At 43.5% G+C, this 72,089-nt stretch overlaps 1 protein-coding gene across 1 annotated transcript; it reads right to left on the reverse strand.

Moving 5' to 3' along the window:
• Window positions 1–12,150: 12,150 nt before the first annotated feature.
• NEDD9 (neural precursor cell expressed, developmentally down-regulated 9) lies at window positions 12,151–53,122 on the reverse strand. The gene is made up of 7 exons (XM_075142685.1): window positions 53,047–53,122; window positions 35,207–35,647; window positions 19,572–19,673; window positions 18,265–18,366; window positions 16,596–17,819; window positions 16,161–16,250; window positions 12,151–14,789 (listed from the first exon to the last, which is right to left on the reverse strand). Exons 1-7 carry the CDS (start codon window positions 53,056–53,058, stop codon window positions 14,280–14,282), a joined length of 2,481 nt encoding a protein of 826 aa, XP_074998786.1. The 5' UTR covers window positions 53,059–53,122; the 3' UTR covers window positions 12,151–14,279.
• Window positions 53,123–72,089: the final 18,967 nt, after the last annotated feature.

Below are 72,089 nucleotides of genomic sequence, written 5' to 3' on the forward strand. Positions count from 1 at the left end.
CCTTGCTTGGGTGATACTTCTGTGAAGATTTTTTACGTGGGATTAGACTGGAAGCTGGCAGTGTAAATATGCTGGGTTTTACATTAAACCTTAAAGATATGTATATTAGCTGTATTCTTCACGTAGATCAGAAACTCTTATGTTTTGAGTGTCTCTCTTATCCCTGTGGGTGTTTATAAGCGTTATCTCTGAAAGCTGAATAGAACGGAGACTTTTCCACACTGCCTGTGTAAAAGAGAAGAGATGGGTTTGTATCTGCTCTAGGGCAATGTTGGACTCCGCTTCAAGCAAAAGGAATGGCACGACGGACCTGTGGGTGGATGGAGCAGCACCATGGAGTAGACAGCAGAACTAACCAGCGCTAATGTTTGAGAGCTCTTGGGGTGTAAAGCCACCTTTGGCGGAGGTACCACTGTGGAAGGCTGGGGCAGGAGCCCTCTTTCACTAGTAGAACTCAAACCCTTCAGAAGGCAAACATCATCGTTTTTACAAATGGGAACACTGAACTGAAATACGTCTTATGCTTTATTTTCCTGTATTTCTATTCACAGAACTTTTCAGCTTCCACCACGGAAAACACAAACGCTCCTTTAACTTTGGTAGCAAGGAGACCCTAGTATCTAGGGAGGGGTGTGGTCACTTTGGGGTCAAGGTATTGCACACATACTGTTGGTGGTGTCCCTCCCTCTGCTAGCATGCTTTGTGTCTGCTGCCACCGGGGCTCATCCTGAATGCGGGCAGTGTACTTGAACTGGGAAGGATAAGATGATGAGAGTCCTGTATTGGGGAGCTGTGGCCTGAGAGGTACTTACCTCTGACGCCCTGTGTGCTGTACAATTCAGGCGGCTGATTTCTACCCCCTATTAAAACCTCCACTCTTCTATGCAGACAACTGTGCTGTGCAACCCGTGACTGCAAAGTTTCGGAACCAGAAGGTACGTGTACCCTCTGTTCTCGGCACCGCTGCAGCCAAGGATAGCTTGCCGAATGTAGTATCAATTTCCTGTCATCTGTGCTAGAGGATTTGAATGTCTCATGGGGAGTTGAAAGTCCTCCTACCAATAAATGCAGTCGTTCACAAATAACGCTAGCTCTGGCTTGAAGCAAGTTTTGCTACTACTCTGTGCTAGGTTGAACCACTGGAGCTACATTTTTATTACAGTCAGTCTTGAACTTCCTAGCACAGCGCCCCACTCCCCTCTTAAGGACCTAATTAGGAGCCTTCTGTCATTCTGAGAACTTGCTTATTTTGAGTTATTGCAGTTCCTGTGTCTTGAATCATCCCTTCAATGCCAGCTGATCGGAGGTTATCCTTTCCTGTGTTTAAACAGGCAACATCCTGCCGTGGTAGAACGTGTCAAAATAATTCTCTTGCACACCAGTTGTTTCCGACGTGAGTGGTTTTGGCTTTTAAGAATGTAAAGAGTTGTTAGCCTTGAGTCCCATAAGACCCTGCATTGAGGACGTTCTCGAAGAAACAGGAGATGCTGCCTGGGATCTGAGCGGTTGCGAGAGGGCTGAGCTCGGGGCAGGGTGCTGGTGTCTGCAAGGCACGAACAGGCAGCTCTAAGGAACGACGCAGCTCTGAGAGGTATGTAAGAGCACACCGGGTATGCAGTATCAACGGCGTTCTCTAACGCCGATAAACCCCCTGAAGCCCGCTTGGTTTTGTGGCTGGAGGGCACCACATCTGCTGTGACTTCTGATCCTGGCACAACTCGACCTTTGTCTCTCTGGGAAGAGATCTGGCCTGATCGACCTCTGGCGCCAGTGGGGTGGGGGCACGCTCACAAACAACTGGCACAGGTACTTCCATGTCAGAAAGTGCTCATCCTCCAGACCAGCGGAGGAGACACGCCAAGGCAGAAGGCAGGGAGCTGGGAATTTCACTCTGTAGCTCTGATTCACAGGTCTTCTACTAACTTTCTGTGTTAGCCTCCTTATTTTCCAAAATCATAAGGTTTATTTAAAAATTGCAAGGTTTAAGTATTACCAATGATGCTTATTGCAGCCTTAATTTTTACACTTTCCAAAGGATTTGGATCCTGAGGGCAGACTTGATTTTGCTTTTCCTTGTCCTGATTCCCAGGATGTCCTCACATTTCTCTTGAATCCTGGAGTGACAGCATGGATTATCCCTGGACCAGCTACTTAAAAGGGTGAATTGCTCGCAGTGCAGATCCAGTCTGAAACCTTGGAGGATTTTAGTATCAAAGATGGCTAGAAAGGGAGCCTTGGGGCTGGCTTTTCACCACTAGATGGCACGGGCCTTCAAGCTTTGCCAGTAGAGGTCCACCTTGCAGGAGAAACGTTGAGTGTCCATCAGGGCCAACACTGTTGAGCTCCTTTGCGTTTGCTGTCGCTGTTTTTTGTAATTCTGTTGGGGTTTAGTGGGGTTGGGAAGTACAAGGGCAGCTCTTTGCAGGGGCTGAGCCTGATTCTTGTTTGGCCGTATGCTTCATGCCAAAAAAGCTGTGGGAAATGTGGAGTCCCATGTCCAGGGGGGCTTGTGCGTTGCTTTGCGGCACAGGAGGAAACTGGATTTTGCTTTGTAAAGGAAAGTGACCTCAAAAATTATCTGCCCCAGGAAGGAAGGTCTCAAAAGTGCCAGGAGGGATCTGCTTTTCTTACCTCTCACCATGCTTAAGAAAAAAAACCACCCAAACACACCACAGCAGCACTTCTTCACGTCTCAGGGTTACAAACATACTGTAACATTGTGAGCAGCAGCTTAAGAAATGGGTTGGGTTTGTGGGTTTTTTCCGCAGCCTAATCGCAAGGGCAAGCTGCAAGTCTCTTCAAAACCAGTTCATAACCGTGTCCCCTCATGCTTCTCATAGTTTCATTGCAGAGATGTGAGGTGAAATGCCACCCCACCAGAGCTGGTCTAAATCCTGCTGGTTACCAAGCAGGTAAAACAAAGGCTCATGATCAGCTCACTTCAAAATCTTGTCCCCAAGTCTAATATTGATATTAGACCAATGGTAGTCTAATATTAATATTAAAAATACAATGTTAATAATCTAATATTAATAGTAGACTTTGGGACAGAGAGCCTGTGTCACATTTTCTTTGCTTTTCTCAAGGATTTCTGTTTTACTGCAATGAAATGGAGATACAGTTGGAGCCTTGTTGAGTTACCCTGCTGATGAACCTCTGTATTTAGGCTAAGGGAGCAGGAGGGAGCACTTTGTTGCACAAGGCTTTGGAGAAACCTGTTTTCCCTTTACTGAGCCCCTCATTTATTACCGAGGAGTAACAGCGAGTCCCCATTAGCGGATCTAACATTTACACTTAGAGAGCTGCTGGCATTTTTTTTTTTTTAATTTAATTCTTTTTTCAGTCTGTGTGGCTTGCCAGGGAAACAAGGCTTGTCCCATCTGTGTGGGCGTGTGCCTGAAGAGTCCTTCGTCTGCTGTTTGGGTCTGGAGGGCTCCAGCTCTTGTGTTAACGATCCTTAGCACTTGAGAGACTGTCTAACTCAAAACTGAGAGTGAACACCTTAGGATTAAAAAATGGGCTGCAGTCACCTAGCAGGGCTGGGGCTGACGCTGGCTCTTACACTGCAGCTCTGCCTGGCGGCAGGCAGCTCCACGGGGAGCAGGAGCGCTGCTGGGGGCATGGGACCACCGCTGGAAAGGACTTGCTTGCCCATTCGCTGGACCACTGCAGCTGTGGCTGCCTGCCTGCCCTGCGAGGGCTTGGGCAGGAGGGAGAAGCCTCAGCCCTACGGCCAGCAGGAGGAACGGCTGAAGCCAGCCTCCTGCCTGTGTGTTATTTAGGTCCTAAACCAGATAGGGCTTCTGTTTTTTTCTTGTTGGGACTCCACCCTGAGGTTGACTAGTCAGGATCCATCCATCACATCAGGGAATACAACAATCACACCAGTTTTTCTCCCCTCTCCAATACCCGTTCCTCTCAGTTCATGTTAGGTGAGATGTGCTCATCATCCACACTTCAATCAGGACTGGAGGATGCTTCAGAAGTAATTGTGAGGGGCAGCGGGGTGAGCCTGTCCTAGGGAAAGGAAGAAAGCTCTCCTGGGGAGAGGAGGAGACCGTGGGGCTGGCGGGGTTCGGTGCGTGCTTCCTGCTCTGGGAAGAGGACACAACAGGCTGAGGACACTGTTTCAAGGTGCAGGTACATGACAGGAGCAGTGTTTTTTTCTAGGAATGCCAACTACTTCAGTGGTGGCTGCAGCAACAGGTTTCTTGAGATGTCCCACATGTAGATAAAGAAATGCATTTCATACAGTAGGTAATGAAAGCCTGCAACTGCTGCCACAGGATGTCATGAAGATGTATGATCGTGAACCTACAGATACAGGCTAATGGAGACCTCCATGGGCAAATCCCAAGTTCATAGGATAATGAGAGGTATCGGCAGGGCTCTATTTCAGTGCTCCACTGACTGCAAGCACTAGGGAGAATCACGTTTGTGACTATATACCCATCTGCCCCTGTTAGAAACAGAATATGGGGCTACGTGCACCACGACCCGATCCAACAGGGCAGTTCTTACCTTCTTAAATGTTGTCAGGCTGATAGCTAGAGATGCTCAGAGAACAAAACCAATGGAATATTGCACACACACATCCCCCCAACTAAAAAAGTCTCCAAAGTCCAGAATGAAAAAAAAATCCTTTGTTTTACAAATAGCTGTTACCTTTACTGCTACAAATGACCAGCAAGAGACCGGCACTCAGTGCAGCACATGGGACAAGGTCTCAGCCTTTCCTGCCCGCCTGTGCCTGTGGCCTGGGACGCTGGGCTCTGCTTTTGGGCTTTGTGCTGTGGTCAGCAGGTGCGAGACTGTCCCACCCTCCGTGTAGTTGTTTTCACCTGTGCAAGGAAGCTGTGAAAAGATAATTGGTTCCTACTTGTGCAAAAGGTAGGGTTTAGAAAGTCGTCTTTTTTTTTTTTTTTAATTTGTGTTCTTTACCTAAAGTGCAAAGAGACAAATCGGGCCTGGAGGACTCACTGCTGTGTGCGTGGAATGAGCTTTAAAAATAGATGCATGTGGTGGGGCCACAGCTGCGGCTTTTCTGTGCATTAGGCTTGTGCCTTCATCTTTGCACCTGTGGAAAAGAAGCATTACTGAGGAAAGGGATGGGGAGCCTGCTGAAGTGCTCTCCTGGGAAGCTATAGATACATTCAGGTATAAAACACTCATTTCACTTTTCTACTTGATTATTTTTCTAAAAGATAGCAAAGTGAGCAATGTTCACAGGGCACGGAGATTTTATTCTCTGTTGGCATTTTCTACTGAAGTTATTCCATATAAAATGGGTTGGATGGGTTGCTCCAAAGATTTTGGTTTGCTGTGGAAGAGATGCTACAGGGTCCTGTGCTGCTGCCTTAGCGTGGGACCCTGAGCAGACAAAGTTATCTGTGGCAGGGACCCTCTGATAAGCAGGTGATGAGATGAAACTGGTCCATATGAAATACGTGAATTGTGGGATTACTCTCTATGCTAGCACAGCCTGAAGGAAATTCATCTGTTGGAAAACCAGTAAACTGCAGGAATCTGGATTGCATGGTGATGGTCCCGTATCTCATGCAGGCCTCCAGGTGGGTGCTTTTGTTTTCTCCAATGGCAGCATCATTGGTTTGTGGTACAGGAGCAGCTTGTGAGTATCTCAATGCTTCCCTGTCTGGTTAACCGCTAATGAGCGCAGTGCCCAAACACCTGGCTGCTTATTCCTGTGCTGCCAGCTGCCCCTGCAGTTCATTGCACAGGCAGTTCCGTGCTGATACAAGGCTTTGCTTGTGTCATTAGATAAAGCATTGAGAATAAGCTCTTTGAGAGTTTGTTCCTAAATATTGTGAAGAGAAAAACAAAAATGCGCAAACACTGTGGAAGTGAAAACTCATTCAGCTGGATGTAGGTACTTACCGTGTAAGGTACATATTGTTTGCAGTTGTGTCATCCTCCTCTCCATATGAGGAAAAAAAACCAGACAAAAATGGGATGAAGCATATGTGCTGGTAGTGGAGAAGCAGCCAGAGTAAATGAAAAAGATCTTTCACAGAATGTTTCTAACTAGTAAAAGAAAGCATACTCACTTTGTCGGAAAATCATTTTGAAACCCACGCTTCAAAATTAAATGCTGTTCAATCGCATGAAGCTCCATTAGCCTTCCTTGGCGACTCGGCCCTTCCCGTGCCAAAGGACACCCACACCAGCCGTACAGCTACTGAGCTCCACGTCTGGCACACTCTCTCCCTGGAAATGAGTGGCTGAAGCTGTGTGTTACACTTTCCAGCAAGGCAGGGAGGTATGCGGGATTGCTTATTGAAGGGGAGCTAAGCATCACCTAAATAGAGTCTCTGTGACCCTAAGAACATCTACCTGATTTTCTTGCCCAGTCCCCTGTGTTTCTCTGCCCCAGTATGAGAAAAAGCAAACCAACCAAGGAGTGCCTGTAGGCTGGGAGCTGGGAGCTCCTAAGCAAGCCCTCCGTAACTACCCGGACTCGGCGCTGCTACGAGCCCAGAGCTGGCAAGAAAACCGCTGGGAGAGTGGAGGCACAGAGGTGTGAGCTACCTGCGTGTCTGGCTTCTCCCCTATCTAGCACAGAGCGCGTTTTGGTTGATGGGATTTCAGGGTCAGGTCTGATCCCAAAGCCTGGAGGCTGCCTGAGAGCGGGGGGAGGTGGCAGGACTGGGGGGATTCAGCTCCGATGTGGGTTGCAACATTTGCAGGCAGAGGCTCCAGGACTGCTCTGACTTGCAAAACCCTCAGGACCAACGTTTTGGTGGTACCGATACCAGCTTCAGGCTTGATGGGCCAGGAGGCACCTGCAAGTTTCTAAGGTGTTGTAGTGTTCAGTTTGTGACTTGAACGGTGGATGCCGCTGCACCGAGTTTCGGGAGACAGGCGTAGGGTCTGTGGGTAGGATTCATCGTGTTCAAAGTTTGGAGCCCATGATACGGTCATTTGCAGCTACTTGTCTCAGTTGCCCTTGAAGACCTAAGGAGACCTAATCATTGGAGCCTGGGGAGGGTTTATCTCATCCTAAAGCAGATTAATCACGTGGCTTGGTCTTTACTGAGCCTGTTTCTCTCTGTTCAGTTTAAAGGGGACCCTGATGATATCTCACATGCAAATGTCTTCAGGTAGGCGAGAGGAATTGCATCCAGGGTGTCTCACACTGGGAGCAGAGATGGGCTAATCCAAATTGGGGCACTTCTGAGCATCACCATCCGCACAGAGAAGAAAGGAGGGAGCAAGAAAGAGGCTTCCTCATTTGTGTATCTCTGTGTCTTCAGCAACTTTACTCCTCGGATGGAGCTGGTGCTTCTGTGTACTGCCAGTGGCTGTGGGATGTGGATTTCCACCTTAACTTCTCAGTGTGCAGAGGCAGCTCCACCTGCTGCGGGATGGATATGGTGGATCCCCTATCCACCTACTTCTGGGTATGTGCGCAGGTGAATGACGTGTCCTGTGCAGTGCAGCCCTGCTCTAGGAACGTCCTTTTGGTCATCGTAGCAATTCCTAAGGAAGTGATATAGGTTGCCAGCAGGGCTGTGCTCGTTCCTTAAGTAAATCTGCGAGTGGACAACCGAAAGCTGTGTCCTGAGCAGTGAGGCCTGAAAATAACTGCAGGTCAAGCACTGCAGAATGCACATGCTCATTCTCATTTATCAAAAATTAATTTCTCTTTGAAAAGCAGCATGTAGAAAAACCAAGTAAGTTAACTTCTCTCCTTCTGGAATGCAAGTTAATTACAGGTACCTGTTTCCAGCTCAAATCACCTCCTGAGATAAAAGGCTTTTGGGTGGGCTGCTCCTACCATCCTTCATAAAAACAAAGCAGAAGATGAAAAAACAGTAAAGTCCATTTTTTCTTTTTCCTGTTCATGGCTACTCACCCTTGCGACTTTTTCTCTTTGGGCTCAACTGGGAATAAAGGCAGACTTGAATCACTGCACAGGGAAATGCACCGGAGCCTTCTACCTGCCCAAAAAGCTTTAAGATACACCTTGATTCCTTTCTGCAAGACAATTTAAAGCCAGAACAGGATTTTTTTTCCCCCTTTCTTCCCTTCTGTTCTCCTCTTTCAGATTTTTCTGCTTGTCCTTCACTGTAACCTTCATTTAACCGCGCTTAAGTCCGCCTTCATATAAATAGCAAATGCTTCTGGGACATTGTTATTGCGCCTTTCTGGTTGGCAATGGTTTGGGTAGCCCTGGCTGCAGGGTTGAGCAAGATAAAGCTGGCTAAGTAGGAAACTACAAAGGGCCTCTTGGATTTGGTTTCCTGCAGCTTTGCATCAAGGAAAGAGCTCTGATCATTTTTCCTGTGATGAAGGGAAACTACAGGGAAGGAGAAAAAAATCCCCCTGATCTCAGGGGACAACCCCCCCACCCAGCAGCAGGATTTTTACACCCCTCCCTTGGCTGGCAGAAGCTGATACCCCGTGGGCGCGAGCATGCATGGAACCAGGGAATCGTGATTTTTGTTTGTGCTCGTGGTACGTGTAACCTTCTGGGAGCCCGCTGCATGCGGAGGCGGCGGCGGCTGCTGCTGCCTGTGCCGCAAAGCCGAGGCAGCGCGTTGCAGATGAGATGAGCTTTATATATCTCCTGTAGACCCGACACTTTGTGCTCCTCCGTTCTGTTTTTGCTGTAGTCAGCCTGATGTATCGAGTTGCTGCTTGTACAGAAAAAGATATCGCGCCTCTTGATGTTCAGCAGAGAAAAAGAAACCCCCGTCAGGGAGGCGGCACGGATGCTGAGGCCGTTGCAGCTGCAGCAGAGCTCCTTGGGCGCAGGTTTCCCAGGCGCTGGGCTTCGCCCTCGGCAGGGACTCGGAGGACTCACGGAGATGGAGAGGTCAATAGCAACAAGGCAGACTCCTATGAGGAGCATCGTCTTCATGGACTTCGCTTGGGGGTGCAGGGCCAGAAGTTAAACCCAGAGAGGTGCAGAAAGAAGAAAGCAAACTGCAGATCCATTCTGGGTTGAGCTTAGCCCGATACTGTCTGATGAAAAGACAGAACTGAAGCACAAACTCGTGTGAAGAGGCTACTATTGCAAACTAAACCCTGGGAGAGGTGGAAAAGTTATATTCTGCTCAGCATTGCCTTTCCCTCGGAACATTTCACCTTCTCCTGCTCAGAAATCCACGGCAGCTGCGAGCCAAGACCATCTCACTGGAGAGACATGGGTTTATCAGGAGGCACAAGGAGCTTTTGTCTCCTTGCTTCTTGCCACGGAACTGCCGACTCCTGATTTTTCTGCTGCCCTGCGAGGCTGAAGAGGAGGGCTCTGCAACAGCCAGCAGCGTGCGTGCCCAGCCATGCCCTGACGTTCTGACCTGAAACTGTTCTTGTTGGTCCTTTGCTCTCGGACCCTACGTGGTCCTAGCCACTGACCTGGAAGGTGGTGGGATGAAGAGCATCCCGCTCTGAACCCAGCAGCTCCCCAGAGGCACAAAGTAATGCCCTGGGAAGGTGTCTCCTCCGAGGTCAGGCTGCTGACTGACTATTTCATGTCCTGCATAACTCCCAGGCATTAAATATTTGGGTTTTGAATGGAGAATGATGTACTTGCCTTTCCTAAGTGATTCCAACGGCCAGCAGCATGTCCAGCATGATCAGGCCTCGCTAATGATGTGAACTGCACTCCAAATTTAGCTCTAATTTAATCAAAGTAGAAGTGCCTCTGGGCAGTTTTGGAGGGAAGCTGAGGTGGTATGAGTTGCGAAGAGTCTGTGCTAGCCCTCATGCTAGCTCCCAGGAGGTTATGCGTCATGTCACTCCTGCTCTCCATGAAGTCAGCAGGTTTATGATAAGGCTGGATTAGATGTTTCTCCTGCTGCTGTTCACTTTATCCGGGTACTCTCAAGCCTGGATTCAACGTCCTCTTTGAGTCGGAAGAACTTCTGGGTGGACTTTGCAGCTCTAGGTGTAACTGTAGATTAACTCTGATATTGAAAAGCCACACAGCTATATCCAGGGCTCTTCAGACAGAGAAAGCTGCTGTCTTAGGTGGAATTTGGGTGCAAATAGCAAAAAAAAAAAAAAAAAAGATTAAAAAAAAAAAAATCCGTATTTTCTGGACAGTCCATCTCTGAGATGGAAAAATCTTCTAGCAGAAAAAGGAGTCATTGATTTCGGAGTGATGTGTATATGTTGCTTTTGAAACAGCCAGTGTAACAGGATAAAATGAAATGAATAGGCACGTTTCAGAGTTCGGAGGAACGCTCTGAGTCTTCCTCCAAGACTGGAAGACTCCATCTTTGCCCTGAAAGTGTTCCTGTCTAAACGTGGACTAATACCGTGAACATTGTGAGAAGAGAAAGGGGCAAGGGAGGGTTAAGAACTACTTTTGGAGTAAATCCTACGAGTTTCTAAAGCCTTTTGGTTGAGAGTGAGGCACGTTAAGATGGAGCGGGCAGCCTGGAAGTGGGCTTCAACAGGGAAAAGCTGGATTTGGAGCAGAACCGCTAGAGATGCTTGGCTCGCGGGCAGAGGGAAGGTGTTACCGGTGTAGCAATACTCTGAACGCTGGCAGTAGATGTGGGAAGGATGTTTCTGAAACGTAGCCCAGATGTACGTGTTGGAGACTGCCAAAAGCTCTAGGGTGTAGAAGTTACGGGGGCTGTGAAGATGCTGGGGTGTAATCTAGCATCAGGTGACAGTGTGGGAACTTGGTTTCCTTCACCCGTGGTGCCTTTGCTGGAACGGCAGGCAGTAGGTTTGCCAAGGTTGCAGCAATGCACAGCTAATGAAAACGTAGAAGCTGCGCAGCCCTGGCTTGCAAGAAACGGCAGAGGTAGCAGCAGGGGGTTGTGCAGCATGGGACGCAATGAAGTATGTATGTCCTGTGTCATATATCGGTATGAATTCATAATTTCTCTAAAACCTGCCCATTTCAAGGGTGGCTTTTGTCTCTCCTCTTTCTCCCTCGCTTATCATCCTGGAAGAGAAAGGAAGCATTTTTCTAATTAATATGAATTAGTATTTACTTAATGTCTGGGGTAAGGATCCAAGTGTGTTCCGCATTTGCCACCAGTGTGAGGCAGACTTTTTTCCACACTGGACATCAGACAGTCATTTCACACTGCTGGTCAACTTGGTTGCCAAACAGCAGCAGTTTCTTGGCAACTGCGTGGGGACACCGTGGCTCAGGGAGTACAGCAAAGAGGCTCTGGTTTCTGTTATGAACCATTTTGGTTGTCCAGTCCCTCCTCTGTTGTTAGTTGACCCTTTTAAATTTAGCGGAGCAACAAAATGCAGCACCCTCGGGAAGCAACTCTGCATCACCGGCTGTCCCCTTGCGAGGACACAACGAGCCAGGCCAGGCACTTTGCTCTCGAGGCTTTCATTGCACTTCCACTCCCCAGCAGCAACGTCTTTCGTTGGCTCTGTGCTTACGCCAGCTCTCGGCTGCCAGTCCCAGGCTTTCTCCCTCCTCCTTGCACACCCAGGGTGTTTGGCAGGAGGTGGGGCAGTGCCTCGGCAACAGCGAAATGGGAAAGTAACTTTTGGGAAAGACTCCGTGATCCTTAAAGCCACGTGGTTGTTTTCAGATGGGACCCACACCCAGATAAGGCTCAGCTTGGCATGTAGTAGAAGAGGGGTGCTCTTACCATTGGGCTGGGGGGGGGATGGCTACACTGAGCAAAGTTGCTCTTCCAGTTCCTGCGTGGATCGTGGCTTCACCGGTAAGTGCTGGAGACGGGGAGCAGACCAGAATGGGTGGGCAGTCACATCTGTGTCCTGCCACCCCACCTTATCGAGGGATTGTGTGGAGAGGAACTGCCCCGTTCACCTCAAGGACCAGTGCCTGTGCTATGATGAGATGGCTCGGGATGCAGCTCACGCAGCAGGAATAGACACCGGGAATGGGGCAGGAGCGTGGCCCGGTGCGCCGTAGACTCTGATGGTTGTATTTTGGACTTGATGCCTTGTGTAGCCGAGTTGGATAAATGCTTCACCTGCTTCTTCTGGACAGGCAGAGAAACTAACTGTCCCTTCCTCTTATACCCTCAAGTTCTGGCTTCACACTATAAGCACTGATCAGTGAAAAGATGGAAAGTGAACTCCTCCTTTTCGAATGGCTTTGATAGTATTAGCAAGCAGCAATATTTCCTTTTAATATGCTTAGAGGACTCTGAAAACAAGAAAAAATAAGACGAAGTGTTGCCTTCTTTTATATAAAAAAAGCTAGTCATTTAATCTTTTAAAAATGACTCTCTACAAGATAACAAACTGTAATACAGGCTTGCAATAAAGGTTCCTCTTTTGAAAGCACAAACTATCAACATAACCACTAAGCTTCAAAATACTTTTTCACTTTCTAAGAATATACAGTGAAAAAAACGGACAAGGAAATCCAAAAGAATCCCAAACAACACTAGTACAAAACAAGTTCACGTGGATTGCTTTTTGGCAACTGGCTATTGGTTACAACAGGATAACCACCCTTTCTGGATGTTATTCCAGAGCCAAGCCCTGGAGCCGATTCTGGGCCGGCTGAGGCGGTGCTGGCTCCCGCTGGCCTGCTGGGAACATTCTGCAGACCCTGGAAGCGACACTATGGTAGCTTCACTCTGAGACAACACATTAAGGCTGCAAGATTTCATACACTGCTGAAACAGTTTTGTTGTCTAAGGCAACAAATCCCATTTCAATAAGGCACGTGTTCAGATACAAACTGGGAAAGCGAAAAGTTAGGCAGAAGCGCCTGTTTTCTAGGCACTACCGATCTCATGAGCATGTATTTACCAGTGATCCCCTCGCTGATGCAAACACTCAGAACACATCAGCGTGGGGCTACCTTGAATTATGCAAGGACAGTAGTGTTTCTGCTTTAAAAACACCAGAATCACCTGGAATTTACCTGAGCCACTGCCTACTTTGAAGCGTGGCTTCTAGTCTGAGGACCACAGGCAACTGGCGTTCTGTGCCTTATTTTTATGGAGTTCACAAAAGGCAATGAAGACAAATAAGTTTATATGCGTTTTGCAGCAGCCAGCATACGTGTAATTTCTAAAGGAGTCTACCACTCTGCTAACAATTATTAAGGGTCTAAATTGAAAATCACTGGGTGGGATTGTGTGTACTTACTGATGCAATGGCCCCGTTAAAACGGGAGGTCATTTTAGGCAAGTGTAGTGCAGAAGGACCAGCACCTACGCAACAGACTTTGGAAAAAAGCCCAACAGTTGAATGGAAGTCAGAATTGCAATAGATGCAATTAATTCCCAAGAATATGTCCTAGAAAAATAAGTGCTATTTCTTCATTAAATTGTGTACATATTATAGAGATGTTTAAATATCTGTTATTTCAAATTAAGTTGTTTTCTTTCCATATGAATTACAATTTGTACGTAAGTCCCTCTGGAAGGCACTGGTATTTTGAGACATTGCTCATGTGCAGCCTCAGAGATGAGCCCAGTGGATCCTGGGATGCTCTCAGGATAACACTGAGCCCATGAACAATAAGGCTTTCGAGCCTGACTTAAATTTAATTGCCAATGCAAGGTCTTACAAGGTAAACGTGTATGAATTTACATTGCTGGGAATCCATCCATGTTTTGAAATCCCATGTTGCACAGTTTTAAGAAATAGTGAAATTTGACTGCCATAAGATATTAAATATATACGATTCTGCCTTCCTCCTTAGAAGGTTCTCTATCTTATATGGCCTAAAAATGTTTTTCTCCCAAATGCTGTATGCCTTGCTTGATGTGTTGCTTGTTGCAGTTGTGCATATATGCTACTCAGAATGATCGAATGCTGTACATAGCAAAGTAACATCAAGAGGAGAGTTAAATTTCTTGGAATTAACCTATAGAAAGTAATTTCTAAGAAAGAAATGGAGTTCTATGAGAACCATTACACTTGCTTCATGGATTGCTACAAGCAGGTTTCGCAACTAAGTCCATGTGCCAAAATCAAGATGGAATGAAACAAGAAGAGTGCAGCATCCAGTTAACAAATACACTGAGGAAAGAGGCAGTATATACAAAAGATACGTACTGCTTACCCGACGCATAATTTTTAAGGTGCTTAATTGATGTTTTAGGGAATGTAGCAACATATACATATATGCAGTGTATACATATCTAAATGTGTATTAGAAACATCATACAGAACCAGATATATTCCCAGATCCCTGATTTCATTAGATTCTCTAACGCATAAGAATGTATTTAAAATATTTCATAAAAAAATCTAAAAAAAATAAATGATAACATTTACATAAAAATAGCTCCAGTTTTTTTGCTTTTCTGTTTCGCTGCTCCTGGATTGAATTCCACTGGGTTTCACAAGGATGCCATTTGGACCAGTGAGAGTTTGAACAACTGTGCATGACGAGACAGCTCTGTTACTCGGTCCACCATCTTCTGTAGGGCTGCTGTGTTGGGGTAATGCAAGGCAGCCATCTTGGTAGCCAGAACAACACTCTTCAGCAGTTCACACAACTGGTTGCTGGAGTTCATCACTTTATTGCGTGTGTCCTGAGTCGTCACTTGCCTCGTGAGCATGTCCCCAATGAACACAAGTTTGTGAGCGCTCAAAATGACAAATTTGCTGTGAGCCACGAAGATTCGGGGGGGCTGAGAAGTGTTGACACAACTGAAAAACGCATCGATGGCATTCAGGAGGGAGTTGAAGTGAGTCTCACATTGGTCAGAATAGAATAACAGCAGCTGGCTGTCATGGGAGGTGGCGGTGCTGTTTGCAGTCTGGAGAGCTTGAGGCGGCTTCCATTTTGAGATGTCGTTCTCTACCGGCTTTGTGATCTCTTGCTCCAGACGTTGAAACTGATTAATCTGAAAGGCAAATAAAAAGGCTCTCTTCAAAGAATATTCTTGTAACACATCGTTACATATTACAATTGCGCCTTATGCCTCAGGATACCCCTGGGTATCCTATATTGGCCTTATGCTAAGTAAAAACTAGTATATGTGTTTTCCAAGATCTTTTACTTTGGAGAGTGAGGGGTAATCAAGTGCTTTGGTTACCATAAATCCAAATACACAGAGTTCAGAAGAGAAAACCATCTAAAATACTTTATTTGCATTTTAAAAAAACCCTCCTGAATTTACAGGCTGTTGCTCATTTGGAATGATCTGAAATCACAAGTGAGAGAGATGGATCCAAGTGGCAATGACTCCTACACAATCTTTAAAAAGCTGCCATCTCTGGGGGATTTTGAGATGACGAATCTTTAACACTCACCTCCACATTGCTTGTACAATTTTCTGCCATACGATATGGCAACAACAAATTGAAGAATTAATATGAGGGCCAAGTGACAGCCCTCAATCTTACATGACCTGCTTTTTTAGCACTTAAAGTAATGTTAAGCACAATATTTAAGTTAATGGTATTGATGTTCACTGAACAACTGCACAGGTGGCATGTGATTTCAGTGTGGTCCGGTGATTAAGGCACTAGAGAACTTGGCTCTCCTGACCTGCAATCAGGCTGGCTTTGTGACTGATCCACTGTGAGACATTGCAGAAGTCTGTTTCTCCTCTGTGGTAAACTTTTGGAGACAGAGACTGCTTTTTATTATGCGTATGCACTGGGCCCATCGCAATGGTGCATTGTATAAAAAAAACAATTAGTCTCTTAAATTGAGATGGCTGGAAATTGTTTTCAAGGGAGAGGCTTATTCCTGCCACAAAAGATGTCATTCCAAACACTGAGAGCTGTGGCTGTACTTCCACTCAGTTACTAAGAGGCAACAAGGAACTGAACAGGGCAGAGATGCTGCAGAGATAGCTACTCTGCAGGAAATACTTAAGCTGTCTCTGGCATAAGCAATCGCTGACACAGATGCACGGGGTCAGGAAGGTGCTTGATGCTCACCATTTCCCATTTGGAGCATGACAGTGCATGTCCTTGTCCTTTGCATTGATAAATCCATTAATGGTGGAGCCTGACTGGCACAAATCCCACTTGGAAAGAAACTAACCTGGAGCCACTGTTTAGCCAAGACCTAATACCTGCCATCTTCACCATCTAGCACTTGAGACTTTCCAACTGCGTGTGCTGGCACTCATGGACACCTCACAGCCACGATGCTAGCAGTTGCACACTGCTAAGGGAAGGGCCCCCCCTGCTTTATTTGACCAGTACTCCCATGTGCAAGGAACTCTGATTTCAATGTGATTATTGCACCTGAGCGAACATACCTGATGGTGCTCTAGCTCCACTTTGCTCTGCTTGATGATATTTTCTTTTTCCAGCAGCTCCTTCTGTTGCCTTTCAAACTCTTCTTTCCCCTGTTTTGCATAATATAAGAAGACACGATGTTAAATCAAAACCACTCCTGAGCTAAATGACAACTCATAGGTCAAATAACAGGCTTCTTTGTATTGGCTTTTTCACTGGTAATGCACCACTAAGAGTATGGAGAAGCAAAGGACAGCGTGGCAGAGCAAAAGGCTATTGCTATTACGTATGCAACAGTTCTATTTGAGAGCAAGTAATCGCCCTGGTGAAATCACTCTTGAATGTGTATTAGCATGACAATCTGATTGCTACCTTCCTGGGAAGAGCTTTTGCAAACCGAAGCATCAACAACTCCTACTTGGTCTTGTGCAGACAAAGGTGTTGGGTTTACCTACCTGCAGGTGAACGTAATCGTAGTCATCCATCCAGCTCTTTTCTGAGCTCTCACTGGTGGTATTGTGAGGGTGCTGACCTTTACTCAGGAACGGAGGAAGTGAACTGCAGTGGTTCTGTGCTTTTTCTCCATGATGCTGCATATGAGGATTGTCATATACATAGTCAGGAGCGTTCATGATATTCTCCGGTACATTTTTGAAACGTGAGCTGCTCAACGCCTGTTTGAAGAGCACCTCTGCATTGACGCTGATGGTAGTGGTCAGTTGCTTGGCATCATCCGGGACTGTCCTTGCCACCATAACAAACCGATCCAGGTCATCACACTTGTTCTGCAGTCTGTTGACAGCTAGAACATTCAAAGACCAGTTATAGCTGTTTAAGTCGTGACTGGTTTGGGTAAGGATCTGGTGAGAGTCCTCCAGCCTTTGCACCTCCCTCCTCATTTTGTTAAGGAGGCTGAACTCGGATAGGCAGGAAGCATTGGCTGCTGATCCTTTTGCAAACTGCAGGTACTCCAGCAGCGACTGCTCTACCTTATCCACAGCAGTGTGAATTTCATTGATGTGTTTCTCCATATATCCGTAAGACCGCCAGTCTGCTGTAATGAAGGCCATGAGGTTATTGACAGCTGTCTCCACCATCTGCTGGAGGTGATAAAGCCTCTCTATAGCAGTGTCTGGATCAAGGATTAGTCTTTTGTCCTGTGCAGTTGATGCTGAGAAAGTAGAGTCTTTTGATGTCGTTGAAGATGTGGACATGTTACTCCTTGTGCTTCCTGTGCTGGAGAAAGACAACCTATTTATCCCATCAGTCACATCCTGTAAGCCTTTAGTGTCTTGGAGGACTGGTGGTGGCACATCGTATACACCTTCTCTTCCTTCTGGGATGAGACTTTCACCGAGTCCTGTCTGTTGTCCTGGAAATGCAATTCCCCTTGGGGTATCATAAACATCTTTTTGAGGTGCAATTTGCTGTCCAAGAAAATGGTTTTGATGGTTCATAGGGATGTCATAAACACTCTGTTTCTGTGACACTCCATCCGGCAATAAAAGGTTCTCAGGAGAAAATTTATTAAGTTCTTTCCCAGTTGCTTTGGTGGTGGGAGGAGGAATATCATATACTCCTTCTGGTCTTGCACTGTGGCCCACTGGAGATGAAAAATCCTGCAAATTTTCCCTCAGGCCTGTATCGTTTCGGCATGCAGATTGAGGTGTAGCATAGACCTGAATCACAGAAAGCAAACCATGAAACCTTTGGCTAGAATAGCAAAATATTTTACATCTTCCATACGGCCTATAAAATGCTGGGATGGAAGATCTGCCATTGACTTTCATGGAGTCAGCTACTTATCCTGAGTTTGACTGAGCGTCAGTTTTTAATATCTCACTTTCTAACATTTTCATCTTGATGCAAATTCTCATAAGCAGCAAAATCCAAAAAGGCAGCATGCTGTCACAGAGATAATGTAGGTCTAATTATCAATTCACACTCCATAACGTTAATAATTTTGACACAGTGCTTCACTTTACCAGTTTTAACAGTTGAAAGGAAAAATCTTTAAAGTACTGAATCTCCTTCTCCTTCAGGATCATACATGAACTCTTGTTTAAACATGTCCTTGGTCAGACATGAAAATACAGGATCTTGTGGAAACAGCGTAATACTTACCCCTTTGGCAGGTGGTATGTCATAGACTCCTAAAGCTTTTGCTTCTCCCATGGGAACTGGAAGTGCAGGCCCCTTAACCGATGTGGGGGGAATGTCATATATCTAAAGAAAGAATAAATTGCTTATGAAACAAATCACCTTAGGAAAGCTCTGATCTCAGATGAGTTTTCTTGGTTTCTGTGTTTCCTCTCAAACAGCCTGAAGATGATCAGAGCTCTTCAACTTTGTTTCATGTGGGAGAGCTGCTTGGATTTGCCTGGTATTTTGGACAGTTAGGAAGAAATGCACTTTGCTAGGTCCTCCCTGGGCAATTATGTGGACGGCAGGCTGGAGAGATGAAGTCACGGCTGACTTCATCCCAAGAGTTAAATCAAGGCCAGTTCTATTACAGACACCTGTTGGGGTGAACAGGGGAGCAGTATATTCATGTGACCAGAACTGATCGCACCCTTGCTGATAGAGATTAGAGGGATTGAGGAATAAGCTTGTACTAGAGTACACACTAAACTCTCTGAAACTAAGGCTGCCCCCGTCAGCATCGCCTGTCTGCTTTATTGGGTGCAGTGTGAGCTGTCTTACTAGCAGAAAGTACAGCTGTAAGATGTTTCAAGTGTCCCACTTGGTGGCGTGTCCTAGATTACAGTGGGTTCTACGTGTGGTCTAAGGCCACTGCCTGAATGTCTCTTAACCCAGACTTCCCAACAGTTCCAGCCATTTGGTGTCAGTCTGTGTTATGTACTGTTGGGCTTCAATGTTGTTCCCTAGAGGAGCTGCTCTGTCAAAGAGCCATGGAGAGATGCAGGGCTGTTCAGTTACAGGTCCTGCAAGCATCCACTCTAGATGTCTGTGGTCTTGGGGATTGAATGCTAAGGGTGTTCCCCAGAACAAAGATATATTTCAAGTTCAGTGACATGTTGCAGTAGATATGTGGTGAAAACAATTCCCTGCATAGTAGCTGTTCATCTAGGCGATAATTTTACCCTTACTGAGTGAATTACTGTCAACTATGCAACAACAAAGTAAAGGAAAAAAATTGTTCCCAGGCAGCAAGTTTATTCTGTTTAGATATACTCTTTGATCAAAACACAGAAACAAATGGGACTTCTGCGTTTGGTGTGCTGCCAAATCTTAGTCAACATCAAATACAACTTTGAAATACTTCCGCGCTCTGTGAATAAGCCACTGCATCTAATTAAAACATATTTTCTCTCTGAAATGAGAGAACTTGCTTTGCTCATAAACTTCTGGTAGAAATTCATCACCTTTTGTGCCCTGTCAGTGGTGTTGGCAGTTTTATTGGTACTTACCCCTTGGAGAGGGCGAACAGGGGGGATATCGTAGGTATCCTTCTGGTATTTGGAAGGGAATTCATAAACATAACCTTGTCCTGACCTGACTGGAGTTATTACCTGTGGGATAAAAGAAAAAGAGGAAACAAAAGTCTTTGAGGATCTTGGCATGTTCTCTCTGTAACTGCACAGGGTATAAACAATCCAGTACGATTAACATTCATGCTTTATGTGGCGATGTTAGTAACACAAGTCTACATACACTTCTGACAGTTGAGCATTGCAAAATTACTATTAGTACCTACAAATGCACCACCTTTCTCTTCCAGACCGTTCTGACACGACTGCTTGCTAGTGCTACAGCATCTCCTGTTTGTCAAGCACAGATTCTCCAGCAGGTCTAAGACAGCTTGGTCCCTTCTTCCCATTGACCCCCCATTAGCACAGACCACACAATGTGATGGTTACACCACCCACTTGCTGAGATCAGAGCTATGTACATTCTGCTCCTCTCACTGAGGTGCTGAGTGTCCCCACTTAATGATAGAGGCTTAAAATACTATGTTCAGGCTCTGGGAGTCTTCCCCCTTTGCTTGTGGAGATATTTCCCACCTACTCCAGCAGGACATCTTGTGTTACTGTGCTCCATGGCACAACGTCCTGGATGATGAGTACGAGCAATGGCTTTGGAAATTCTTTACATAGAAAGGCTATGCTTAAACCTTCCAAAGCAGGACATTCAATTATGCTGTCTCCATTTGGTTTGTGTATATTAGTGGCTAAGAGATAGGAAATGTTAAGCCATTCTTGAAGTATAGAGCAAGAACAGCCTTGGGAAAAAAGCTTAGAATTTACATTTTTTTGACATTTTTCTAAACCATTAACTACCAAAATGACTTCAAAAAAAATTTGGTGAAAAATAAACGCCTTATGTCTTGGACAGCATCTGCATAGCGGAATTTCAGTATAGTGTGGTATAAAAGCAATGTTACCTAACCCTCAGAAAGAGCTGGGTTTATAGTGGAAATGCTGACATCTTAACCTCTGCTGGTGCTACTTAGCTCTAACAATAAAATATAAATACTGTAATGCAAAGGCATAAAATGACAAATTACATATGCCCATACAAGATGTGGCTTTGTGTTCAGCTGGGGAGAATTCTATACCAGAGCTACCTAACTGTCTTTAGAAATGTATGCAAGACGTAGAACAGAGTTTCTGCCCAAATGCTAAGTAAAGATCCTGTAACAGTTTTTGCTGTAAGGAATCCTAGCATCCTGGCCAGATTTCACAGTGAGTTTTGCTTGACTGAGGTCTGCAGGGAAAGTCCCTGATGCTAACCTGCTACCTCCTCTCTGCTACGTTAACAACATAGGCTTTTCTTCTTTTTACTTGCTGCCCAAATATTGCTGTGTAATCTCTGGGCCCTGTACCATGAAACAATCACTGGATTTTCCCCCTGAGGTGACTGCCATACCAGTTTACAGTCTGGTTCAATGTGAGTAGCCCAAGGCACTGCACCTGGTAGTGCCAGCTCCTGCACTGACTGTGTGCTCAGGTGAGGGAGGAACATCCACGCCTGGCAGGCAGGGGAAGGCAGTGGGTTTTGCAGCTGCTTTTCCTTGAATTAGCATCAGAGGACAGGGCAGACATGAACTGGAAGCGATATGATCTCCATAGCGCTGGGTCAGTTCGCTGCCTGTGACAGAACTCCTGCTGAATTGGGTGTGGGGTTAATAGGGCTTACATACATAAGAGTTTTTTAAAAAGAATCTAAAAATGTATTGAATTTATGACAGACCGCTCCTTTCTCACAGAGTCACTTACTGTGACTAAAAGATATCTACAGACAAAACTTTTAAGACAGTTCTCCCTTAAGTTACTGGAAGTTCCCATAATGAATCACTCCAGACATCACCCCTCCCAGGCCATTCTCATGTAATACTGGGATTATGTTGTTTGTCTGAGAAACTTTTAACTTGATTCAACATCGCTTCCTCGTGCTTTTTCTGTCAGTGAGGGCTAGTGATTAGACTAGCATAGTTTGCCATATATCTTTTGCATCCTTTTTTTTTCAGTTGGGTGCTGCCAGTCAAATGCTTTCCACCCAAGTCAGGAACAGAAGGATTTGGTTTTAAGCAATGTTTCTCCAGAGGTTCCTTCCAGCAACTCCAAAATTACAACCATGGTGTTGCTTCAATAACAAGTCACTGGGTGTTTAAAAATGATCCTCCAGGAGAAGAGACAATGCACAGTAAAAAGAAAGGGCTGGTGGCCCATCTCCATGAACCCTTTTGCTACTGTGAACACTGTGGCATTAGGCTGCTTGCTAATATGCTGGGAAACTGCTTGACCACCCGAGGAAAAAACCAAACAAACCAGACTGTTCATGGCAGGCAATCAGAGGACCCACGCCAGCTGCAGAAGCAGGGAGGACTGGTGCACCACTGCAGTTTGGCTCTGCTTTACCTGCTGATTGCAAGGTAAAGCCTCCCAAGGCTGGGAGTCAGCCAGTGTCAGGCTCCAAAAAAATGGGTATCGGTCCCTCAGTCTGAAATTTTTATAAACCCTTGCTTAGTTGTGGTCTACTCCAAAAGCTGAACTCTATCTAAAATCCAGATCAGGAGTCAAATTTGACCAGATCTCCTCCAGGCCTCAGATGTGTGACGCTCCTTACAGTCCCACCCATGGAGGAGATGTATAGCACCTCCGCAGAAGCTTTACAGCACCTCAGTTCTCCAAGGCACAACAATTTAGAGAAGTGCCTTTACGCAGGCTCAGCAATAACTGTCCTACCCATCTCATGCCTAAAGTCACTCAAGATACATTGACACCACTACTTTCTCCTTGCTCAGAGAATGAATTTCCACGAACAAACTCAAAAGAGAAGTCACAGGTCTCTACTGTAAAAAAGGGAGCTGATCTGAGCAGCACAGGTAATAAGGTGTGCACAAGTAAAACCATTATAGGTAAACATGATATTTTGCTTTTGAAAAGCAGAAGCCCCGGAGGCAAAGGAGATGATATCCTTACACCATGAGCCTGGAACATATGTGGCAGAGAAGCTGCGCTCGTGCCTAGTATTTCCAGAGAGATCCTCCCTCACTCTGCATACAGGAGTACCATGCAGCTGCGGTTATTCTTGTAGCTCATCCTTAGAGACCCTTCCCATTTTTCAGAAAAGGCTGACATACCAGATGCTATATGAAATGCTTACACTACTACAAGGCTGCTGTTTTTATTTACTGTGCTGTGATACAATCCTAAATAACTACACTAAAGCTAGACTGGCCAGATGAAGGAAGACAGTTTCATTCAGCACTGCAGGACTTTTTCAATCATGTATTTTGACACTTTCACACTTTGCCACACTTGACTGACCCGACGTAGTGGTCAAGCAGGGTCACTCCTTTATTTGGGTGAAACAAACCCCTGCTCTGGGTGCTTCTGGCTGTTGTCAAAGCATGTGAGAGGTTAAAACACCAAGTGCCTGATTCTGGGTATTCATGAGTACAGCCTGCCTACATAGGTGACTGTGGACAGAAGACCTGAGCTATCTGCAGGGCTGTGCTTAGCAGTGCACTCTACTTAAGGTGGCATTTATTTTCCGAATAAAAATGCATCGGAGACTTTTATGTCTGCTCCTTTTTAGCCTTCTTAAATAGCTATATAAAACACAGAAAATACAATTTTAAGAAACCTAGCAACAACCAAGGTTTGTTGATAATATGAAAGACAACTTTTTTTCTCCCGGTGACTCAGGTATATTTTCTTGTGTGGAGGCTTATTATCCAGTAATAACATGTTCTGAGTGATTTCATCATAAAATCCTCCACAAACGCTGATCTGCTCTGCACTGAGTACGAGAATGTTTCCTGTTGTATCTCTGTACTCTTCCCTTCCAACACTTTTTATTAGGTTAAATGTCCCTCTGGACTGCTTGTTCCTAGTCAATTCAGAACAGAAGCTGCTCTTCACCAAAACATATCTTGAGTGAACATTTTGTAACAGTAATTAAAAGAATACCCATGCTACTTGACAAAGTGAAAATGTGGAGCATTTGTTCTGACTTTCATGTCCCCAGGACACTAGTACCTCACATGAGAAGCCAGGACATGTGCTCACACTGCTGGTTCTGTATAGGGAAGAGGGAGGTAGCTGGGTAGGTGAAGTATAAGAGCTACCAAACCCAATATTTTTAGAACTTTTGATTTCAAGTATTCACCCACAAGTATATTTAATGAACTTGTTGCCTCTGAATGAGATGCTCAACCTTTTCAATACACTGCTGAACCATTTTTTTATGGTTTTTAATGTCTGATGGCAGTTTAGTCTTGAAGATGGACTTCAGAAGGAAGGAGGTGGCTGCAAAAGAAAGTTCCCCTTCTCCCACTTTTGGAATAGGGACAGCAGCCCCTCTGGTAGTTAGGAATATATTTCCTAACAAATGTCACTGAACTTCAGACCTCATGAGGATTCTTTTTCCTTTTACTTCTCTTTTAAGAATGCCTGTGGTCATCCGAGTTTTAACAATCCTGCATTTCAAACCAGCAATTTTCTTTGTTTACGTGTTAAAGGAAACAGATGGTGTTCCCACAAACTATCTAGCCCAACATTCTCAAAACATCGTTAACCACTTAATCCATGCAGAGCAACTAACGGGGACCAGGTTTGGCTCTGGTGAAACATGTAATGAGCCTACTTCAAACTTCCAGTACTGCAAAACAAAGACAACTGAGCAGAAAGTTTGTTCTGTTCTTGCTGAAGACCATGCTCTTCCAAAAGCAATTACTTGGGTCTTTTCCATGCTAATGGCATGTTCCTAACCAAGAAAAAGAGCTGAATGTGCATGTACTTTGCAAAATATCCAGTCCTGTGGTTCATTAAATCCCTCTTCCTTAAATATGAGGGAAAAAAACCCCATTCTGTTTCTTGTAGGATTAAAATGGCTGTTAGGCTGCAACAGAGAACATTCCTAACTAAGGCAGCAACAAGACAGTTCTCATGCTTATGGCAGATGCACAACACTGTAGTTTACATTGTTTAACAAGGACAAAGAGCGAATAAACCTACTGAAGCCAACAGAATTACTCTGAATTTATAGCAGCACTGTGGAGGGCAGAATTTGGCCTGTTCCCATGAACAGCAATGCCTGATATGCAGAATAATAGGAAACAAGCTTTGCCAAGTTTTACAGGTGAGAGAACTGAAGCAGAGGTATGTTGCACCTCTGCAACACCTTGCACCACCCAAACCACAGGCAGACAGGGGAGCTGAAAGGGCAGCTTGCTATTTTCCAGTATGGCCTCTTAACCCCAAGAACCTACTGATGCCTGCTGACTACTTTTAAAATAGATCGGTGCTTTTTTGAGGTGGAAAAGAAGAGGCACATGAGGTAAATTTTAAGTATTTATTTTAAATCTGGATGAAGAATTGTATTAAAATGTATTTCCTCCCATGATGCTCTCCTCTTCACCCCATGGGCAACTGTCAGCAGTTGATGAGCTACTGCCATCAACTGCTGCTAATCTCAGCTGTCAATCCTGTATCTATTAAAATCAGCTGTAGCTTAGTCTGGGAGGAGTCCTGCCCTGGAGAAGGCCAAGTGTGGTGCATCAAATAGGGCTGTTATAAAGCTTGGACATGGGAAAAATTAATCAAAATGTAAGTACAGGAAAAAGATCATGCTTGTTTTCTCTTCTAAAGTATTTCTGTATATACAAAGCTGTAGTTGTTGAAATTCTGTTCCTAAGCCTCTTAGGTGGATATATAACAGTTACCTAGGCTCTCTTAGGCTTGTAAGGAGAATGAAATAGCCAAAGAGGATATGGGGAAATCATAAGAGAGAGAGAATTACGGGAAAAACCTAATCCCTACTCTCTTGAACTCCTAGTCGTTTGGAAGGCAGTGGCAGGAGCCATTGAACGATGCTGGATCAGGCAGTATGCCACCTCTCGGCCCTTCTTTCTGTTTTGCTGCGTGTACTTAGGAAGCTAGGTGTGTCTCCTTAAATGTTTTTTTCTTGGGAAAGGTTCTGTGGCTAAGTTGAACTGCAAGAAGGTTGTGTTAAAGAAAAGTCTCTAAGGTAATCTGGGTATTTGAAAGAACCTGGCTGGCTGGCTAAAACTCCGTCCTTCTTACAAAAAGCACATAGTGTTTCCTTTCCTGTCTTTTGCAAGCTGCATCAAGATTTCCAGTGACTGATAATGAATTTCCTATCACTTCGTATGGTCTGCTGTAAAAAAAGAGCAAAAATGTTTTTATGAAGCAGTACCCTTGACTTACTTATTTGCTATGTATGATGATATACAACATGTTTCCCAGCTGTCAGTGAGTAAAGGTTGGGATTTCATTCTCACGTGGCTAAAGATAGCCGCTCTTATAAATGTTTGTTTTTGTAAGTTGCTATGGGTCTTAGGATTATCAAATTGTAATACTTTGTTGTAACCTAAATAATGTACGAACATCGGGCCACTATAAAATGCTCTAGTAGAGTATTTTCTGCCAAGACTGAACCATCGGAGAGCTTTTGATCAAGGTTCGCAAGCTGAAAGAGAGGGGAGGAAGCCTATAGAGGTATTTCTTCTAATGCACCAGGCTTGTAACTGCAACTATGAGTAGTTTCTAGTGCTATGAGCCCAAACATTTCTGCAAGGCAAGAGGAAATGAACAGAAATGACTGTATTTTCCTTCTGGGGCTGAGAGAGTTATCAGCTCTACTGTGTGGCAGAAAGAAACGCAGTACCAACACACATAGTGACACTGCCACTTCTCTTTGATCGGGTGTTCCCCAGTGAATGTTCTGAGAAGAAAGATTCAAGATGTGTGAAGATAAGGATATGTGACAAATGCTACCCTGATACAGAACTGGCTTATAGTTCTTGATGTTGTTTCCATCTTCAAAATACCTGATTACATTCTCCAACGCTTTATGTCCATTTGTTGTCCAAGACCTATACCTATGAAGATCTGCTTTTCTGCTGTAACTGTACGTGTTCTCGGGGCTAAAGCATGTCCAGATGTCACTGATTCATGGTGTGTTAAATTAAAAATGCTTAACTTTGCAGGCTCAGGGATTTAAACAGAAATTTTTAAATGTGGCTATGAAGTGCCTTACCAGTAGATGCCCAGTCTTAAAAAATGCCCCCATGATACTGTAATGCAAATAACAAGTAATGAAAATGGGTGTTACACTTTTCTCCTTTTGAGATCATATTATTTCAACCAGATTTATGCAAGTTTTGGGTTGTGAGTCTTGAAGATGTAGAGCAGAAGTTGTGAAACGGATTTAAAATAAAAACTGTGAAATCACAAGCTGGCCTTGATTCAAACCCTCAACTGCTGGTGATACGGGTATAGCCAACTAGCCTAATCCTGACTCTTTAACTTCTTGCTTCCATTAACCAACACAGAAAAGCAGCTTCATTACACTGCTTTTCAATTTTCTATTTCTCCTAAATCTAAAGTGCAGATTTATTGTCTTGCCAAACAACTTTTTTTTTTTCTTAAAAAAAATCTATGGGGTTACATAAATGACCTAAGCTCCAATTAGCATAAAATGACAGGGCTGTATTAAGTGTAGTGGAATGGTGCTGACTTACATCAGCTGTAGCTTTGGATTACAGTGTTGAATTTTTGCTTGCCGCTGGTGTTCATGATCACAAACTAAATGCAGATACAAAAGTTTATCTCTCTACAGACCTTACAGAATGAGCAGTACAAGAAAAGCTCAACGATTTTGTCACTGACAAGATTTTACTGCTTTTTCTCTTTCCTTTAATGATGCTTTCGTGACCTGATCCTGCTCTCACTCACATCAACTCTAGGGCTTTCTGCCAGTTGTGTTATGAGCAACATTTCTGCTTGCTTCAGTGGAACCGGCTTGGTGCTGGCTGGCCTTGAATTGCAAGGCTGACTGGGAAGGGGTATTTCCTACCTTCTGGTGGAGTCATTCTTGCTTACAAAATGTGATTAAAAAGAGTCAACCCAAAACTTCTGAGGATATCCCATTTTTTGAGAGGAAGAGAACAAGAGAGACAAACAAAACACACTGGTTAATATTAAATTATCAGCATTCTTAAGAGAAGTGTGAAATAGGATACTTGTCCAATACTCTTGCTAACAGTTTTACTGGTGCCATCCCCATGACAATTACTCATTTTTAGACAGACAGTGACATCACCATTTCTGCATGTGTTGGCCAACAGGGCCAATGAGCTGACACGTTACAGTACTGCTGATAGAGCAGGCATGCACTCTGAAATAAATGTCTGTGGATGGATCTTACAGAGAAACAAAATCCCCAAATTATTGTGTGATAAGTTCTTCTAGTGCAGAAATATGTTTATCTGATAAAGCATTCTCTGGAAACCTATGATTAAATTTGAGCTGGAGTTTTGATTAATGAGAAGTGTGTGGTGAAGCTCAGCACCTCAGCATTTTGGTATCTTGCCCATGATAAATACTTAAAGCAGCGTCTTGCTTTGGCCACCCCAGTCTGTCTAGTCTTCCCATTCTAAAAAGGTTATCACGTGAAGAACCATTTGGCAAACATGCACTTGTTTTCTATGCTGGTAATACTATGACTGTCTTGTCTCAAAGAGAGAAGCCTAAATTTAGGGCAGGTTTGGAGGAGGAGAGGAAATGAAGAAAAAGGATGAGAGGATGAGGTGCTGGGACAGGTAGGGCAGACAGTAGTCTAACTGTTGTGAATGACATGAAATCCTAAAGGCACACAAACAATAAACCAGTTTGGTTCAGTCCAAACAACTCGTTTTAATTCTTTTGAGGAGCTTCATCTTATTTCTGTTATTTCTTCCCTCCTATATTGAATTTTTAGATGGAAAGTTGGAGGGGGGGGGGAAGAAAAAGCTTCATTTGGGAATTGTTGAAGTAACGTATTTCCATGACTTCTTGTTTCCCTTCATATATTTTCTTTCTTCCCTTCAGACATTTCTCAGAACAGATCCTTCCCTTTCACCAGTTTCAGTTTTGGTGAATTGGCATTTCTCAGTGGGCAAAAAAAAAAATGGTTGAGATGAAGCATTGCCAAGGAGTTTCATTTCCACAAGAGTGCTCTCGGAGGTACACTTGGGCAGAAACAATGGAAGTGTCCCTAAATCATTTAGGTTGGGAACTATGTTGCTCTAAGGGAAGTAGGCAAAGAAAACCTTTCATTAGGAAAAAGCTCAATTTAATTTGATTTGTAGAGGTTCTCTGGCTCACAAGCTATATTCTGGCTCCATTTCTGTATGGGTTTCTCAAGGCAGCTGTACAGACAAATGCTCCTGTTAACTGGTGTTTAGATTAGCATAGCTTGTTTTGGCAAGTTTATGGAAGACACCTTTTAAACAGATATAAACGCCATTCTTAATTGTCTGTTGCATCTATATAATAATTATACCAGACTTCAGTCAGGAGTGATTGTGCATATAAAAAAGTTGTGATGATAAGACCCAATGGGAATATGTTAATGTCCCTTAATGATTAGGGATGGACTCTCTTATGGAAGGCTTCTGTCTCCTAAGAACTTAACTACATTAATTTCACTTTGATTCTATTTTAACAATCTGTTTTGGGAGAAAGCTTAATTTAGATTCATGTTTTTTTTAAAAAACTGATGGAATATTACAACTGCTATTTAAAAAAGAAAAATGGAAACGTTTCATGCCAGACATGTGGAATGATGATAATTCTGATGCTAATTAGTCTTCCTCCAAAACAGCCACAAAAATCACTGAACAGCTGCAAAGCCTTTAGATTTCAATAGAACTATGTTTTCTGACCATTGGCAACCCATCTTCATCTATCTATTTCCTCTCTCCAGAAACCACACTTCCTCCCTATGATGAGATTCACTTTTTGAATAATCAGTTTTCCACTCACGTTTTTATAAAATGCTCTGCTGCTGTGCTTGGGTTTTAGTGCTTACAGGGAAATTTAGATTACCCAAATTTAGTGTTTGGTTAGATATTTTCAGGTGTAACCAAAGGTCCAGTTAGGTTTCTAACCACCAAGAAAGAGCCCATAAGCTTGCATTTTTCTTCTTATTATTATTCTTTTTTTAGCTAAGGTTTGATCCTGCACTTGTGCCTGTGCAGGCAGATTTGTGTCCCTGCGGACCTCAGTTGTTGGATGAGATTGCAGGACTGGCCTTTTTTCTGATACTACAGGGAAAAAATGCATGCCTCTGGTCTACAAATAGAACTGATTAAAAAGAGCCCTGCGCTTAGGGAGAAACAGGGAGTAATGTTGAGCTCATATGTTTGCTCAGCCTAATAAAATGCAGTCTTTTTCTTAAAATACTTCTCCACAAATCACATCAGTGAAACTACTGCTTACTCTGACTTGTGGGTGAGGGTTTCTTCACTCAGTGGTTTTCATGGAGACCACTGAGGACAGATTAACTGCACAGGCTTTTTGTCAGTAAAATGGCTTTTCTCCTATTAATGTTACATGGAAAGTTACAAGTGAAACTCCTGAGTCTAAGGAAAAGGCTGTGTGCTGTTTTTACCATTGTGTTTGCATTTAATTTGAGAGAATCTCATCCTTTAGAGCGTACTTTGTGAAACAGAGCACTGAGTGTTGAGGTATGTGTTACCATTCCTGCTGCACTCGGCAAATTTGCTGTGTGTTCAGCACTTTTAACACTGAAGCAATATTTTGTTACGAGGGATACAAATCCCCAAAGTAGAATTTATAATGCGAAAGCAGAAGAAAAAAGGGACTATAAGATGACTGTTTGGGCCATTTAAGTAAACCACATCACAGGAAGCTGTGCTATTTCAGACTTGAGGGTAAACGGGGACATTATTCTATCTTGGAATGTAAATACATTTTTGCCAACAAAGTACAAAATACTAGATATGCTCCTGTTCTTTCTGATGACAAAATATATCTGCCACACAACTCTTTACTTAATGTATGTCTCTTCTTTCTTCATAAATGTGAAAATAGGCACGAAAAAGATAATAATGTAAAGGCAGGCTTATTTTTGGAACAAATGTTACATGCAGCTGTTTGTTTCCACTCAGCTAAGACAGTACTTGTTTAATTAGTAGGAAAAACGTCATAACATGGCTAACTGGCTTCTGCTACAGAAGTCTGTGCCAGAACTGTCAGGGTGGTGCTGCTTGTGGGGTGGTGTTTCCACTTTCTCATGGATTCAACCAACATGAGTAAAGACCAGGGAACAAGGTCCGTTCCCTTAGCCATGGTTTACCCAAACCTCCTGCTGGAGGCAGTAAACTCTTCAAAACAGTGGAGATCGCAGGATGGTGAGGTGTGAAACCCTTGATCTGTCAAGGGCATGTTTATACTCGGAAATAGGCCAGGGATGTTCACGTGTGAATATGAGTTCCTTCCCTATTCTGCTTTATCCACTTTTAGAAGGTGGATAAATCTGAGTGTTTCCTGAACTGTAAAGTTCTAGTTCAAACAGACCAACAAACAAAAAAGCTGATGTGTTCCAAGTTGGCATTAATCTCTATTCGCCTGAGTTAGTCCATGCCTTGTGGGAGCTGTAGTTCAAGGCTGGTAACCCCTACGGTGCAGCCTCTTCCCTGCTCGAACAGCTGTGGTGCATCAGCCCCATACTCTGTTTTGTGCTGATTTCCCTTGATCAAAAGTTCTCCTGAAAGCTACTGGTTCCTACAGAAAGCTTTCAGAATTTGTCAAAACTGTTTTCCAACAAGGAAATGTTTCCCTTAAATTTTTTGGCCAATGCTATTTTCAGGATGGCAGGGACAGCACAACAGATCAGTTAGGGGAAACACTGAACCAGAAAAAGAGTCTTTGAATTACAGTGGTGACTTTTTACATGTAGCTCTCGCGGGTTTAAAGCTCATGTGTGAACTAATGATTAATCACAGATGCAAAAGAGACTTTGTGCTTTGACAGCACCTTTCCGAAAGGATGTTCTTCAAAGCAGTCTGTACAGAATGAGTTCCCTCATAATTACCCCACATATTTTGCAGAGGGGATTGCTGAGGTGCAAAAACGCCTCTCAAGACTATGCAGAAGCCTGTGGCAAGGATAAAACCCAGGTTTCCTGAATGTCAGATTTGTGTGAAGGTTCCTTCTCTTTGCTGGTTATAGCAAAAGAGAGTAAGTTTGAAGGCAGAGCACAGAAAGAAGGAATAAATCCTAAGATACAGCTTTCGTATCTTTATGCTCCTCAGACATTCTTCACACTTAGGGGTGTAACCGTTTTGTGACTAAACTTGCAGCACAGCTATAACAGCTTGGGGCTAACCAAGGCTAATTTTAAACCATCCCTCGTTATCTCTGTCATTTGTAGGGTGAGTTTTAGAAGGTGGTATTTTTATTTGATAGAAGGAGCCGATACAGCTCTGTTGTCAACAACTAGCTTGGCCAGAATCAATTCATCATTATAATTACCTGCCTCAGGACTCCTTTTTGACTCGCTTTGCCTTTCTGGCTAAGGAGATGCGTTACCTCAGCACAGCTTTATAACATGCCTGCTGTTGATTTACTGTTGCTTGAGGCTAGACAATTCCTGCCTGACAGCAGTTCCTAAGCTTTGCCTGTAAAACTTGTATGGCGGCCAAACCACACATTTACACAAAGAAAACAGGCAAACGTGAACAGAAATGGATAGGATAGAAACTGCTGCTGGTCTGCTTAGAATGGTGTCTAGAGGACATGGTCTTCTCTAGCTACTGCTTATGGGAAGGGAGAAGGCTTACATATAGGACGACCGCATAGCAAAACCCTTCAACGTTCCTAAAACTGCCAAAATGCACAGCTTGCTAACCAGCTGTTTCTGCTGATGGAAGAAGACAGAGTGGCTCCCTTAAACCACTGGGGCAGGTGTCACAAGCCTGAGAAAAGAGATTCATCATTTTGGAAGTCAAAGCAAAGATTCCCAAAATCAAATCTTCAGGATTTCCAGCTTTCCTTAATATTGTTTTCACTGATTCCTAGAGGAGGAGGAGGATTTGGAGGACAGACTGTTTCCTCAGACAAAGGAGGCAAGTGCTAAAATGCTTCCCCTTAATTAGGCTTCTCTTTCACAAAAGCATTAGTAGATAGTTGCAGCTGTAGCAGTAAAAATCAGTTTTTGCAAGGTTAGGATGATAAAGAATGGAGTACGTTTTACCTCACACTCTTCTGTTACTAATAACCCTACAGTTCTTTCTTGTCTATCACAGTTTCAATCCCAGTGGGATCTTTTTAGTGTGGAACTGAGCAATTCCAAGAGACCAAAGACATGCCTGCCTCTGACCAAAGCAGGACACTGCCATGAGGTTTGCCATCCAGCAAGCCTGCCACTAATACACAGTGAATAGTGAGTCTCAGGGCCCTTAGGCTAAATAAATTTAAAGTCGGGATTAAAGCAATCCTATCCTAAGTGACAAGGATTGGTTTGTCCTAAGCAGGTTGGTAGCTACTTTGCTGAGGGTAAAATGCTTTATAAATGTGCATGTTCAGTTTATTCTACAGTTGGCAGCGTAGCCATTTGTTTTATGCAGCATAGCTGACCTTTTGTAGGTTGCAAGGAATTAAATGAAACAAGTTATAAGTCAGCCAAATAAATGGTCTTAATTTTCTAAAGAAGGTGACTTGAATTCAGAAAAATGCATATTCAAACTTGCTGAAAAATTTCTAGGCAGAAACGTAGAGAAAACAGGTGCTTTAGTGCCTGCGATTTTTGCATCTCATCAAGAAGTCTGCACTTAATTGAAATCTTTAATTTTCTCAGTGTATCTAGGGTTTTAACACAGTCCCTGTAGCAAGCAGGTTTATGCAGAATTAGTTTCAGTGGAGCTGGAAAGGGTGGGGGGAGGGGGAAGAGACTTTTCGTGCAGTTGGAGAATTTCTTCCTTTCAGGCTTACACTGTGCAGAGTACACACACACTTACCTTATGCTAAGTAAACTATGCTAATGGTCATTTAGGTAGGTCAGGTCTTAAAATTAAAGTACATAGCACTTATTCCGAGCTAATATCTTAGGCTTCCCAGCAGATTTCAGTGCAGCTTTGCAGTATGGTGCTTCTCCTGTGGCCCAAGCCGGCCAGCTGAGGCACCTCTGCGTAGCGCTGTAATGTTTCATGCAGACATACACTAAAATGTCACCTCTTCTGTGCTGTCATGTCAGTAGGCTATTTACCAGATGTTCGCTAACTACCTTGGAGGGTATCTAAATGCTACTGTGGATAGGTAAACTGTACTGACCCTGAAAAAGATTTCACTGTAGTCTATAGGGAAAGGAGAAAAGGAGAGAAAAGATGTGAGATTTCTCAAGAAAACCCACATAACTGCTCCAACAAAGATCCTATCTTTAACTGTGGAGCAAGTGCAATTTTCTCATTTTATCTTCCTGCACACCCTACATAATTGTGGAAAAGCTGAGCAAACAAACCTCTTTTTAACTTGACTTGGAATGATTTCACAGATCTTTTTCTCTTGCTCAGAGGAAAAAAATCCATTTATTCTTATCAAGGAAAATGAAATTATAACAAGGAAATAAAAGCATTAGAAAACGTCTTCCAAAGGCCTGATATGAAAAAGGCTGAGTTGGGGGTGAGGCAGGGGAAAAACCCAAAACAGACTGTCTTGCCAATCTAAATTAGGAGATGAAAGTTTAAACCAGTCAGGAACTTCCTGACAGAGACATCATCTGCTCACATAACTTGGATATAAATACTATGCTTTAAGCTCTAAAGGCAAGGAGGATTCTAATAGCTGAAGCTTTTGAGCTGGGAATGGAGGGACTGAAGGAACTTCTTGGTTTGGCAATAGGGGGTCTGGAAGGCCAGGAGAATATCCTTCCTCCCTCAAATACCTTCCCTAACCCTTTTCAGCCACCAAGGCACTGTGTGCCACCAGGGTACCTGGCAGATACCCTATGAAGATAAAATGAGGGAGTGACAGGACATGAGGAGAGCCTGAGAGGGCCAGCGGAAATAAGGGGAGACCCACATAACGTAATGCCTCTCACTGGAGCTTTGGGAGCTCTCAGCTGCTGCAACAATGGCTGCACCATGGAGCTGCTGCAGCTCCCACTTTCAATCAAGAAATGTAGCTGTAGATAAACATCAAGCGCACTCTTACAAACTTTAGGTTTGGTATTAAAACATCCGTCATTATCATCATCTTCTTGCTCCCTTACTCTTCCAAGTACAGCCCTTGTCTCATCAATCACTGCTTTTTCCTTGTGGTTTAGACCCATTTTGACTTCTGCAGCAAGGCAGTACATCACTTTTAATTAAACAAAAATTACTTGGGCAGATGATGTAACTGTTCATTAATTGTGGGAGAGTTAATCTTACTGCAGCAGCTCTCCTTTGAGCATATAATGTAAGAGTGCCATAGGCCAGATTGCTTCAGCCTCCCTGGGGAGCCTGTGAGGACACAAGATCATACTCCCCCTCACCTTTAGCAGCTGTGGTAGCACAGCTCCAAAATGCTCTACTGTGTATCTCGCTTGCGAATTAAGCAAGCTGTTAAGAACTGGGCCTTTCTTTTCCTCCCACAGCAGTAAAGTTACTGCTGTAACTTTATATAGTTAAGATACAGGAAAGATAGATAGATATATAGTCCACATGCTATCACGAGACATTAACCACTTTCATAGGTGGTCAGCACAAGTGACCTGCTTGGAGCTATGACATGAAAGCAAATGCACGCACCTTGCTAGTCAAAGCTGGACCGTCAATACATCTCTGCATGGAGGGTGGCACCTGGTATATATCTTGCCCCGCTAGACCGTGACCAGTGGGTATTTGGTAAATTCCCTGATTTAGATGGGAAGGTGGCACTTGGTAGACAGGGTCCCGTGCTGAGGCATGTGAGCTTGGCACTTGGTAGATCTTTTGCTGGTTGAAGGATTGATGCATCAATCCTGAATTGGCCATATCCTGGCCAGAAGGACTGTCCTGTACCACTGGACCTATCAGGAGTTTCACACGGTTGCCTGGAACGATGCCTTGCCGGCCGTGTAAGGAGCAGAGCCACCATCCTTCAAGACCTTCGGTGTTCTGTTCTATCACCGTCAAAATGTCTCCTTTGCGGAAGGCCAACTCTTCTGCGCATTCTGGGACATTATCGTACAGGGCTCTTGCCATAAGATTCTGTGGAGAAAGAAGGGCAAGAAAAACAAATGAACAAACAAGCTAGAATTTTTCTATAACTTCAAGCACATTCTAGGTGGAGAGAAATAAGAACTGAATTTTAAAAAGAACTGCGCAGGAAATCAAAGTAACACAGAAAATAATGCAGCACAGGATTCCTCTGTCCCAGTTTGGAGAAATGAGAGGCTTATGCATTAGCAATACTGCTAGTGAGAACTTTTCCAGTAATACTAGGTCAGGTAGAAGCTCTTTATATGGTCTATTCACCTGGACAGAAGTCAGGAGAGTTCTGCGCTTGGCATTGAGATGCTCTTCCTGTGAGTGGGGGCTTGTACCTTCATCTGTTGACATCGATTTCCCTATTAATGTGCTCTGTGTACTGCTACAGCTAGCTAGCTGATATGTAAAATAGAACTTGAACAAGACTCTCGGGGACATAATCCAGAGCAGTTGCTTCCAAACATTTTTACATTTGCAGGGTCTCAAAAGACTTCCCAATAGAGGTGCAGATCCCATTAGTGTAAAGACAGCGGGCTGGCTTTTCTTAGCTGCTACCTGCAGGCTCCTTAAATCAGGTATCTGTAGACCACCTGGTGAGAAAAAATGGTCTAAAATACAAATTGACAAAATGTCATGGTTTTTGAACTACAGTGCTCATGTTGGTATGTAACTCTGTGCCTTCTCATTCTTTCTGTAAACTTCTTTGGGGCACAGTGCAGCACAGCACTAGCTTCAAAACCACCATCACAAAAAAAACCACCCAGCCTCAAAGGACAAAGTTCCTTAGAGTCCCACTCTCTGTAGAAAGATCTTGAAGAGAACATTATTTAAAAAATAATGTGCCCAGTGACACCAGCTGGAGTCATGCCTTTGCCATTGGGAAAGCTGTACCAATCTATGTGGGCCTGTCCTTATGTCAAAGAGCATAAGAATTTAGGTACCAAACATTACCATAGAGTGCATCTATATTAACTTGGGAGGAGTCTAAGGGCAGCCAAGGAGTGTCTTTGACCTGTGTCAACTTAGTTTAAGCATACCTACATGCATTTTGCTTGATTATGTCAAGTGGAGCAGTAACATTAATACAGGGAACTTCACACAGGTCTACCCCCAAGCATTTGCCTAGTGTTTCAGGCAGGCTTTGCAGCCTGTCCTGACCTCCATTTTGTTGTGGCTATGCTACCAGCGGTACCTCGGCTAAGAAGTTTCAAGCCAACTCTGAGTCGATGTAAGATTGTGGTCTGTGAGGTACAGATGTGTTACTAACAAGTGCCATCTCCTCTTGAATCAGCTCCCTTCCCTCTTTCTTTGCAGGCCCATATGGCACGTCCAGTTCCGAATAATCGGCCAAGCTTAGGTATTCAACGGAAAGTAGGCAGGCTGTCTGTACTGACATTCTTGGACCCCTCACAAAGGCCACGAACACTTAATTTCTTGGCTGTGGTGATGTTTCCAAATGCGTTGGCAACAACTGCTCTGTGCCTGCCTGCTTTTCGGTGAAGGCAGTCAGCAGAGATGGTTATAAAGTAATTGTAAGCACTTGAAAAAATATAGGGAGCCCTGGATCTGGAGCGTTCTAGCTGAAGTATTTGGATGCAGTACACAAACTGAAACGGTGCTAATCCACCATAAGACAGGATATGCAGCTGCCTTGAAGATTTATCGTCCCTCTGTTAAAGGGACAGTGTCAAGTACAGTTTAGTGGTTTTATCTGTCATATTTATCCTCCTTCTTGGACATATCAGAACTTTTTTTTTTAATCTCCCACTTGTTATATCTTTTCCCATTGACACACACTGATGTTTTCCCATCATCTCTGTGCTTCATCACACAGCTTCTATTTGACCTTGCTCAGTTCAACTCTTCGTAAGTGTAGCATATGGCCAGGAATGTTGCATGGAGGGCTGACTGGTGGATGGAGAAAGGGGAAGCTCAGATGTCACATAAAAGGTAGATGAATACGCTTTTCCCAAGATGTGGTGTTGAAACAGGGTGCATGAGATCAGTTTTCTCTTCTCGGAGTGGGAGATCAGCTTTCAAACGTATGAGAAACACTGGCTTTGCCTTTCATCAGCACCATTAGAGAGGTCAGTATAAATTAAGGTCTGGCTTGGAAAAGCAGGACTGCCATTTTGAACTCCCATGTAAACAGCAGCACTGGGGCCCACCAGTCTCTCTGATATACTCATACTCAGCTCATCAGTCAACAACACTAAGAAACGCAAATAGAGATAAAGCAGGGTGCAATTTTATCCATGCCTTGGCAGAACTGTAAAACTATTCTTTAGCATCGTCAAAACCAGTGGTCTCTTCTTGAACACTACAGCTCTTGCTGTGTTGACCTGGCTGCTCAGCTGAGCCCAAGGAGCCCAGAAAAGAAAAGCTCCTGTCTAGTCTGAATATTCAAGTTAATCTCTTATCTTTCTACATTTCTTTCTAATGCATCTTTCACAGGCAAAATCTACTAACATGACTAGCTCAGCCTGCGCAACTGACTATTTAAAGGAGACTTTTGCAGAGGATGTTCTTTAAAGAAAGAGGAAATTACAGGGGGGGGAGGGGAGGCACAAAACAAACAGGCTAAATCAATGACAAATGCTTATTCTTCTATACTTTGGTGATTAAAGGTATTTGAAAAGCCTGATTAGCTTCTACAGCAAAGCAATTCTCAGAACAAAGCTCAAACGGTGGTAGAATTAGAGCAGATAAAAGTTCCCATGTGAATTTTTTTTTTCCAGTTGCTCATTATCTCTGTCCCAGTGACCTTCTCACCACCTGGCGTGCAGCATGTTAATACTTTCTGGATGTGCTTCAAGAACCTCTTTGCTGCAAACAGCTTCAGATTCTTGTTGTCAGTGTGAACTCAGGCACCAGCATGTGAATTATACTAATTGGTTGTCACTTGTTTCACAGCAATTTCCCCAAGGCCTTTTAAATAGCCCAGAGCCATGCCACCAGCATCAGTCATTGATGGAGCAGTGAAGCAGACAAAATATTCCTGCAAATAAGCACTGGGACCAGAAACACTAAGACTGTTGCTTGTTGCCAGCAACATAGACACTGTTCCTGCTAAGCAAATCTTCTGTGTCTTGAGTGTTTCCCTGACTTCATTCTTCCTTCGCAGGATTGCTTAATATAAGCTTCAGGAACAGTGTCACTGTTGCTTTCATTAGTCAGCTGAGTTAGTCTTGAGAAAAACGAAATTGTCACCACAGAAGGTCATCAGGAAAGCTTTTGAAAACCACAGAAGTACCTTTAACCTGCTGTGGTGATCAAAATGGCAGTCTCTACTTTTCCACACAAAGAAGTCCTGATCGAAGACACCCCTCAACACTTGTGGGCTTTATCTGGATTGATTTGACAAATTCTAATAACTTTTGGATACTGTGGGCATCATAGCTCGCATCTCGTAACACTCCCTCTCATTGGTCTCATCAGCTGGGGAGGGTTATCTGGACTTGCTCTTAGAGGCATGGATCTGTCACTCATCTGCCTGTGAAATAGGCACCAAAGAAGCACTAATATCTGTATCAAAAACAGTGTGGCCAGCAGGACTAGGGAGGTGATCGTGCCCCTGTGCTCGGCACTGGTGAGGCCGCACCTCGGATACTGTGTTCAGTTCTGGGCCCCTCGCTACAAGAAGGACATGGAGGTGCTGGAGCGTGTCCAGAGGAGGGCAACGAAGCTGGTGAAGGGCCTGGAGCACAAGTCTTGTGAGGAGCGGCTGAGGGAACTGGGGCTGTTTAGCCTGGAGAGGAGGAGGCTGGGGGGAGACCTCATTGCGCTCTACAACTACCTGAAAGGAGGCTGTAGCGAGGTGGGTGTTGGTCTCTTCTGCCAAGTAACAAGTGATAGGACGAGAGGAAATGGCCTCAAGTTGCACCAAGGGAGGTTTAGGCTGGACATTAGGAGAAATTTCTTTACTGTAAGAGTGGTCAGGCCTTGGAACAGGCTGCCCAGGGAAGTGGTTGAGTTAGCATTCCTGGAGGTATTTAAAAGACGTGTAGATGAGGCGCTTAGGGACATGGTTTAGTGGGCATGGTGGTGTTGGGTTGACGATTGGACTCAATGATCTTAGAGGTCTTTTCCAACCTTAATGATGCTATGATTCTATGATTCTGATACGAAAAGGCAAAGGCACAGCAGTGACCCTTTTGTATGTCTAAGTGCTAAAAAATCCTCATCCATTTCCTAAACAAATTGGTAATAGAGGAAGGCCTGATGAGAAACTTGTCTTGGAGCTTATCTTGGAGCACCGAAGTCCCTTTATATTTCTAATACAAAGAGGAAAAAAAGGAGGACAACAGATTCAGAACTATAAATTCAAGTTCTGTAATGGCAGCGGTGAAATGACCTGACCCTAGATAGGGAAAAAAATTTGGTTTGCCATAGAAATCAGCTGTGCTTCATAAAAAGAACATACTGGCAACTACTACCTTCTTTTAATAAGATTAAGGATGGAAGTCTCTGTTCCTGTCCTTTGGTCCAATGAAATTAGCTGCATGATAGGTGCAGCGGTGCTCTCCTCAAAATCTGAAAGTACCTGTGGTCTATATACAGCTCCATTCTCCTGAGCCCTCTGTGTTACAGCAGCCATACTTCAATTAACGAGTGCTTCTCTACAACTAATCGTTGACTGGAAAGATTCAGTTCAGCTTTTGTATCCTCAAGCCTTGCTAGTAATACTGGGATGTTTGGAAGTCGAAGCCAGGGTCAGGCCCCTACTGTGTTAATACTCTCTACAAAACAAAAAATCAAAACATTTGTTCTCAAGAAGCTTAAATTCCTCTTAACCTTGGACTCTTGAGTGCAGTAGAAAGCATCTTCTGTAAAATCACTGGAAAAAAAGGAAGTTTTTCAGTCTTCTGTTAAATAAAGTGCTACCCCAGTCATCAGCAGGTCAAAGCAAAGGGTGCCTGACCCTAATGACTGCTGCCTGGGGATTTTAGCTGGAACATGCTGCAGGAAAAGGCTCAGCAGACTTTGTTGATGCCTTGTGTCAGAAACTCTGTCTAAAAGAACTAAAACTGGAATGGATACTCTCTAGATTAAACGCAGATCACGGTGCCCGTGGTCCCAATTTTCTACATAGGTTGAGACAAAAGTAAAGCTTTCAAGTCTCTCTAGGTAAAGTGAACCTGGGATTTGAAACTTCTGTCTGAATTTTCCTTTAATGCCAGCTGCAAGTCCACCAGATAAACCCCGGAAAGGCGTAATTCATATTCTCTGCACACCTTAGATTTTTCTCTCTTTTTGCATCCAGGATGCATGTCCTAGTAAAACCTGACTAAGGGCAAAAGATGCTACCCTGAAAGCTGTCAGCTGTTCTACTTGGAGAACCTGAAGCAAAAAAAATAAGACTCTGTAAACTATTTTTCTTCTCAGATGCTGAAGAGATTACAGACCAGATTCAGATCCATAAATGAGGGTTCTATTATAGAACAGTCAAAGGTGTCTCCTGTCTCCTTAACTGACTGCAGCTGATGGTTAACATGTCTGCAGCTGAATAAAGATGCATGAAAATACTTTGAAAAATATGATCTGTTTTGGTTGGCCTTCCCTGCAGCAAAGGGAACTGATAGAATTCTGTAATTTGTGGCTTGGAGGACGAAAAGGCTGTTTGTTGATGAGGCTGAGCGGCAGAAGAGGGAAGAGGCAAGAGTTAAAGAGAGCGGTGGAAACATCTACTCTTTCTGTTAGAGTAAACACATCCAGTGACGTGGGTAACAAGAGCGTGTGAGGTGCCCACAGCCATGGAAGCAAACACGGGAATAATAAAAGACACGCTATGAGATTAAATACAATGGACTCTTTAAGGGCTGAGTGTTGTGGTGCCAAGCTCCTAGTGCAGGGCTGCTGACTTTACTCCTCAGCCAGCTCTGCAATGAATGAACGCTCGAGGAAAAGGTTCAACCAAACATAAGCTCGAAGAATTTCAGCCGCTTCCCTCAGAGGTGCAACATGGGGATGTTCCAGAGCACGCAGGATACTGATCCCTGCTCTGTGCTTGGCTGGTTGGGCGTGTTGTTTTGTTCTGCTTTGTCTTGTTTTTAAATACTGCTTCCTATGTGTAGAGTTTATGTGAAAATAGAACCAGGGAAATCACCTCTGCCCTTAAACTGAAAAAGGGTGGGACCCCTTTTTTCTATTCTTGGACAAACTGTTTCTTAAAACGCAAAATGGCTCTCTTCTATGTTTAGCTAGCTTAGGAGAAGGAAGGAAGAGAGGAACAAAGGAGGGAAAGGTGGGAGGAGACACCTCAAAGGAGTGTCTATGCACAAACCAGTAGCTTCACTTTGGTTGGATTTCTTTAATTATCCATCACATAATACTTTTAATAGAGATTCCCCTCTCTCCTTTTGGCTTTCATTACCCCTTGTTTCTGCTTTAGGTTTCCTTAAAATGAATCACTGCCATTCCAAAGTAAGCTTAAGTATTTACGTACCCTTGAGGTTGCAATAGGCCTGATAGTAATGATTTGCCTGTGAGGCTGAAGAACCAATCTGAAAATCCAGTAGAGAGTTGAGTTTTATTTTGAGAGACATAGTTTGACTACAAGCAGTACTGGTAGAAGAGGGAAGTTCAGGCTCTGTTGTGCCTTCTGACAGAAGGTCTTCAGTGCAAGAGTCATTGGACAGTTTAACATTGGTGCTTTTTAGCTCCCATCACCTTTTCTGTTTCTTACTATCACTGCTCCTGAAATAAAGAACTTACTGTGCTGTGTTTGCAAGGAAAGAAACTATTGAGGCACAGTAGGTAATGGGTCTATCTATAATAAGCAACTTTTCATGAAGGCTACTTAATACAAGTTGACAGAGGTCACTGAATAAGACATTCAGCTTTGAAAAATGACTGTTGCTAGTCTCCTCAAACCTGGAAGGCGGCAGTGCGAACAGCAAAGGCAGTATCTAGCACACACAAAGTTGCACTGGCATGTTCTTAGACACGTCCCTGTGGGCACTGACATGGGGAATGGACTGCGAGATGGTGCCCTGCTGCTTGGCCGTAATGCACACGTGTGGGGGCTCCATCTCGCAGTCCATTCCCCATGTCAGTGCCCAAGGGGACGTGTGTGCAGATCTGTAACAGCTAAACGCCAGCAACAAACTGTGTGCAGGTACTTACTTTTTATCTTTTTAGCTACGTGGAGGAGGCAGGAAGTGCTACCACAACGTGTATGAAAGAGCTTGCGGTACTACCGGGGTCTTGCAGTTACCACGACTTCAGCAAGGAGACTCTGAAAGGCCTTTAGCATCTAGTTCAGACTATGGGTCTGCCCGCTGGCTCTGGGAACTGCGAGCTTCCTTGGCTCACAGCTAACGACAAAAGAGGTTGCAAATGCTCAGCATAGTAATGTTTCAGTTGACTCTTACAGGCAAAGCCTACAATTCCACTTTTTAGGCATTCTCTTGCTTTCTTTCACCAAAAAAACAAGTTTTGTTTTAGTGCAGATACTTTTCTGGTCATGTGTTGCTAGCCCAAAAATTACACATCCTGCTGGATGGAAATTAAGGCAGTTTTCCATGCACAGATTTGGAGGGCTGATTTTACAGCTAATGAGAGAGTGAGCTATGAGGTTAACAGCCTGAGCAGAGCCTTAAGGAGGATGTATCTTCATCCACCCTAAGTATCCTTGTGGTTTAGTCCCATGCATCTCTGGAACAGAGGCTGTCAGTCATGCTAAAGGACAGCAAGCTGCCTGGAGGTTGTGATGTGGAAAACCTTGGGTTTGCAGTCTTACTTCAGTGCTCCACCAAGCTGTCCCAGCCTCTCTGTCTGGTCTGAGAGTTTGTTCTGGATGGGGTTTTTCTGTAGTGTGACCAGTTACGCAGAAAGTACGATGAAAGATGGGAACCTCCCCTCCTCACTGGTTCATACTTGTGTAAGCCAAAGTAGGCATTGTGGCTGTCACACTCTGGATACATTCACCGTCAGGTTTTGCAGGCACAATACTCTACCCAGCAGGGGTGGCAGGCAGGCAGTGAGCAGACCGACTAAGGCCCAGGCACTTCACATTCCTGCTCAAGATGCTGATGTGGTCCATCAGTTCACCCAAGACTGGGATTCAAATGTAACATAAAGATGTGAGAGATCAAGTGCTGTCTAGCCTGAGAACATTTTTTGTATCAGCATAGCTGTTCCATTTTAAGCAAATAGGAGATATCTGTGTATCCAATTTTTTATAGGCAGTTGGCAAAGTACTTTGCGAAACTGAGGCACAGCGGTGAACCTGCAAGTTGGGAAGGAATCCAAATACGTGAATCCAAAAGAAGGAATTAGGAGGGTAGAAAATGGGGGGGAAGTAAAAAAGGAAAAATGTGAAAATGAAGGCTAGAGCAAGAGGTCCTTTGTGATCTGTGTGAATAAAATACTTCATTGTTCTGCACTGAGTGCATCAGCTTATTGCTGTGCCTGAGATTTCTGGACAAGTAAGTTGAAAAGAAAGTTTTCTGGCTCTGTATCTATTAAGAGCAACAAAATGATAACCCTCCATTGGCTGGAAGGACAATAAGACAGGCTTTGTTTGGTTGTTCGGATGATATTCTCTTTTCTCTTGATTGAGTTTTGTTTTTTTGGCTTGGCCGGTTTTATTTTATTTTAGTTAGAGGGGATGTGAGGTGTGGGGCTGCTGCTCTGCTTTCCTGGGCACTACAAAGGTAATCATAGAAATACAATTTTAGGCCAGATGTTAAATAAGGAGTTGATCTACCCCTTCTGTTTCTGATGCAGTGAAAGATGGATGTACTGTGTCACAAACACCATTTGAATTGCACAAAACCTCTGAGGTGCTCAATGAATATGTAGGGGGAGTTTAACAGAAGTGGCAACTCCCTTTTACTACATAGCAACCTTCTGTTTGGAGTCTGTGCAGTGAGACACAACAGGTCATAGCTATGCTAAAAAAAGGCATATCTGAGGTAATACTCCTTTGCTCAGTCCTGGGGAACACCCCCGAGATTAATGCATGCTGCTCCTGTGTTGTCAGACCACCCACCCTGTTTTGGAGCTATCATAAAAGGCAGATACGGTTAGCGACAGTAACATTTACAATGAAGCAGAGCAGGGACCCACTGATGACATATCCTGATCTTAGAGTTTCTAGGGTTTTACAGGAGTGCTGAAATACCATTTTCTTTGCTGTTTCTGGGAATGCAAACCACATCCCCTGATTTACCTTCAAGACCTATTAATATTTTGGGAAATTCCACCACACCTAACTCGCAAAGTTTTCTGTATATGTTTTACCCTCGTAACCAGTTTCCTTTCCCCCCACCCAAGGAAGGGTGTGATCTAGTTCCATGACTTTAAAAGGCCTTTTCAAATCTGTCCGAGGGCTGTGTGCCTTCTGTGACATCAACGGGGGGGGGCGGGGGGAAAAAATAAAGCATGCAAACAATAGCCTTAGAGTAAATATGATCTCACTGTGATTAAACTGCAGTACATCAAAATCAAAAAGCAGATGGAAAACCTAACCTCTTTCCCTCAGGCAAGCAATTAAAAACTTAATGAAAGGAGATCGGATGTTGAATGCTTAAGAATTGAAGGAGCAGAGCAGAAGCGGGGGGGGGGGAAGGATGGAAAGAAAGAAAGGAAGAATCTTGAAACGTGTGTTTTGAGTTCTCAGTTTTCCATTTTCTGGCATTTGTGAGCAGTCTTCTCCCAGACAAAGTTTCCTTAAAAAAAAAAAAAAAAGCCCTCCTCCCAAATTTAACCCTTCTCTGTGCAGCTCTGGGGAAACAATCACAACTTGATTGTCAAGAAACTATAGTGGTGTAGACATTGGACCTCAGTATTGTCACCAACTTATCTGTCAGATGTCTTCATCTTTGGGAAGCATGATTTTCTTTTTTTTTTTTTTATTTTTTTTAAATCTAGAACTTAGCTGAACTGGGACATGCTCTTCTTCCCCCAGGTCTCTCAAAAAATTCTCCATAGAAGGGAAAGCCACCCTTCTCTGTCACTTTAGTGTCACCATCTGGGATATTACACAGCAGCCGCAACTTGGGACGCCCTGAGAGTCCAGCTTACTGAAGAAAAACAAGCTTGGGAACTCATGTTTCCAGGCTCCTGCCAGCCCTCAGCGGGCTGGTTAGGGGACAGGCAGCAAGCTGCCTGTGAATCAGACACACTTCCAGGTGAGCAGGGCCTGGCTGGCAGATGAGGCTTGCCAGGTTCAGTCAGGGTCTTCTCCATACCACAGGGTACCGGCCAAAAGTCAAAAAGCCTCCCAGAACAGCTCGATTTTGGCAAGCTGACATTTTCTAGGGAAGTGTACCCCTGGAGAAGGGAGAGGGAGAGTGTGTTGGTGCATTTTAACCAGTTATAGTTACTACGCTTAGTCTCGGATTGAAATACAACTTTAACTGCGTTCTTGATCGCGTGAGAGATTGGTTTGTGCAGTTTCAGGGCTGCGAACAAGATAAAGCAGTATAAGCAGGGAGAGAGAAAAAAAGAGAAGAAATCTGCTTGTAAACTAGGCCGTTTTATAACAGTAAAAATTGGTTTATTACCCTAAGCATTTTAACTGGATGTAAAGTCCATAGGACAAGGGCATTCATGACCCTACTTTACTGCAAGCTGTATGTTAAACAGAGAGTGCACACTTCTGGTTGTTTTGTACTTAATCCTTTGGATTAAAAAATTCCTTTGAAAGAGAATCGTTGAATTTTCATGGTCTGTATTTTCCTCTCCCTGCCCTCAAATAAGCAGGACATTCACTGAGGGAACTGAGATTTAGTCCTAGGATCCTTCAGCATTTTCTAAGATCTGTTGTCACCAAATAATTCACAGTATTGCTCCTGCTAAAAATTTCCACCTTGCTGTGAATGAGGCCTGCTTAAGAAAGGGCTTCTCATGCGCTGACTGCATTCCTGTAGAGTAAATCCATTCTTATTACTCTTCCTTTTCCGGGCAGGCTAATCCACTCTGACTGTGAATGAGGTGTTTTTAAAACAAACACAAAAATAGAAAGGCGAGAATGGGCCTTATACCTATAGAGAAAAAAAATATACAATTTTTGTCATGCTATGCACCTGTGTTTCTAGGATTGCAATATTTAACTATAGCTTTAGCAGTCCTGTTTCTTGTCAAATGCAAGCTACATCCAAATCTGCTGTGGAAAAATGATCTCCTTAAAACTAAGACCGTTTCCACTACTGTAATGTCTAGACCAAAAGGCAAAAGAAAAAGGTCCCTTGCCAAAAGCAGCCTGTGATAGACAGGCAGCAATATTCAAGGGCTGTACTCTTAGCTGCTATGAAGTGACCCAGCTTCACTGATACTGAGAGTTGCAGCCATTTACAGGCAGCAAGGAGTACTTCTAATTGCAGCTTTACTCAGCAGTAGCCTGACTTAACAATACTGAATACATGCCATAAATATTCTTTTGCAGTACCATCCCAGAGGACTGTCTGATCAGTCCTACTGAAGACCTAGCATAAAGCATCTTTCCGCAGTCAGAGTACTGCTGAAACAGATAAATGTGCACTGCTTTCATGAGTGCTCAGAGAGCACGTATTACATAAATAAGCATCTTGAAAAGTGACTTGCATATTTACGATTCCAAACATCACTGAATGTGGGCTCCTACAGAGGTGTGTGGACTTTAGCGTCTCAAGAAGTTCAGCTACTTGTCTCCATCAAGTGCAGCCAGAAATGGGAACAGTAGAAGATAAGGGTTCTCCACCACTGCTGCAGCTAAGGCAGACACCTGTGCATGCTCCTCTCAAGTGCTTATGTTGCTTTAAAAATTAAATTAAACTCCAGATCTTAAAGACAGGGGGGTTCTTAGCTGCTGTTGGTATGAATGGGCTTTAAGTACTTAAATGTCTGCGATAAGCTAGTTCAAAGAAAATAAGCAAAAGTGACTTTACCTAGGCTCCTAAGTGACCTAAGCCCATCTATTGTATGCAAGTCATTGCCATGCCCCTAACATTTTTGATAACAGCAATATGGCACGGAGGAAGCCCTATGCTCCAGTCATGGTTTTCTACTTTTAGTAGGCACAGGGGCACAAGGCTGTTTGCTATTTCCAGATACTGCAAGAACATCCTCTTCTCCTGCACTTCTGTGCAAAAGCAGGACCTCATGCTCGGCCAAGGACTACCATGACCGCAAGCTCTTTGCGAGAAGACAAATAGGTTTCTTGTCTCCTACCGTTTCTAAAGTTGGCCAAAGTAGCCAGAAGGCACACCCATTCCAGTAGTGGTGCACGGAGGTGTGTGTTACCCAAGAGAAATATATCATTCGAACTTTTACTCGGTTCACTAGACACACCTGGCCTTGCTGCAATGACTCTGGTATTTGTACTGGAGCCCAGGCAGTTCAATAATATAAACTTCTCCTGAGCCACCACACATAGGAGTTCAATGTTCAGCTGATAAGATATCAGTGCAAGTATAATCTTTTCTAACCCTGCTTGTTGCTGTGCTTCAGATCATAAGATTTCAAAGGTGAGTTTGTACATGGTCTTACGAATTGTGGTCCAACACTTAATGAGTTCACAATAACGCTTCATGAGACTTTTCCAAAGGCTAGCCTCTATTCTGCAAAATGGTGATTGTCGGCTCAGAAGGGTGCAGAACTCTTCTGAAATGTACTTTAATTCTTCCTTTGCAGAAGATGTTTCCATAAAGTCTTACTATTAGGCAGTTCTCCTGCTCTCTGATGCAGTAGGACCCCCTCTGATCGGGTCTTTTGATAGTATGGTACTGTTTGGAATGACTAATATTGTGTCAAGGTACCTCAAGGCAAACTAATAGTTTAATGTGACTGCAACCTTTAGCAAGATCTTAAAAGCACAAGCAAAACCCCCAGATTAGTATCCCACGCCTCTTGTACTATCTAGGGTCAAACTGAATTGGAACTATCAAAAACATAAGGAAGACTGTTCATGTGGCAGTTCTGCTTCCCCATCATATACTAGGAACTACTGGACAGAGACAGACAAGACTACCAGTTTCGTGATGAAATAGACTTACAGCTGCATTACTCATGAGCAGCTGTTAGCATAAAAACATAGAATTTTAGAAATCATGCAAAAAACCTGCATGCTGTTAGTTGTAATGCTTTGTGATGGCTCTTCTTCTTCCTCTGAAACAAGTCCTGTGACATCCCTAAGCCTCAACACCTCCATCTGTAAAACAGAATTAACAGCACCTCGCTATCCTATCAAGTCTTTGAGAGGGCAAACAAATTCTGTCATGGGAGTTTCTCAAACACCCTGAGGTATTGAGGCAGTTACCTCTACTAAGTATACAAATACATACTTGACCCAAAATTGGAGGCTTATAAGCAGTACATAAGTCTACAGGGAGGTGGAAGGGGAGGGGGGGTGCACACAGAGGCCACAGTAGAGAAGAGCGGGAATCTGAAAATGACAGTGGCCCTCCAAGCTTTGGGAAGGAGCCAGTCCTACTGCTGCATCTCACTAGTGCTGCTGCTGATTTAGGCCTGACCCTGCTAGACTTCTGCCACCTCCCACCGTACACACACAGAGGAGAGAAAAAAATCACTAGACTTCCATTGCAAATTCACAACAGTAACAGACATGGCACAAACTTGGACAATTTTTCCCTTTGTTGGTTTGTTCCTCTAGTATTACCTTTTACAAGGTTTTACAATTCCTATTTACTTCTCAGTTTGATTGTCATCCTGTGATTGCTGAGATACCAAAAAAAAAAAAAAACAAAAAACCCCAAAAAACTGGAAAACAAAGAAGAGTGTGAGGAATAAACAAAACGGAGAGGATTTGGTTAGTAAAGTACAGGCAGTTCTTTTCCCTTGACATGGCCCGACAAAGTCTTTCATTGCCAGGGTTACAAGCAGCTTTTCACAAGCATTTCTGGTTGGGAATATAGTATTTCTTCCTAGTGACACTATTTTGTTTGTCTTGGCATGCAGGCATTGTAATCAAGTCTATATATTACAGGACTGTGCCTTAGCACAAATGGCAGGCATTTCAAACCCTATTTACTTAGGTTTCTTCCTTGCCCAACAAATTGTCTAAAAATAGATAATCAAGACCTCATACTTTACATCTACGTCATTCCTTTTGGCTTAAATGAGGTAAGGAATGTAGTTTTCTTTTCCTCTCTTCTTTCACTAACTGTTTGGATCTTTTAGTAAACAGATAAGTCCCCCTTTCTCCTTCCCCCTCTTTTTTGTCTTGCTTGTGAACAGCCAACAAGCTACAAATGCCTTGTTATGATAATGTCTTCTCCCTCTTGCTTCTGTCACACTTCTATTGCCTGAGATAAAGGCATTGGAATTACTGGCCAGATATATCCTCTCCCATCCACGTTCTTCTCTGACCATGGTAACCCACTGGTATTTCTGTTCCTACATAGTATATTTTAGCTATAACGGCTTCATCCTTGGAATCACAGTCTGGGTTTGGTTCCAGAAGGGGTTGATCCTACCTTCCAAATTACAGAATACTAGAATGGCATCCTGTGAGAACTTGATGGGATGCAGTTTTGTGGTGCATGGAGATTTAGCGCAAAAGGATGCTATTGTCATCACATGAAGAACAGGGGTATTGCTGTAATACAACTGCACCCTACGGGAATTAGTTTCTGAAAGTAACTTTTGGACAAGTAGGGCTAAGAAATGCTCACAACCAACATACAAGTATTTGTTATGCTTAACATTTCCTATGGCTCAGAATAACTTTTGTGTTCTCCAATAGTTAATTAGTACATGAATGGTAGAACAGGACCTAACTTGGGGTCAAATTTGTCTTTGCTTTAAGTAGTCACATCTTCACTGAATTGCACACAGTGTGCAGAAGGTAGACAGAAGTGTAGAGACATACGTAAGGCAAAATTCTGAACTTGCTGAAATCCACAGGGATTTTCCCACCGGCTTTCAGAGGACTCGGACTTAGTATTATGTTGGAAGTATTATGTTTAAAGAGTGGGATGGACAATAAAAGAAACTTAGGTGAAAGAAGAGAGGGAACAAGTTTTCAAAACCTTTGAGGAAAAAAAAAAAAAAAAAAAAAAGGGGCACACTGAGTAGCGGAAAGCATTTCTAGACCAGAAATGATCTTGGGTTTAGTCACACTGAAAGTGAAGCCAGGAGTGATGGAGAGACATACTCAGGGTCTCACACATGAGTCAGTTCCTGTTCTGTCCAACTGTTAATACTCTAATTAAACTATAACGATCACCTCAATCATTTCATTAAATGAGGCCTTATCTTATGGACTAAATGAAAGTAAAGAATGACAAGCCCCTATATAATACCAGGAGCAGTTAAATAGACCCAACTCTGCACCTGGAAGCTAAGCCACCTCTGAAGTGATGGTATGTCCCCAGGCAGGCCATGAGCACTTTCTGTATACGGTAAAAACTACAGGACTTTTGTTTTCCTATAGAAAAACAAAAGAAAAAAGAAAATACAAAAAGAAAGAAAATAACAGAGACTGAATGAGCAGGTATTTTCTTTATATGCTACTCCAGGGATAAGAAGTAGATCTAAGGATGTTTGTCTTAATTAAACAATATAAGTAACTACTTCACGTTTCCCACGGAAAGCAAACACCCTAGTCTGACAAGAAGGTTTTTGAGGCCAAAACCCTCAGTCTTTTTTTTTTTTTAAATGGCTTTTTCTTTCTTTGTCTAGCTTTCACTGTCTAGAATTACGTAATCACAAACCCAAACCAAAATGCTCATTCCAACCAGACAGGGCAAAGGAAACATTACAGAGCAGGGAAGCCTTCCCCCTTTTGAGCCACGTTATCGGTCCCTGTTCTTGCAGTGCCACTGGGCTACGCATGAAGCATGATGTCCTTGCAGCTGAGGAAGGATAGAGGATGACGTGAAAAGTCAGGAAGCTGTATAACTATGCAGGACCATTATTTTGCCACTGGGATACGACTGTCACTTAGCCATGGGCAGTTGGAAAGCAGTTCATGAGCTCTGGACCAACAGTGACATTGCTCTTCTACCCAAGTGCTTGACGTTTTGTGGTAAGAGTCATAGCTTTTCTAAGCAGGTATAAGGTCTACCTGAACTGATTTGAGGGGGATTAGAAAGGGACAGGAGATAAATTTGATCTCAGGCTTCAAATCAGTCAGTTGTTTGAGATTAGAATTCAAAAAAAAAAAAAAAAAAAGCCATCAGATCCAGATCAAAATTTTCAAAGTCATGGAGTATCTTTGTCTATCTGTATCTTATACAACCTCTTTATCCTGGTTATTCTTAAACACCATGAGATGGAGAAAACTTAACTCTGAACTTTCTGAAAGTTTGGTTATCAGAGATCCTAAAAGCTTGGGCTGAGCTCAGAGATATATAGAAAAGCATGAAAATCTGTGTATATTTACCTAGGTGTCACTCACACATCTCATTCTGCCCGTGTTTATAAGCCTTATACAATGTTATAGCATCAGGGCTCTTTTACACCACACTGCCTAAATTCAGTAAGAAGATAGACTTCACTTCCAAAGCAAGTTAGTCTCCAAGTAAGTATATAACGTGTGACATTTGGAAATCACCTTTTTATTGATGCTGAAGTTATTTTTGGCAGAGGAAGGAAAGTTTTTCCTTCCCTCCCCCTTTTTTTTCCAATCACACAAGATTACGGTATGTCTGTACAGTAATCTAATGCCCTGTGGGCAATTCAGTACCTTGCCCAGACGTTTTTAAGTAGAGTAATACTAGGATGAAAGCCTCCACATTTGTGCCTTTTGGGGAAAAAAAAAAAACACAAAAAAACAACTCTGGTAAAAGGTTAAGCTAAAATCACTTGTTTTACTTAATGTGGGAAAGGGGGATAGGCTACCCGTTTTTTTAAATATATGGTTGTATTTTTTTTTTCCTTGCTTGTGAAACCACCAACCAGACCACCCTGAAAAACTGCACCGTGATAACGAGACATTCACAAAGGGTTGGAAAACGGGTGAATTACAGCTCGGGGAGAAGCAGGGATACCTGTCCCAAACCCATGCTGGCCATCCCGTACAAACCCGCCCTTCCCCAGAGCCCGGGCTCGCACCGTTAGCCAGCGCCGGCGTAAGCGGGAGAGGCGCCGAGCCACGGGCCGGGCACCCACCGCGCGGGGGGAGAAAAGCCCCGGGGGCTCTCCTCCGGCTTGCCGCCCTTCGCTGCCCCTCCCCGGGCACCTCCCCTGGGGGCTCTGTGCCTGGAGACGCAGGCGAGGGGAGGCTTGGCCGCCCCCCCGCCTCGGGCCAACAGCTCTACCCGCTTGCCCGGCGGGGTGCCGAGGGGAGCCCCGAGCCGGCCGCCTCCTGTCAGGCGGCCCCTCAGCCAGGGCCGCCCGGCTGCCGCCAGGGAAGCCGCTGACAAGCCCGTGAGACTTCGAACGCCCGCCCCAAGACGGCCCCGGCCCCAGGACGGCGCCCGCCCCGGCCGCCGCCACCGCCGCCGGCTCACCTTGTACTTCATGGCTGCGGAGCGCTGAGGGGGCCCGCGGGGCAGCTACGCCGCCTCCCGCCGCATCGCCGCCGCTTCTCCGCGCCCCGCCGCCAGGCTACCCCGCTCATTTGCATAGCGCCCCCCCATTGGCCACTCTGGGGGACAAGGTGGCCTCTCCCCGGCCACGCCCTCTCCCTCCCCCCTCCCACCCCCCGCCCCCGGTCCCTGCTGCCGGTGGCGCCGCGCGCGGGGCCCGTTAACGCTGAGGGGAGCTGCTCCCCCCTTCCATGTAGCGGGAAAGAAAGCCCCGCACAGAGCGAGGGCCGACGGCCCCGCTTCCTGTGACCCAGCGACTCCGCCCGTGCCGTTTCAAAGCCGCTCACCTCGAGTTCTCCGCGTCAAACGGACGCTCGGAACAAAAGGCCTTCTGTCTGCCGCCCCCGCCCCGGCTGCTGCCTCCGCTGCTGGGGGATTTCTGGGCCTGTCAAGGTTCAAAGCGCCCAGGCTATCAGTGAAGAGTGGCTCTCAAGTGACAAAGTGGAGAGGCACCAAAAACGCCCCTCGCAGCCTAGCCTGGTCTGGGGCCTGCAGGGCTGGAGCTTGCCCCGGCCAGCTGGACTGCGCAGAGGGCCCTGCATGCTGCCAAATCTGCCTGCTGCTGCAAAAACCCTTCCGTCCATCCCCTCCATAATCGCCTTGTGCAGCTTTTGGAGGGGTTGAACACTTCATGCTGCTCTGCTCCTGTCTTTGCAATCGATTTTTGTTCTGGTTTGTCCCCGAAAGATGATCTTTTAACTACTACCTCTCAAATCAAAACAGCAAGTGTTCACTTTGCTTGGGGAAGCCTGCTATTTAAACGCTGATTAGACACCAAAGGCCAAGATGGCTTTAATGATCTAGTGATGTCCATTTTAAAGAGTGACCATGGCAAATAAGGATTATTTGGAAGAGTGATAATTAACTCTGGTATCTCGGGGGCAGAAAAGAGCAGGGAAAATAAATGTGTGGTGATCCTTCATGCTTTTTAAGTCAGACCGCTTAATCAGGCATGATTAATGTGGTGCACATAATAGGAATCTTTGTGTATGGGACATACTCCAGCTTGTTTAGATGATATCAGGAAATAAATTCTCTCCTTTTTGCCCAAGTTGGATCTTGCCCAACATTTCTAGGTCACAGATGGACTCAAGACTATTTCTAGTGGCCTAAGGAAAAACAGCAAAGAATAATCTTGTACTACCAGATTACAAACATAACTTCATTCCGTAGTACAGCGATATCCTTAAATTCTCATGTGACTAATCCTCTAGAGAGGGATCCTATTGCTAAAATGGCTTCATGGCTTCTAAAGAATGTCATACTTTTATCTGCAATCTCCTCTGTTCTCTAGTTCCAGCATAAAATATGTGGTTGTACTATACAAATTTACTAAATGAATGCAAAATAATTTTTTTCTATACCATCTTCTTGACTGCACATGCCCTAATAGTTCATCAGTAGGAGTCCCTGTCAGTACAAAAGATGTCCCAGTTGTTAGTGAGAAAAGTGAGCTTCTGCTTTCTGCAGCGCAGAGCATGCCACTGTGACTGGGCTCCCTATGCAGTGCTATAGCTTCACTGGCTATAAACCCTCGCAGGGTTTTTTCTCTGGGTTTTTCTTTCAGTTTTTGTTGTTGCTGTTGGTTCTTCTGATTTTCCAAGAAGATACTTGAAATAGATAATATTTTATACGTGCCGAGTTTGGGGTAGCATTGTTTTAAGTATCAAAATAAATTTGGGTAGTTTCAAGAGAATACAGCTCATTTGTATGCTGTGTCCTTAGACACTTTATTTAAGAAAAGAATTCTTCCAGTGATTACACATAACCAGCTTACTATTAGGAGAGTGCAAATCTCTTTCGAGTGTTTCTTAACGGTAGAGTTTGACCTTTGATTTTCTTTTTGCGTGTTTTTGCCCTTCATACTCCAAGGATAAAAAATTCTCCTAAGTACAGAGGATGCAATGGCTAAGGTGTTAGCATGGTATTGGACTAGCATCCAAATCCCATTCCCTGAATAAGCTCTGTATAATCTCTTTATGTGGCACCATTGTCATGAAGATAAATGCATTAAAGATTGTAAAACCACATTAATAAGAACTGGATAAGTGTCAGAGACAAAAATAAGAAAAGTAGAATCATATTTCTGACTTCACCTATATTTAAATGCAGAGTGCATCTGGTTTCCAGTCATCCCACCGATAGTGATACTTTTCACGTAATTGGTGTTTTTCCTTTTTCAGACTGCTTTACAATCACATTATGAAACCTAAGCACATTTGAGAAGCTGTGCCTTCTGCTTTTGTTTTAGCTTGCATTGCTTTTAATGTATCTAAAATGTCCCTGACTGATCTTAATATGAGGTAACAGATGTGTTAATGTAAAATTCTAGTTGGGCAGTTCCCTTGTATATATTGTTTTGCCTTTATCGCTCTCCGTAACTCATATTAAAAACTTTTAATTAGATGCCACTGGAATGACACTTTGGGCACAAAAACACAAAGTCTATCAGTGTTGATAGCTATACTTTACAATTCTGAAGAAGCAGATACAAGAATTGGTATTTTATGGGGAGAAAAAGAGATTGCCATCGCACACCACCTCCTTAGTGAAGTCCCACGGCTCATTTTACTCACGGACCCTCCCTCCCCCTCTCTCACCTACTCCGTTTACCATCTTAGGTTTTCTTTGCACTTTGAGGGGGTTTTTAATTTCCCCAAGGGTGAAATACTCCCGCTTAGTGCAACAGTTCTAGCAGAGCTAGCAGTGTGGCGGAGCTCCCCGATCTATCACGAATATCAGGAATTAGATATACCTTGAAAGAGATTTGTAAATATGATCCTCTAACCTTGACACATTATTATAAGAAGTCAGGATTGTGGCAAGCACACGTTTGTGGTTAGTGTAAGCACTTTGCTTTTCTTGATGACCTTGTTGACTGCCGTGCCTTTACTATGTAATATTGTATTACATAGGCGTAATCTAGGACAGTTTTGAGTTGGTTGCCTTGGATAATCAGCAAAATTATACAATGGAACATGCTGATGAGGAAGCCAAGACCTGGCATTACTGATGCCTGTGTTGTAGAGGCAACTTGAGCTATATTGCCAGGATTTATAACTGCAGGGCCCTATTGAAGTTCTCAGGAGGGTAATTCATGTAATGTGTCTTTTTGCTTCACAGCACAGCAATGGCTTGATTCACCGCCTCATATTTTATGCCGCTGCAATTCTAGCAGAGTAGCAAATGGGTTCTGTGACTTCGTCATGTGCCTGCATCAACGGCTTTTGTTTGTTTCTTTGCTTTTGCTGAGGGCAATTAATATTACTCTCTGCTCATTTGGGCAACCTACTGCTTGTCTCCTACTCTCATACACCATCCTAGTGAGCTTATCGCTTACTTAATTTCTCACAGCACCACTGGTCTGTGTCCTCCCAGTGCCCTCCTGATTGCCAGTTGGGGTTCTGGGGTGTTTGGGGGACAGCGGCAGGTAAGTGGTAGGGCAGCCAAAGGGACTGCTTGTCAGCCAGGCTGTGTGGCTCGCCTGCCACAACCCTCAGCACACAATGTGAAACGGAGCTGTCAGCCGGGCTGGGAAGGGAGTACCCGTTGAAGCAAATCAGCCAGCTGTCCATCTGTGACAATTGATAGGAGAAGAACACGAGACAGATATCCTGCTCTGAAAGGTTACTCAAACAAAAATCTCTTGTTCCTATTTCCCCATGACACAACCTGAGAAAAGGGAGACACAACAGAGTGTCCTCCTCACAGTTGAGAGAGTCTTTTCAGGCAGGGTCTGTGAGCTCTGTGTTTGGGAAACACTGAGCTATCTTTTTTTTTTCCCCTGCACAAAGCCCTAACTATCTTTTGGATAATGTTGTGCGGCATCTGCATCTCCTTTTGCTGTGATACTTGGCTAGGGAATTGGGATTAAAATTAATTTAGTTATAGTGCCACTGCACTTTACGAGCAAAGGAGTTGTGGTAATTAGCCTTGGTCCTGCTGCTTCTATAACGCTACCCAGACTGGTTCAGCGGGTATGCAGTGGATGGAATTTCTTCAGTATAGAATGGTTTTATACACACTCAGAGTGGTGGAATTTGCTTGCTTGGACAAATCTGTTAAAAAAGATGAAACGCTGCTGTTTCCTGAAAAGAACGTTAACAAAAATTCACCACTAACGTGGGCAGGCTTCTGTGTCTGTCTGCACAGAAAGGCCCCCTCTCCCACTTCACTAGGAGATAATGAGAAAAAGATTTCATTCTCACCCAAAGAAGGGAATATTTTGCATTTCAGCAAACCAAAACAAAGTCTGCTCTGTTTTTCTTTGACCAGTGATGGAAATCTTTTCAAGCAAGCGGTCTGTTTCTTTTAACAGTAACAGAAGTCTGTCCTGGCAGACAGAGGGGCGGGTAGCCATCACTGTAGTAGTCAGGTTTAAATGCAAGGGTCAAAAATTGTTAATAGAAGTATCTTTTTAAATCTGACTGTCCTTTGCCATTCTACCTAAGATGCCTTTTAACCACAGAGCTAGTTCACTTGCCTTGCTCTAGAATTCTACACAAAGGGAATAAATGCAGCTCCCTCTGTCCTCTCTGCTTTGCTTCAAATGCCAGCCAGAAAGAAACATACTGGTGTCCTCCCACCCAAAAGGTTTTGAAAGTGAATCCAGCCTTTGTTAGCTTGAGAAATCATGGAAGGCAGTTGGAGTTTAGATATTCTGACGCTGGCTATCACTAAGCCACCAGCCTGACCCAATGAATAAAAACTGAAAAGTCTGTTCAGTTTTTTTTTTTAAAAAAAGGGAGGAAAATAAATACCACTACAATTTTCACTTGTTATGAAAAGCAGGCGGTCACCTTCTCAGGGGAAAATGAGTATGGGAAAGGGAAACAGTGGAATCACTATTAAAACAGCATGAGGGACCCATCTCATCCTGGAGAAAGGAAAGGAGAGAATGTAAAATCGAAATGAAGTAAATTTATCTCTGGTCCAACGCTGAGTACTAACTGCAGATGAGGATGGAAAAGGATAGGTTTTCCAGGTCCGTGTAGCACAGCAGCTCCTCAGCCATCCGTCCGGTGTAGAGCACATGGGTCAGGGGGACTTCATCTTCTCAGCAGTGTCGGAAGGAATTTGTGGAAGACGGCAGCAATCGTAGCCGAGCTGCCACGCGCGCTTTGCAAAGCTGAGGCAAGCAAGAGCTCTGCGAATCTCCATACGTGCACTGGTGCAGATAACATTGGTGCATTGGGTAGGAGAGATGGCAGAAGCTGATGGCTTCAAGATGAGTGCAGGGCCGAGGCAGACTGGGTCCCCAGTGCTTGCCTGCCCACGAACCGGTGGTATTGGGAGGGCAAGAAGAATGTAAGGTATGCGGGGAAGCCTGGAGAGGGAAAAGAATGTCAGGATGGAGCACGCACTGGCCTATTCCTTCCAGAGACACTGTCAAAGGCTTATTCATTTCCCAAACAAACAAACCAGTCTAACAGTTGCGCTCGCAGAATACACTCCTTTATTTTCCCCTCCGGCACTGAATATTTTTAATACATGGGTTAAAAAATACAGGCTTGCTTCCAGACGTGTGGCGTGCATGCCATTCAACCTACTGATGCCACAAGAGGTTTTTTTTGTTTTTCTTAAGAAAAGTTGAGAAATAGTACAACTATGGAGACTGCAAAAGGCTTCTGTTCTCTCTGGTTCACAATTGTGCGGATGAAATATGATAAATGTAATACAGGGAGGTTGCTCAAGAGGAAATGTATGTTTAGACATCACAGCTCGTTTAAGATGAAAGGAATTCAGAATTGGAACCGGAATTGCCTCAGACAAGAAACTTAGGCACAAAACTTAGGCATGTTAAGCTTTTGATGCAGTTGTAAGAAGTCATAGTGCTGGCATCCAAAAGCTCAGATCTTTACCTGAACTTTCTACTTGAACTTTCCCCAGTTTGGGCAAAACTCTGAGATTGTATCCACGTGGATCATGTTACATTATTCCACCAGGTATTAAAATTGTTAAAATAGGAATGAATTGAGTAAGGTTTTTCTTTTCTTTTTGTTTTTGGGTTGTTTTTTTTTTCTTTTTTTGGTGAAGGCCAGCCAGCCCACCACAGCACTATGATCCCAGTTTGGAAACACCCCAGGCTCTTTTGAATACATGCGTCCTGCGTGGGGAATGAAGGAGAATGAATGTGGGAATGAAGTCGTGACTCAAATAGTGCATAACCCACCCGCAAAGGAGTTCCTTCATGAAAGCAGGAGTGTGAGTGTGGACAATTAAGTAGGAAACAGTGTTCTGGAGTAAAAAGGTTCATTTTCCTGTGACATCATGTTTGATGTCTAGAAAGACAAGGTTTTGTAGACTAGCGTCAGTAAGTTTTTTCTCAGCAGGTGCAATCTCTCTCGCCTCCGCACATGCACACACAGTAATATTCCCATCCCCAGAAGCTTTGTCTTGAATGCGGTAGCGCACGGCTCTGCTTTTTCCAGTCTCTGGTGCCCTGCTCCTGCCTGCATCTCCTTCCCCTCCTCCTGCCTTCCCAGTCCTTCCTTGACAGGGTGGAGAGCCCCACTTCCAAACACATGTGCCAGCACTTTCCTCTGAATTTGCGGAAGGAGGTTATACAGAAACATGGCGTATAAAGAGGGGTGTGCGTTGAAGTCCTTACCCATCCGTTAGATAGATTTAAAATACTTCATCAAAATCCTTGAAATCCTATGAGTCGTCTCCGGAGAGCATTTCTGCATCTTAGCCCCATCTCAGGGAGCCAGGACCAAAGACACCCTTGTCTAAATACTCTTCCCTTCCCCCTGATTTGCAAAATGCACATTACTTTAACTTGGCAAAAACTCAAAACTGACCCTAAAATACAAGCTCTCCTGACTGTAAATTGTCCGTCAGTTTTACACATCATCCAAGGGATCATCCTGTGACTGGACTAGCCAACTGTGTCCATTTTGCTTGCAAAGCCTATTATTTTTGTTCTGTCTGGTTTAAGGAACCTTTTGTTGCATATATCCCACACTTCTTTTAGCAAAGGTAGTCTGCTGTTGTTGTATTTTATATCCTCATGTTTTCCCTCTCCCCATCTCTCACCAGCAACTCTTTCATAGCACCAAAGCATTTCTCCCTGGTAGGGCCAGCAGCTCGGTTGTTGTCCACTAGTCAGCAACCAGTTCTTTCCAGTGGGAGGAGGGGAAGCAAGAATAAAAATTTAATAAATGCAAATTAGGGATTTTAAAAAAAAATCAATCCAAAGGGGAAACTCCTGTTTTGCCTTTACCACCAAGCTTCCCATGAAGTCTCAGCCTGGAGGTGTTTTAAGGCTTGAGGAATTTCAGGGACATTTGCTTCTTTTGGAGGTGTTTGGAGGGAGGATATACAATAAGAAAGCGATCATCTCTGTCGCCTCAGCCAGATCTGTGGAGGTCAGTTGATATTCATAACAACAGAGAACAGCACGTGAAATGTCTCACACTGACTTATTTTTCTCTTCTTTGGGTGTTGGTGTTTAAGCTCTCATCTCATACTCAGTGTAACTTTGCATCTCCACAAAACTGCCAAAAATGGTTATCTTTGCTGCCATCTAAATCTGTTTATGGTCTACTCTCCCAAAATCATTCTTTAAAGGAAAATGACTGATTTCCAAACCCCTCCTCCTCTTCTGTTATTTTTAACAAGCAATTCAGTCCGATGTCGTTTAAAGAAAAGATCCTTGCATTACTGTGTGTTGCAGGACTCTCAGGAAACAATACTAGAAGAGAAGGAACGTGGGAACTCTGTTCCCTCTCTTTTCCATTGCTATCATTTGCAAATTCTGAATGCTTCCAGCAACAGGGTAGCCAAAGACGGGGTGAAAAGGGCAGAGCATGTTCCCATTGGCAAAGCTTCTCTCGACTTCACTGGGACCAGGATTTGGCCCATGCCGTGTAGCATCCCGAGCCTTGGCTTTGACTTAATTGGCTCCTCATAGTAGACTGTCTCTGCTGAGGGAGGCAGTGCTTGCAGATAACTCAGGTCTTACGAGTATCCACCAGTTACTCTTCTGCTTGCTTCAGTCTGGATACTTAAACTTGCACAGCTGGTAGAAGCACCAGTCTTGGGATCACATGAAAGGAAGGCTGCACACAACCGTTTGCTGGTCTCTCCTTCAACACCTATGTTCTTTTCTCTCTCTGCCCTTTCCCTCACATCCCAGTTGACTCATGGTGTTTGGTCTTGAAGTCTGATGAGGTCTTGAGTCATAAGGGTTGACACGAGGATTTGACTCCTCACCTCCTCAGAGTTCAGCCCTGTCTGGGAGCTGTAAAGATCTGTCCCCACGTGTACTCATGGCTTTTTAGGAGGGGCTTAGCTCATTTGTTGTGCCATAAGGTCCTGGAGAATGTACGTCTGGAAGCCATTGCTAAAAATCTCTGGGAGTGTCAGGGTACTGGAGAGGCTCTCCTTTTACTTTAAAGTTTTGAGATAAAGTGTGTTGGCTCTGGCTCTCTAGATGGTAAGTAGGCACTGTAAAAGGACCTTAGTCATGCTTTCAAAAGTAAGACACTGTAGTGCGCTGTAGTGAGCGCAGTTGCTGTGGGATGGGTCCACAGTAGTTATTCCAGAAGTTGTTGCTTCCAGTGAAAGACCATGGTATGGATGAATGTTTGCCCAAAAAGAAGACCGTGAAGGCCATACGTATGCAATCCCCTCTCCCCAGAACATAAGCAGTGGTCTGACATGACTATCTAGTGGTGTAAATGCTGGCCCAGAAATATGGAAGTCAAAGATGTGCTGGAAGAGCAGGTTTCAGGTATATATGTGTAGATAGGGTCAAAAGGTTTGGACTAAAGCTGGTGGAATAGGCTCCCTAGACTGGTCTTATCATTTCATTTTCCTTATTTCTCAGAGACGGATCTTCTGGTGCAGAGATCAAAAGTGGGAAGGCATAAGAAATGCAAGGTCCCAAATGCTGACTCCTGACCTAAGCACATGGGTGAAAGAAAAGTCTGTCGGACCAAGTTGCATTTGTAGGAGCTGTAACCACCGTGGGGAGGAATGGAGGGAGATATTTCTTTGAATTTGTGGGAAAAGGGAAAGAGGGCAAGAAAAGGAAGATGGATAGAGAAATAGACTATTATTAATCAAAATAATGAGAGAGAAATAGTCAGGGGCATTAGGGATACAAAGCACCCCACACCTTAGGTGGATCAGTACAGATTATAGCCTTTTCTGTCTTTTGAGAAATCTGTTCCCCTTCTTACTTTGATATTTAAAACATTCTGCACTTGATAAATAACAAAAAATATGGTTCTTAAAGACCGAACCACATTCTGGTAGCAGCCAAGATAACTTTATGAAGACAGACAAACTTGTGTTAAATTAAAAAATATATATATCACACTAGAAAGTTATGTAAGATTCTATTTTAAAATCATCTGGTCCTAATTTACTAAATTTACTGCCTCAGAGCTAATGCCAAACTGCTACATTTGATTTATAGAAATACTTTAGCACATTTTTCCATCAGGCTATTGTAGAGTATATTTACTGCCTTCTTATTATTCTTAAAAATGCAGACTTCTTTAAAGGAAAGGAACATTTTTGAAGAGCTTATTGATAGTTTCTCACAAGATGCCAGGAGACATGCAGATAGTAAACAATGCTGTGTGCTTAGGAACATTCCACTCGATTTTCAACTCCTTCACCATCTTTTTTTTCTTTGTAATTGAACAAAGTGATCCATCTGGTAAATGGATGTTTGAAAATGTCCGGTTTGTGCCAAACCACTTTTCTTAAGCACAGACTACATTTTTTGCAGGCAAATATTTAAACAGCAGCCGTACTGTGATGCATTGCTAACCATTAAAAAACACACACAAAACCCAGACAGCAGGCGGGGGGGGAGTCAGGGTGGAAGAAAGCTTAACAAATATTCCATTAAAAATCTATCTAAAAATATCATGCTAAAGAACCCTCCTTCTTCCCCTTTCTCTCCCTGACAAGGGTTTCCAAATGGGAAATGACTGCTAGGGAGTAGAACCTATGCCCTGTGTTCGGCAGAGTGATTGAACGCGTGCTTAACTTTACGCACGTGCTCAAATCCTTCCTTATTCATTTGTATGTGTGTGCTTCACTGAACTGGGTCCTTGATGAGTCTTTGTCCGCTTGTGCAACAAAATTGTGTTCCAGCAGAGTTACATTTTTCAAGATTTTTGAGAAGTCTTTGTAACTTTTTTTCTCCTGCATCCATCTCCCATTGAACTTATCCACAAAGTTTGTACCATCTGCAGCGAGTTCTCAAATTTATGGATATTGGGTGGAGCTCTGGTTCAGGCCTTTCCCTAATCTTTGTTCATCTCTGTATATTGATCCTCTGAACCCAGAAGTGCCAAAATACCACAAACAGAGGGAATTTTTCTTGTATTTCCAGCTTGAGCAGAAGTAGGTGGTATTAGACATCCCCTCTTCTTCTGTGGTAAACTCAGACTAATTCAGATCTAGTTTAGCATCTAGTCATACCAATATCTCTCTCCAAAAGTCCCCATGCACTTACTTGAAACTTGTATTGCCTGCTTTCATTTTGATACCTCTCTTTCCTCGTTCATCTCTACAACTGCTCTCTGTTGAGTCTTAGGTTCAAATTCAGAGTCTCCTGAAGTCACACAACCAACTAACCAACTTCAGGGACTTTAACTTCAGCCCCGTTTTGAGTCCATAAACCCCCTCACATTTTAAAGCCCAAATCTCTGAATAATTTTGAAGCTCAAGGGATTGATATTTTTTGCCTTGATGCAGCAAGACATCAGACTCTTAATGCCAGCTTCAAAAAAGCGTCAATGCTTTTGAAGTGTCTGGTCTCAATAGCAGTACTTCCAGATGAGTTGGGTTTGCACAGCTGAAGAGGCTGTTACTTCAGTAAAAGAATGAGAGGGTGTAGTCCCGGTCCTAGCCAAGCTGGCTGAAGTGTGGCTGTGGCTCCGCGGTATCATCTGTTTAGTCCCAAGATAGAGTAGACTTAGTCAGCTGTCCCAGCCTTACAGTGCCAAGGCAAAATTGATGTCTATTTTGTATCCATGAATGCCTTGCCACTGTGTCTGCTTGTAACGTCCCAAGATTTTAGGGCATTTCAGTTTTGTGAAACAGGTTACTAGGCTGTTGTGGTGTTTGCAGTTGTTGTTATGGTTGTTGGAGAAAGGGAAACTGTGGTTGTTGCCCACCATGAAAGGCTCCTGGCTGAGAAAATTTCCCCGCAGCTCATCAAGTACAATCCACCAAATCTTCTCAAATGCTTCTGTGATACAGATGCATGAGAGCCACTCATGAAGAAATGGACCGACATGAAAGGGAAAGAGGGTAAAAAGGTCGCAGCTGGGAAAAGAAAGATTCAGCACTAGTTTTTGCGAGCTGGCATTTGTGTTTGCAGGTCAGAGTCAATGTAAAGTTGTAAATGTTCGTCTGTGTTCTGCTCTGGAAAGGAGATAATGGCACAAGACAAGCAAAGCACTAAAGTCTAAATTTAATTTGACACACCATGAAAATGAGACAATTGTGTGCTAGCTGGTTGAGGTCCAGAGATGTCACCTCCCATTACTATAATTTGTTGAGTAGTTGCCAACATTTGTCCGTTTTCACATGCTATAGAAGAATATTTCTGGGACTCCTCTGCATCCTGGAGAAGAGTGGAGCTTTGTTTTTCGGGAGCTAATCCCCTTGAACCATTTCCTCTTCCCATTGGAGTGAGGTTTTCTTAATGCCTTTTTGTGTGTTTTGTTTTGTTTTAATGACCAGTGCTCTTGGGGCTGTTTCCAGGTCTCCCTGAAAGGTCAGGTCTGCTTTTCTCTTTGCTTGCCATTCATATGGTGAGTAGCAAGTGCTCCTCCTGCCCCCTTCCCTCAGGCTTTGAGGCTGCTCTGTTTGCTGACCTCAGTTCTGTTCTTTGAGGTTGACAGTGGTTATTTCATTATTTCACTCTTTAGAAAAATAAAAGAGATCCTTAAAAACTTGTCAATTTATATCCCTTCTTGCTGCTTATCACTACTTCACCAAAATATATGGGTAAATAAAAAAAGCATCTTCATCTTTCAGCCTTTTCTTTGCACAGTGATACAACAAAAGACACCTGATGCAGAGAGGAATTTTTCCACCTGCAGCTCTGGACAGCTTTCAGCTCTGCTTTAATGTTTGTCATGTTGTTTTCTCTTGCAGGGTTTGTTCTGCATTTCAGAAAACAAAAACAAACACGCGTGCGTGGTTATGTAGTCATGGTTCTAGACTTCAGATGTATTGTATGTAAGCAGGTGTCCCCAGATAATATAAAATATATCAGGCGTGCCATTTTTATAGATGTATATGATATAACCACTTAATTAAACTAGCCATACATCCTAAAGACTGCATCTGTCTTTGATTCGTGCAAGATCTTGATGGTGTTGAGAACCTGCAAACTGTCCTGAAGCTGCTCAGTTTTATGAGTGATTGCTGCCTCTTGGGACCAGTCCAGCTGATAAAGCTTTTGTTGAAGTAGGTGACAGTTGCCTTCGTATGTGTAGGGTAATAATTCTGACTTACTACATATAGATGAATTCATACAGATGAATTCTAAATGCTCACCATGAATGATGTAGTTAGATACAGAAAAATCTGTCGGGGTATAAGAAGATATAACTTAAGAGTGAGTCCAGCCTTCAAAGCAGCAACTACTTTCTCTCTAATCAAGAACCTGTCTTTTCATAACAGTATTAAGTTCCAAAGTTCAGAGCCAGATGGATGGATGAATTTTGCTTCCTTCTCTCTCCATTACTTATTTACAAACCATTTGTGATATTTCTCAGGTTGGCCAATTTCTTTTCAAAATAATGTGGGTTTTTTTTTGCTCGTATCATGGCTCCATTTTATTAGAAAAATCATCTCTTGATTTTTTTCCCTGCTAGTCATGACTCTATGATCCATTCCCCTTCAAAGTTTCAAAAATGAATTCATTGCAGAGAGTGACCTTTTTGGACCAGCTGAGGATAGGAAAAAAGTGCTGAGAAGCTAATATGAACCCATCTCTAGACCACAACCACGACTCACGTGAGAAGAGTAGTACTGGAGAAGAAGTTGGTTCATTTAGCTGTGTTCTTTAGCAGAGGAAAATAAGGGAAGGATTACATATATTATAGTCTGTCAATGGTTTATTGACCACACCATGGTTAAATTTTGTTAAAAGAACATCTTTCAGTGTTTAAATATATAATGACCTAGAACTATATATAGCAGAGATGTAATACACCTATTTGATCACATGTCCTTTGCATTTAAGAAAATTTACTGCATCCTCTACTACAGGTTTTTCCCTGGTGTATGTGGTAGGTGAGCAATCTCTGAACTGGTGGCTGTTCTTTGAGATAGAGTAGTAGTATCATCAGTATTTTGCGGGAAGGAAAACTGAGACTCTTGGTGATTTGCTCATGATCACACAAGAAGTGCAAAACAGCCGAGGTACAGGCAGCCGTGAGCTGAATGGCAGGGAGAATTGGCTACTCGGCTGTGACAGCAGTGCTTAATAGGGGAGCATGGTCATTGCTCGATGGGGCTGCTGTATCTTCACTGAATCTCCCTCATTATGTCCTTGCCTGTGTTGTAATGCTACAAATAGCACCCAGCTGGATTTCCCTTGCTCTTGGGTCTGTGTTGTCGTTTTCCTCAAAAATCAAAGTGTTTTGGAGGTTCGGTTCACTTAGGCACATTTGAGGGCTAGATTTTCAGAAGTAAATGTGGGTCTGCTAGGGATGGGTTCTGGGTTGCCTAAGCATGGAGTCTATGGAGAGGTATTTTAGGGTACTGACATATAGCTGCTACTCCAGGAAGGCAGGGGTATCCAATAGGTCCTATTGCATTATGCCCGCCCTTGCATGGACGGCTGAGAGTTGGGTGCCTGAGCCTTTTGAATCCAACCCCGGAATGTTTGTTGGGATCATGGCCAAGACATCCGAATGTCCTGGCTCAGCAAAGCTGAGCTGGATTTTGAGACCTGCATCTCCCCTGTCCACAACTGCATTTCTTCTGGCAGAAACCAGACATGCAGAGGAGAAAACACATAAAATAATAATCGTCACATCTTCAAAATATGTTTGAGCTGTTTCCAGGTAAAATTTTTGTCTAGGAATTCTGGGAGCAGGAGAGATTTGGTAGTCAGAGTAATAGTAGTAGAAAAATCTGGGGCGGTTTCTGGTCCCTAAGGTTCAGCCAAGTGAAAATTCATCCATTGTGAAATCGTCACAGCCTGCTTGCTTAGGCGGCCATGACCTCTGCCGCTTTTATCCTGTAAACACAAAGTGGCCTCTTCCCTGGTCCAGCAAGGAACAGAAAATGATTCATTGCAGTCAAGCATCTCAGTGCTCAAAGTAACCAGTAAGTTTTTCCCAGGACTTCTGAAAAGCCTGTTCATTTGATGGAATACACACAGAAGGCAAAGATATGGTAGAGGGAAACTACTCTTTTCAGTTGTTTTCTGTTTCTACTAATTTGTGCCGTACTTAAAAACAAAAGACCCCTAAACCATTACTGATTCAGTAACCTCTGCATCAACATCCCACTCTCTGCACCAGCAATCTACCTACCTTGCTAGCTGCAGCTACAAAATGTGTCTTTCTGGTTTTTTAGAGTGAAATCACACCTCACACTGGGAGTTTCTAGGTCATATGCTCACATTCAGAAAGGATGTGGTTTTCCTGTTCTGTAGCTTGCGATGCAGAGCTGCAACAAAATGAACTCCGAGAAAGCTTGCTGTGTAGTGTCAGCTGTGACAAATGCTTCACCATTATTTGGGCTTTGAGCAACCTGGTCTAGTGGAAGGTGTCCCTGATATGGCAGGGGGGTTGGAACTAGATGATCTTCAAGGTCCCTTCCACCCCAAAACATTCTATGATTCTATGATTAATTATTCTTCACAAAAGGATGAAACCCACTGTTTTAGTCTTCTGAACTGCAGCTAGCCCACTAGGAAGGCTAGACTCAAGCTTAAGTTGCACGCTGGGCAGAGCAGGACAATAGGACAATAACTAGAAGGACAGCAGGAGAAATGGAGACACGCAGCGCAATGATTCTCGCCCAAGAGCTTAGTAAAACTAGCCCTTACTTACTCTTTGCTTTGGCTTCTGTTCATACTGAAGGTGCCACCACAATAAATCTCGATTCTTTCATCCTCCATGGCAGGTACCTAACTAGACTTTGCATCCTGGCTTGACTCCATACCCACAAAGCTGCACTGTACAAGGAATCCTTAGTGCCACCTTTTTGCTTGTCAAACATCTGCTAAGTCCTTGTCCGTGCTTAGGAGGTCTAGTCTGAGCCCTCTGGCTTTGGAGTCTGCAAAGGGCCTCGCTGTGTTTGCGGGAGCTAGTTTGTGCAACCAGTTCTCATTCAGTTATGAGAGGCTTAGCAGACTTCCCAGGAGTATGGAGGAAATGTAGGTGGGGACATCTGCTCCTTAACTGAATGAGGGGTCTAAGCAGATGCAGTGGTTCCTCTGAAGCTTCTGCCAAAAGGGCTACACATTTCTGGAACACAGGGCTTGCTGGGCAGGGACTAGCTATATCACTGAAGAAGCTTTATTCATTCACTGAACCCAATCCTGCTAAATGTCATAATACAGAAAAGATTATCTTTCCTTTTTGCTGGCAGGCAGTCATGGTTCATCGTCTATATCTTCATTTATATCTTCGTTATCGTGCTGGGAGCTCAGCAGTCCGTTGGTCTTTATGCATGAGGACCAAAGGTTCTCTGTCCTCCTTCCTGATAGATTTGCTAATAAATTGAGAAGAAAAAGGGCTCACCACATTAATGACATTCCTCCACTCACTGGCAAGTAGTGGACACCTCTTGTGCGAGGTGCTGAGGATAGCCCTGTTGTGACGAGGAGACGTGCACAGCTGTGCAATTAAAACATCCACCCACATCCTGGGAACATTTGCCATACTCACTGCTGTTGGCCAGAGGGTCAATGCCTGCTAATGCTCCTTGGTAAATCTGCAGCTGCACCACATTTGACGGAACTGCAACTGCTGCACATACTCAGCACTGAGTTCTTTACTGCTAGCACTGAAATCATGTCTCCACCTTTCTTCTTCTTTAGAGAACAAAAATATTAGCTTTATAATAAAAAATCCCTGAAAATCATAGTTTTAAACTGCTAGCAAAAAGAAGTTTTAAGGAAATATTTGGCCAAACAATTAGTAAACTGATCTTTAAGGACAAGCTCTTGAAATTATTGCATAATTGCCGAACTCCAACCCCATAATGAAAAAAAGTGACCCTTCCCTAAAACCACCACCTGGCTACAAATCATTATTTCATTTCAAGGAAAAGTTGATATTAAAATAACTAGACCAATTATATGCATTACATTTTAATAATCTTCCAGACGATCACATTTATGCTGAAGTAGCTTCTCTTTTTCTCAACAGAAAATGTTTAGAGCATAATCATCATACATGGGTTCGATTCTTTTTCCCATAAATCTGGTTTGAGTGTGAAACACGGGCTTCACAATGATTTGCTTTCGGTCTTGATTTCATATGGGTTTTTAATGGGATGCACAATGATATCAAAATGGCTTCTGACCTAAACAGCTCATTGTTCTCCCGGTAGGGCTGGAGACCACATGCGATGACTTAAGAGACAGTAATTGCTGGTGGATCTCAGGTATCTTCTCACCCTTCTAACAGAAGGTAACGTTTTACATAGAGAAGATGTTACTGCAAAATTTCAGTCCATACTGAAAAAAATAAAGTTGAGTCAAGACTGACATGGTAGTGTGGGGACTGCAAAAGCAAAGGGCTAGCTCAAGACATGTTTGCACTAACCCAGAGGAACTAGTTACATTCTCCAGCTCATTTTTTTATTCAAACGTAGCCTCAGGTCTGCTGAACTGTTCATAACATTCAACAATGGAAAGTTTCTAAAACCTTGCATTAGTTGATTTTTCACTGTGCATCTTCCAAAACTACCCCTGGGAGTATGCAATATTTATATCTAATCTAATATTTACAGGACCGTTCTGCAACTGTGCAGCTTCTTCCTGGAACAGTGGAAGAGCTTCAAGGGGGCTCCCGCTCATGGGTGGTTAATGTGCTAGGCCCCCAGTTTAACGGTGAGGCAGTTTGATGCGCTAGCATGCAAGCATCTCTCTTCTCTCTAATATAATACTCTTAAGTTCAAAGAATACCAAATACAGATGAAAATGTCCCTGACCTTTCCACCAAGCCAGCGGTGTTGTTCCATTTTTGCACTCTAATAAGCGGTTCTAAAAGTTTGAAGCCACCTGATTCTACACACATTTAGCAATGTTTTGTTCTGCTAATAGCGTGATTTATTTCATGTGGAACAATGGCTGCCAGGAGAACCTGATGCTCTTCCCCTTGAATAGCACTCTCAGGATCTGCTCCCAGGTCATTCTTGTCTCTGAATATTTTCCAAACGCTTAAATTTCAAATTGTTCCTACCAGTCTGGCATATAAATATCTAAGTGGTGATGCGCACAGCAGCTCTTATAGAAGTCTTACATAGGCCAGATTATTAAAACTCTCTCTAGAGGGTATTCTACTTTATTTGTAAAGTATCATAACTGATTTCAATCATGCTACTCATCAGCTGAGGTGTTTTAAGTCAGAATAACAAAATACTGGATTCTGTACCTTCTAAAAGGGATTCCTGCTTTCAGTAATCTAGTTTCTAATTGATAATGAATATTAAAATGTCTGCACGTGGGCAAATTATATCCACATGTAAAGATACTAATTTTACAGTTTGTCCTGTTTACAACTAATATGGTAAAACATCCCCCTGCTTTTTGAATACAATAAATGTACCTTGACACAGTCAGTAAGTACTGACTGCATGCTTCATTCAAAGCACTGGTATTTTCTTTCTTTACTCATGTTGGGTAATAATAATTAATCTTTAATTGTCTATCTTCTTTTATAAGTCCAACTGAGAGGTAAATATTCTGGTTGAGAAAGGGTAACCAAGTCTGACTCAAGCACCTGTGTTGCTTAATCTAGTATGTAATTTTGCAGCAAGCACCTCAAAGAAAAAGGATGTGAAATCAATTTGACATATTGATTATTGAAAGGTTTTCATTCCATATTGATTATTGAAAGGTTGAGTTGGAGATTCCAACTTAAAAGGTATCCTCCTGAGTAAGGAAAAGAGATGGCTAAAAATTCTTGGTTTTTTTTTCAACATCAGCCCCTAAAGCTCGATTTATCTGAAATACAAATAAAGCCCCACTTGGTGTCAAGTGCAGACTGAAGGATGAGCGTAAAAATTTGAGGCTTGTCCTTTGGCTTAATGCAAATCATCCTAGTTCCGCTGATTTGAATAAATTGACACACATCTTCACTAACCAAGGATCTGGCCTTTAGAAATGACTGTGTGAAATGGCCTCTACTTTCACAGTATCCATGACTGATAATAATCAGTTCGTTTGAAACTGCGTTAAACTGTTCGTTTGAACTGCGTTAAGGTCCAGTGTCTTTCTACTGGATTGCAATGGATACCAGACCTCTAGTGCACCCTGCTTCCCACCTTTCAATTGCCTCTACTTAGAGATTCAAGCAAAAAACTTCTCTTTCTTTTCCCTCCTTCCTTCCTTCCATTTAGATCTTTGGCTTCTGAAGTTGTTGCTAGTTCTCTGCAAAAGAACAAAAATCAGATGGAGTTTACACAGCTGTTTCTAGTCCTTGATGGGATGGGCTTCTGGGTAGCTACTGAGAAAAAATTGTGCCCCTTGCCCCCTTTCTGAAAGATGCATGTAGGAATCTTTAAGGCAATGGGGAAAAATACTACTTCTTTTCCTTCTGCTCCATGCTATATCTATAAATATTGTATTTCCTACTAATGTTGTCCCCTTATATTGAAAATGCAGGCAGATAGGGTGGGAAATAGCATTCACATAGCTCCCTTATGACAGCCTAGCTAGTGACTGCAGTGTATCAGATTTTTGGTATATGAAATCAAATGAACATAGTATCCTGAGGATAGTGACACAATGGCAA

Source organism: Calonectris borealis, chromosome 2 (genome assembly GCF_964195595.1).
Source record: "Calonectris borealis chromosome 2, bCalBor7.hap1.2, whole genome shotgun sequence".
Classification (NCBI taxonomy): Eukaryota; Metazoa; Chordata; class Aves; order Procellariiformes; family Procellariidae; genus Calonectris; species Calonectris borealis.

Bases quoted from the DNA above. Each gene is read 5' to 3' on its own strand.
- NEDD9 (XM_075142685.1), bottom strand. The intron at 19,674-35,206 runs GTGCGTGCATTT...TTTATCCCACAG, and splicing joins GTCCAGCTTTGACTAGCAAG to GTAATAACTCCAGTCAGGTC. The intron at 14,790-16,160 runs GTATGTTCGCTC...TTTGCCTTTCAG, and splicing joins TGGAGCTAGAGCACCATCAG to ATTAATCAGTTTCAACGTCT.